The sequence below is a fragment of the Melitaea cinxia genome, chromosome 23, assembly GCF_905220565.1.
Source record: "Melitaea cinxia chromosome 23, ilMelCinx1.1, whole genome shotgun sequence".
Taxonomy (NCBI): Eukaryota; Metazoa; Arthropoda; class Insecta; order Lepidoptera; family Nymphalidae; genus Melitaea; species Melitaea cinxia.
The window spans coordinates 12,637,826-12,709,914 of NC_059416.1; the positions used below are offsets into that span (position 1 = coordinate 12,637,826).

At 40.2% G+C, this 72,089-nt stretch overlaps 4 protein-coding genes and 1 long non-coding RNA gene across 6 annotated transcripts in view; 4 read left to right on the forward strand and 1 right to left on the reverse strand.

The window, feature by feature from the left end:
- Positions 1–5,630: 5,630 nt before the first annotated feature.
- Positions 5,631–7,697, forward strand: LOC123665225. Its single transcript, XM_045599559.1, has 2 exons — positions 5,631–5,886; positions 5,957–7,697. Exons 1-2 carry the CDS (start codon positions 5,781–5,783, stop codon positions 7,387–7,389), a joined length of 1,539 nt encoding a protein of 512 aa, XP_045455515.1. The 5' UTR covers positions 5,631–5,780; the 3' UTR covers positions 7,390–7,697.
- Positions 7,694–14,158, reverse strand: LOC123665227 (nucleoplasmin-like protein). Of its 2 annotated transcripts, XM_045599560.1 has the most exons (6): positions 14,040–14,158; positions 13,283–13,422; positions 12,241–12,366; positions 11,327–11,452; positions 10,606–10,656; positions 7,694–8,409 (listed from the first exon to the last, which is right to left on the reverse strand). In XM_045599560.1, the coding sequence occupies exons 1-6, from the start codon at positions 14,059–14,061 to the stop codon at positions 8,305–8,307; spliced, it is 570 nt and encodes a 189-aa protein (XP_045455516.1). In that variant the 5' UTR covers positions 14,062–14,158; the 3' UTR covers positions 7,694–8,304. The 2 variants fall into 2 exon arrangements, with proteins under 2 accessions (XP_045455516.1, XP_045455517.1); XM_045599561.1 differs by lacking the exon at positions 10,606–10,656 and having other exon boundaries at positions 14,040–14,156.
- A 3,064-nt stretch (positions 14,159–17,222) lies between these two features.
- LOC123665299 lies at positions 17,223–18,150 on the forward strand. Its single transcript, XR_006745029.1, has 2 exons — positions 17,223–17,468; positions 17,794–18,150. It is a non-coding gene; the product is annotated as an uncharacterized LOC123665299 (long non-coding RNA).
- Positions 18,151–21,374: 3,224 nt separating this feature from the next.
- Positions 21,375–35,428, forward strand: LOC123665160 (ubiquitin thioesterase trabid). The gene is given in 14 exon segments (XM_045599505.1): positions 21,375–21,461; positions 22,611–22,704; positions 22,901–22,995; positions 23,717–23,787; positions 24,334–24,518; positions 24,742–24,889; positions 28,729–28,814; positions 28,900–29,013; positions 29,412–29,815; positions 31,640–31,748; positions 32,036–32,168; positions 32,495–32,588; positions 33,428–33,573; positions 35,350–35,428. Coding segments are annotated over 14 exon segments (1,845 nt in total).
- A 29,157-nt stretch (positions 35,429–64,585) lies between these two features.
- The window catches only part of LOC123664924 (actin-binding LIM protein 2), an 85,415-nt gene continuing 77,911 nt past the window's right edge, over positions 64,586–72,089 (forward strand). The window contains exon 1 of the mRNA XM_045599293.1: positions 64,586–65,126. Within this exon, the coding sequence (XP_045455249.1) occupies positions 64,922–65,126 (205 nt within the window). The 5' untranslated portion in view covers positions 64,586–64,921. The remainder of the gene's footprint in view (positions 65,127–72,089) is intronic.

Sequence of the window (72,089 nt, forward strand, 5' to 3'; positions counted from 1 at the left end):
TAAGCGAAGTGAGAGTAAGTACTTGCATGTTTTTTTGTGTGTGTATGTGAGAAAAAACTCTTCAAGTTGCATGTATAATTGCTCAAGTACAGTTTGGAACATCTACATTTTCCTTAATTTTTAAATAAATATATATAGTTTGAAAAAATTTTACGTTTATATCATAAGACAGGTGAGCGCTGCGAATGCGCATAGACAATGATGGGAAGCAAAAAAATTTTAACACTGAGCAATTTAAAATATTGTGTCCATCTAAAGATATAGGAGTTTGAAATTATTGATAAATGAATATTTTTCAACGACTTTATTCATTTTAATTAAATAGTTAAGGTGAGTAATTTAAAAGGACAACTTAGTTGAATTGAGCTATTGAAAATCTATCGATTAGTATTTTTTTATTAACGAATATCCGCAATTTTTTTGCGTCCCATCATTGTCTATGCGCATCCGTAGCGCTCACCTGTCTTATAATATAAACGTTAAAAGACAATGCTCAAAAAAACCCAGGCCCGACGCAAAAGAAAAGTGACTCAAATTATAGGTAATATTAAGTAATGAAATACTGCATAGGAGGCATCATCGAAATCAATGGCTATATGTATGAAATTGCCATTTGAATTTTTACAGGGGTAACATGAGCAGCTGGGATTTATAGTTTAATTAAAGTGCTATCTGAAAAAACAAACAAGTAACCATCGGTCGTCGGTCGAAAGCGCGACTTCTCTGTCTCATTCACACGTTGTCGGAGTCAGTTATAGGCTTCTCACTTCGTGCGCGAGTGCCGCGTCGCCCGCGCAGTCCATCGACAGTATTCGTTGCGATCTGTGCGTTCTTTCCTGTTATTTTAAACCGATTGTACAAAAAACGACTACCTAATTGCTCTCGGCGACAAAACACATAGATATGATTAATCGCTGTCGGCAACGAGTCACGTCGATGCGTGTTTCAACGAGTCAATACATGTAAAGAAAGATTGAGAAGAACGAAGAGAGTTAGACATAGAGAATCGATGACTTTTAAGCGTAGTTATTAAAATGACAAGTACATTCATATCTTGTTTTTAGTTCTATCATCCTATTATCTTGTAAAAGTAGTTGGGATAGTAGAGAAGTTGCCATAAAAATGTCATTATATACACTCTTAAACCACAACTGTATCTGTTTACTGTTCCTTTTACTAATACATTATGTTACCTCTAAAATCTCGAGTAGCAATGTGGCGCAGATGTTAAAATTCGAATAGCAATTTCACACATATAGCCACTGATTTCGATGATGCCCCCTATGTAATATTTAATTACTTATTTTTACCTATATTTTGAGTTACATTTCTTTTGCGCCGGGCCTGGGTTTTATTCTCATACTTCATGAGCATTGTCCTTTGTTCGAAATACGTATATATATTTATTTAAAAATTAAGGAAAGTGGAGCTATTCCAAACTGTCCTTGAGCAATTATAAATGCAACTGGAGTAGTTCTTTAACACTTTGAGCAATTTAAAATATTGTAGACATCAAAAGATATAGGAGTTTGAAATTATTGATAAACTAGCTGACCCGGCGAACTTCGTATCGCCTAACACAAACTTTATCGTATGGTATTAAAGTTCAAATTGACTTTTAAGTATTATCACAAATCTTTTGTATGGGAGTATAGAAAAGTGTTGTTTTTAGACTTTTTCAGGAAATTTAAATTTTTAGACTTTTTCTCTCCGTAAGAACCATCCTCGTACTTCAAGGAATATTTAAAAAAAAGAATTAGCGAAATCGGTCCAACCGTTCTCGAGTTTTGCGCTTAGCAACACATTCAGCGACTCATTTTTATATTATAGATGAATATTTTTCAACGACTTAATAGATTTTTAATCAAATAATTTTAATGTGAGCAATTTAAAAGGACAACGTAGTTAAATTGAGCTATTGAAAATCTTTCGATTTGTAATTTTTTATTACAAATATCATTATTTTGTAGGCTGGGGTGGGTTAGGTACCCCAAGCTCGTTCAAGTCTTCTGCTTGTTTTTTTTTTATAATATCAAAAATTAATTTAAATTGTCATCTATTTTTCCTTCGTTATGTTGATGGGTATAAGATTTGAAAAAATCCTATATTTTGCGTACGATTTCGATTACTCGATCGTACATCGCTCAAGAGCCAAAAAGGTCGTATAAATACGATTTAAATCGTACGGCTGGCAACACAGGGCCGCGTAGCTATATAAAGTTGGTATAACGCCAACCACAGATAATACTGCACAGCTACACACATGATAATATATAATTATATATCGAATTTTAAAAATAATTATTTATTTCTTTATTTTAAAAAAATATAACTCGAACTTTTTATATTTTTTGTTTAAAAGTTTTTCCTCTTGATTTATTTTGTGAATTTCTTGAACCATCAAAATAGCTACTATTATGCTAAAGATTCCATCATCCCGTTTTTAACCAACTTCCACAATAGGAGAAGGCTTACAATTCGATTGGACATTTTTAAAATATATTTATGCTACCTCACAACTTTTGACTAGGTGGACTGATTCCGATGATTTTGTTTAGTCAAAAGGAATGTGGTCACATTTAAATTTAATTGAGACCTGATAAGTACTTTTTGAATTATATCTAATAATGTGTATTTACTTGACTATTTTTTCATCGACCTATGTTACATTATTCTGCATAACTTTTTACTGGGTGTACCGATTTTGATGATTCGTACTTTAGTCGAAAGCTAATGCTTCTCATGTGGTCTTATTTAAATTTCATCCAGATCTGATTACAACTTTTTGAGTAATCTTTGTGAACGCATTTTTACTTAACATTTTTTCGTGTCCCTACGTTGTATTACTTGTCGATGTAATTGAAGTCTGTTTTTTTTTTTAGTTTGCAAGCAAAAACACAATTATATATAAGCATATAACTGTACATCCATTTTACGACAAAAGTCCAAAATACGTAATTTTAATTCCAGCATAACATTTTTTAGTTATTACATAAACAGATTTTAGTTCATTATCCCATCATCATAACATCAGCCTATCGCAGTCCACTACTGGACATAGGCCTCCACAAGTTCGAGCCAAAAATGGCGTGAACTCATGTGTTTTGCCCATAGTCACCACGCTGGGCAGGCGGGTTGGTGACCGCAAGGCTGGCTTTGTCGCACCTAAAACGCTGCTGCCCGTCTTCGGACTGTGTAATTCAAAGCTAGCAGTTGGGTGGTTATCCCGCCATCGGTTGGCTTTATAAGTTCCAAGGTGGCAGTAGAACTGTGCCCTTAGTCGCCTCTTACGACACCCACAGGAAGAGAGGGGGTGGCTATATTCTTTAATGGCTAGTCACACAGCCTATTATTTACTTATTTACTTATTTTATAGGACAACTTACAAAACATAGACTAATAAAGATATTTTAAAAAAAATTACAATAATTTGCTGAGTGTTGTTTTATTTACAAGTTGCCACGGCATGGTTAAGTACAGTTCCATCTAAGAAGTTATTATTTTATTTCTTTTAAATTTATATAAATGTAAAAAACGAAAACCTTAAAACTCCTGATAACAAATTCTTATACATATTACAATTTACAAAGAGATAGAAAAAAAAAATACAATTTATCTATAAACAATTAGAATTTAACGTTAGCTATAAAATTTGTTTATAGAAAAATTACATACAAAATATAAAATATACACTCATACATCTTATGAAAACATACAGAACACGATCGATGTTGAAGGACATAGTGATGCATTTATTGTCAAGATAGAGGAGAAGCAAAGCTTGCAATAACTTCACTTTTAAATTTTGAAAGGCTGTCTGAAAAGATATCCACATAAATTTCGTTGTTTTTTGCTATTCGGTTATATTGTTTAAATAATCTATTCATGGTAGCGTTCTGACTTAATTTTGTTTTTGAACGTTAAATCGAAAATGGAACATATTTACTTGCACGGGGAAATCTAGTGGGCGCATTTATATATATTTTTTCTACAAGATCGGGGCTGTCCAACATATCTGATTATTATTGTATATTGTATTGTTAAGGAGTTATAAGGACCATTCATTATAACGTTAGGTTCCCGAGGGGGGTGGAGGGGAAGGTTGGAAAAAACTCTGAAATGAAAGGGAAATAAAATGAAAACATTAATTTATGCTTTCATACAGTGATTATACACACTTAGCGAACGTCAAAAATCTATACATATAATAAAATGGTAGGAAAGTCAAAACTGTACATTGAATATTTTTTTTAAAGAATACTTGGAGTGTGATCTACAATCGATACCGAGCCCAAAAATATAGTTTTTAGAATTTTTGTCTGTTTGTCTGTATGTATGTCCGGGATAGCCTCAAAAAGTACTGCATGGATTTACTTCAAATTTGGCACAAATATTATTAAAAAGTCGGATCAACATATGGGATACATATTATCACGCTATTACCTACGGGGAACGAGCAGTGAACCTTTCATTTTTTAACGCATTCTGTAACAACGTGTATCTAACGACGCATATTTGAATGTTGTTGTTATATTGTAGTAACGATGCTATAAGTTAGCTCCACACTATAAAAATCACGCAATATAAGTAACTTAGGCCGATAAACATAATTAAATGAATACTAGCGACTCGCCCCGGCTTCACACGGGTGTAATGCTGATACTAAATATACTACAGAATGTCTTTATTTATAGTATGAAGCCAGCTTATAGCATGGTTATTAACATAATAACAATAATAACAACAACATTCAAATATGTGCTGTGTGGCTACAGCACTAAAGAATTTAGCCACCCCCTCTCTTCCCGTGGGTGTCGTGGCGACTAAGGGATAACAAGGTTCCACAACCACCTTGGAACTTAAGAAGCCGACCGATGGTGGGATAACCATCCAACTGCTGGCTTTGAAATACACAGGCCGAAGACGGGCAGCAGCGTCTTCGGTGCGACAAAGCCAGCCCTGCGGTCACCAACCCGCCTGCCCAGCGTGGTGACTATGGGCAAAACACATGAGTTCACGCTATTTTTGGCGTAAACTTGTGGAGGCCTATGTCCAGCAGTGGACTGTGATAGGCTGTAATGATGTAATGATATTACATTACTTGGTCTATGGTCATATACAAGACAAAAAACGAAACGGTATGACCATGAAATGATCACGGGTGGGTTTGAAAAACTTTACGTACATTTAAATGAGAGTCAAAAATTGCCAACATCATCCTTACATAATTAATAAACAGCCCTTATAACATTAATGTTAAGAAACCAATAGGTAGCACTACTGTACTGTAGTAAACAGTCCCATAAAGTTTTTATAAAATTAACAAAATCGTGAAATGTGTACATGATGAAATGAGCTTTTTATTATTGTTTTTAGAAATTTGAATCACAGAATATTATTCTTGGAAAAAAATGCATTTTACTTTTTAAGTTACAATTTTCTAAAGATTGACTGCTTGAATTTTCTCACTCAAAGTAGGTCTATAGCAGATCCTTAAATTTTTTTATAACGGAACTGAAAGTCTGTTTAGCTTTTAGGAGCTAGTACAAGTCCAAAACATCCTACTTGAGAATAACTATTTTTTATTCAAACGTAATTGGTAACACTATTTATATCTGTCGTACATTGTCTGGTATATAGCAAAAGTAGCTTCAAAGCGCTTTACAACGCAAAATTTTCATTTTACTGTTTATGTTATTGTTTACATAACGAACAACTTACCGAAAATTTTAAATTCGAACTTTTACTCGAATTCCTTTGTATTTGTAAGTGATACCGCTATGGAAGTCAATAATCAACATAACCAAAGTTACTGGTTCGTTGTAAGAGAAGATCAAAGCAACGTTATATTCAGTAGTAATAATTTTACTATTCATAATCCCCAAAGTAAGTTTTCATTAAATCACGATTAAAGAGTTATTTTTATTTAAAATGAAAATATACTGTTTTCTTTTAGTTTCAGGTCAAGAAGCTAGATATGTTGTAGACACGGTTGATAACAGACAGTACATTCATGTAGAGAATGTTCAATCTGCAGAAGAAACTCAGAAAATCTTTACTAAAGAAAGTGTTTTACCTAATAATGGAGAAAATTTTTGGGACAGAAACAAAATCAAGCTTTTACTCACACTCTGTTTAGAAAACAAATTTAAATGTCCAAATAATGATAAAATGGTTTGGAATGAAATAGCAATCCTCGTCGGAACTACACCTGAGGAGTGTGATAAGAAATATAAGAACCTTCGCAAAACATTTATAAGCTTGCTTAAAAAGAAGAGGTTGGGAAAGGAAATAAAATGGATACATTACAATATTTGTGAAGAGGTCTTTAAAGACTGTAAATCACTATCCCCAGCTGTTTTGGAACCCTGGGAAGACTCTAAAGTGAGGAAGCTTCTTACTCTTTATATTGAAAATATTAATAGGTTCAGAAGTTCAGAATATTTACAAAAAGATGTCTGGAAGGATATTGCCTCTCAGCTAAAAACTACAGAGTATAATTGTTACCATAAGTTTAAGAATTTAAAAAGAACTTATTTCAATTGGGTGGAGAGAAGTCGTGAATCTGGAAAATTAATCAAATGGCCTTATCACGATTACTTTGATAGGATATTTTATAACTACAGCCCAGATATTGGCCCATGGGATAGGAATAAAATCAGACAACTTATTCATGCTTACTCTGAAATGGCACACAAGTTTAAGAGTCCCAAGTACCAGAAAAAGGAATTGTGGAAAGAAATTGCCAGAAAAATTGGCGAAACCTCAAGCAACTGTGATAGAAAATTCAGAAATTTAAAACAAACATATATAAGATTAAAAATGAGAGCAGACTCTGGTAGGTCTATGACAAAATGGAGATATTACAAAGATTTTGCCTCAATTTTCGAAACAGATTCTTCTTATACAATTAGTGATGACAGACAAGTAGTGTATAAACCCCACGAGCAGGACTATGTGAAGCAACTTCTCACTTTTTATATTGACAATAAACAGAAATTTAAAGACCCACTGATAAAGAAGAGATCACTGTGGAAACAAATTGGCCCCCAGTTAGGTCTGTCTGCAGAGGAATGCGACAAAAAATTTAGAAATTTAAAACAGACTTTTATTAGACTAGCCGAAAAGAAGAAAGACACAGGGAAAGATAATGGGTGGCCGTATTACCCATATTTTGAACAGATTTATGACGAGCCAAAGATGCCTAAAAAAGAATGTGGTCACAAATGCAACATAGACATGACAATATCAGACATAAGGAATTTGGTTCGTAACCAAGACAACAGTGAAAAAGAAAAGTTCGAGAAGCTTATGAAAGCCATAGAGGACTCAAACAGTATACAGAGGGAGAGAAACAGAATATTACAAGCCTTACTTAATAGAAAATGACAAGACCCATTTTATCCACCTTTTATTGAAGCCAAGACGGAGCTAACGGTTCTATTGTCATATTGTTGTATTGAACTTACTAGCATACATGAAACTTATTCATGCCAAAGTGATAATAAACTAGGAGTTAATATAGTTATATTTATAACACATTGCTTTTAAAGTTATTAATTAGTTCTTAAATAATTATTAAAACCATGACTACCATGATTTATAATACATATTAAGAATTTATTTATAACAAAAAAAAGAAATACAAACAGATTATAAGGATTTTGGAAGGAATGAAAAATCAAAGAGAATGTTTAGAAATGGTTTTATTTTATTATTACGGTTCTTATGTTTTATATGTATATGTACAAACAAACTATAATAGATTATTCAGTTTTCATTCTGAAGACAGAACTCGTTAGTAACAGAATTACATAGTGGCCAGCTAAACAATACAAAATGATCAATGTCTAAACATACACTGATTACACTTAAGTCTTAACTTAAAAATACATCTGTGAATTTACTTATCAATAAATTTGCCATACATTATACCACAGTATGGAATGAAAAAAAAAATTAAGTTCAGAAAAAATATTTCGAAATCACACGCGATCGTAAGTGACCACTAGGGTCGGTTAAATAGTCGCAGATACCTCGACTGATAAGACATTCACGAGCATGTACACACGTCCACTCTCTCAATCACTCAAGTTGAAACAACGCTAACCTAGGCTGAATTACAACACTATGTAGTTACAACTAACGGAGGCGCCGCTCCGCGCGACTACGGACAACGAAATACTAATCCTTTGAGACGGAAACGGATTACCTAGTATGGATAAAAAATCAAAGTGAATTGTCAGTCTTTGTGGAATTTGTTTATTATTGATCGCGGCGGAGCGGAGGACGCAGGCGGTAGGTTCACTTCTTGGCATTCTTCTTGGGCGAGGGTGCTTTGCCTTTGGCATTGTTTGACATTTTGGCTTTTTTGCCTTTTTGCCCTTCACCTTCCTCATCGTCTTCATCCTGAAATAAATAAGAAACAAATAATTTGTTATGGCTGCATCTATGTGTATTTATAAATATGTAATACCTATATCGTCACAGCAATGACGACATGGTAGTTGACGTAGCAACTGTAGGTGTTTTTATTTGATGGTGAGTAAATAGTTATAATAAAAAACGCATTAACAGATATTTTAAATGAAACAAAAAATAGGAAAATAATTGACATACAAATCGTTTTTAAACAAAATTTGACTCAAAAGTAAGACTAAATAAATACAGTTTTTATCATACAAAGAATTACATACATAAAATTTCATAGTTGATGAATAGTGTCTTATCGCCTACTTAATGTTCAAGCTATCAGAAGGTAAAGGGGGCATTGAATGAGTACAGAAAACCTACAGCCAATTTACATACACTACCGTCCAAAAGTTTGGAAGCAACAAGATAAAATCAAATAAAATAAAAGTAAGCCATCTTAAATTTTTTTTATTGATACAGAATTAAAAAAATAGACAAAACACACTTCTACAACAATGAAATTAAATAAGTAATATAAAAATTAAATTAAATTTTAGCTTCATCGAAGTGTCCACCCCTCTCTTTAATTACCTTCTCGCATATTCTAGGCATCCTACTAATTAATTTCATAAAATACTGTTCATCTAACTTCTTCCATTCGCTCTGTAATAGTTGCCACAAATGTTCTGAGCTCGTAGGAGATTGATTTTTCACCCTTCTATCTAGTTCATCCCAAACAAGTTCAATGGGAGAAAGGTCAGGTGATTGAGACGGCCACTGCATGATTTTCACATCTTTTTTCTTCCTTAAAAAGTTCTGGCACAGTTTGGACGAATGTTTCGGGTCGTTATCTTGCTGAAAAACGAACCCAGGACCAATAAGATTCAGTCCACCGGGTATGGCGAAATCCTTAAGAATTTTCAAATAGCGTTCCTTGTTTAGTTTTTCGGTTATCCTCACAAGACTTCCGGGTTTATTGTTGCCGAAACACCCCCAAACCATGACATTACCACCACCATGTTTGATAGTAGGCACTGTACAAGCTTCTGAAGCTCTCTCTCCTTTAGATCGGCGCACAAAAACACGTCTATTGGACCCGAAAATCTGAAACTTCGATTCGTCACTCCAAAGAACTTTTTTCCATTGGTTTATTGTCCAGTTTTTATGTTCCTTTGCCCATTCTAGTCTGTTTTTCTTATGCCGAATTGTTAGTTTTGGTTTTTTAACTGCAACACAACCTCTTAGCCCCGCAGACAGTAGTCGTCTTTTAACTGTTGTTATTGACACGGGTGTTCCTCGCGTTTCATTCAGAGATGCGGTAATTTGTGGTGCAGTTAAGCGACGATTCCGTTTAGAAAGAACTCTGATGAAGTTATCCTCTTGACTTGTAGTGGATTTGGGCCTACCAGACCTTTTTCTATCTTCATTTTTGCCAGTTTCTTTTTTTCTAGCGAGGGTGTAGTGGACACCTTTACAAGAAATTCCGAGTTTTTTTGCGATTTGGCGTTCACTGTAGCCTTCCTCACGCAGAGTACAAATAGCGCTTCGCTGTTCAAGTGTGATTTGCTTGCGTTTTGCCATTTTCAATAAAAAAAAAAGACGGTCAAGGAAGTAGTCGAAATCTTTTGAATACAGACGATGTTAATATCACAACCTTCGCGTTCTAATGCTCAAGTGTGACTAAATAAGGTCCAAAAAAGATATAAACTACAAAATATTTTCAATAAAACCGCATCAATGCATGAAAGAAAGTCCCCGGCGGATGAAGTAATAAAACACGTGTTTCGTCAAAATCCAGGAATTTGTTAAAACTCAAGGAATATGCACTAGTAGTCCTTTTGTTTTGTGTTAAAAAATCACAAAAGGTCATAAAACTTTATTTTATTGCTATTATTTACCGCAGGGAGTCGGCAATCTTTTGTTTTGTTTGAAATCAGGTGTGCTTCCAAACTTTTGGACGGTAGTGTATCTATGTAATTAAATTTTCGAGTTAAGTAGTCAAATTTCGAAACAGTGGCCCACTCATACCAAAATATGATAGCAGAGAGTACAGGATTTAGAATGATTTATTGTTCAATGCTATACTTTTTTTAGTACTTGCTGCCATCATTTGGCAAAATTGGCCATCAGGTCCTTTTCCCTCTGTTAGACATGTAGTCAAAAGATTTAATATTAGTTGAAGGTTTTCAGTACCTCATTCGTCTTGCGTTTGCCTGAAGGTCCTTTCCGTTTATTCTCATCTTCCTGTAAATTTAGTAATCTACTGAATAATTAATGCAACATGAAATACAAAAATGTTGCAAAAACATGCCAAATTATGTACTTTACATCAAAATGGCTATAATTATGTGGTTATTAAAAAACCAACATATTTCTGTTCATTTTGTAAAGCATTATTACAGAATAAATAACGAGTAGTAAACAATGGAAAATGTCAACAGACCATTGAACAGGACATCAATTATTATTTTCGTAAAGCATACATGATCAGTATCTGCTTTGCTATGGAGTCATTCATTTATCATGTGCGACTTATAGGGGAGGGGTATTGTAAAGGAAAACCTCCCGAAATATTATGAAGAGAAGGGCTGTGATGGGATATTAGGTTTATGTTTTTTTCGATGATTGCAAGATTTCTAAACCAAAAAGCAACCAACAACCTTGATACCTTTCTAGAAATTTATACCACTGCTTAACTTTACAAAATTTAATCAGATTATACCTGTATTATAGATATTTAATATACTCTTCACAAAAAAAAGGTATACATGATTTTTGGGTATTGTAGTCTAAAACCTCACCATGCTCATGTCACCAAGGGGAGTAGGAGGTACAAAATTGCTAAAAATATATTAAGTGATCAATGGACGGACCTATAATAAATAAAACTTAAAAACTAGTAAAATCAACAAACCTTAAACTGAGCGTCTTCACCTTCCTCCTCATCAAGCATTTCCTCTTCCATCTCCTCCATATCTTCGAACTCTTCAACCAGAGCCCCCAAGAGATGCTGACCTATCAGATGTACAGGCCCTGATCCCTGTAATAACATATAGATTAGTACATTGCACCAATTTTAAGTGCCTTCTGAAGTGCGTAGTTAAATCAGACAAATGCCTCCAAAAATCACATAAAAGCAGCATATCATCAAAACGATTCAATGCACTTTTCATTTTTAATGGTTGTTTTATCATCACTCGAAATTTTCGTTTAAATAACAGCTAGGGTTAGGTTAGGTTAGGTTATTTTACATTTGATAAGGAACTTATAAGCGTAACTGGTAATAAATTAATATAAAAAATATAATATTAAAATTTATAATCAAAGCAATATTTCTTTTGATAAAAACTGATCTTGAAAATCAGGAAAACGAAAAAATCTTTTATTACTTTACAGAATTATCTTAAAACCTGCTACCTTATCTTGCTATCTTATATTGCTATGAAATGATTCAACAATGATTTCAATATTTATAAAATAATATACAGGGCCGTTCAACTCCCTAAGTACTTTCCTTCATATAGGTGTTTTTTTTAGATTATTAATAAATTTACCTTGTTTACATACGTATTTTCATACTCTTTCTACATGATATCTTTTGTGACTACGTAAACACGCCTTCAAAAGGAATATTATTACTAATTGACAAATACAACTGAAGAACTGCGCATTGGAAAGAATTGTGCTCATTGAATGTTTATGCAGAAGTACCTTCTCAAGAGTACCTTGCCTTTTTTCATGTGGAATGTGATTCATAACACCTACAGAACCTCCCATTTGAAGGAATGTAGTTAGAAGTCGAACATTCTAATACAGCAGAAAACATACCTGCATGAGTGTGAAGGTGACAGGCGCATCTGGGAATTCAATATCAAGACGTGCTTGCCTCGTCTCTCCCACTTTAAGGATAGCGACAGGGATTTTAATGGACTCCTGAAGACACATTGTCTCCACCTAGAACAATGTTACAGATATTTATTACCCAACTGCCCCAAAAAGAGGGTAATTTTTTTCCGTTTTCATATATATTTATCAAAAAAATAATGACTAGTAATAAGTATAACTAGTATATAACATGGCTGTTACCTAAAGCAAAGACATTAAGTTGACTATTTATTTATTCTTAATGTACACCAAAATACAGACACATATAAAGAAAGATACAATACAAGATGTACAAAGGCGATCTTATCGCTAAATAGCGATTTCTTCCAGATAGCCTTTGGGTACTGGACACGATACAGTAGCAGCGGTTAGAAGTGTGCACAAATCTATCTTTACTACAGACAACATAGCATATGATAAAAATATTTGTTATAATAGTTTTTACTATCTCAAGATTATGTACATATAACAATGAGTTTTCATTCATTCATTAGGTTAATAGCTGGCAATAGTGCCAAAATTGCACTGATTTTGCCACTGTCACATACAATGGAGAACACACAAAGGAGAACAATCTGTGTGGTTGTCAACAATCTATTTATTTTGATAAAAGATTTATGAAATTTAACAATTATATTGAAAAATATATATTGATATGAAAAAACCAAACACATTTCCCCCTAACCTGACGATTCAATTAAATTATCATTACAGTAATGTTCTTATAAATCTCATAAACCACATTTAATTATAAATGCATACAAATATATATTATACTAATAGCTAAAACATCAATCAGACAAATGCCTCAAGTAATCAAAACAGGCTAAGCAACATCAAAACGACGTTGCAGAGCCATTCACACATTCTAGGTTGATTGATCATCATTTTGATGTTTCTAGTACTTTCTGTTGTTGCGACTAAATAGTATCAATTGTTTACAAGTAACTTTCAAATAACAAAGTTTTAAGGTTATCATGAGTACCTGTACAACGTTTAGCTCGTCGGGCTGTGCATCTGGACCGAGTAGGGCTTGACGAATGAGTAACTTATTACTGCGGGGATATTCCGCTTTGGCTTCGGGGTCCCATGTTTCTGTCTTGTGTGATGATGACAGAGTTATACCTGGAACGTGGCGATCGCACTATAAATACAACTTGTTTGATTCGCAAACACAATTAACATAACCTCCAAAACTCATTTCCCTTTAATATAAAGCGTAAACACGATAAATAATAGCGCCATGAATAATTGGAAACGTAAACGGTCGTATTAAGACGCTTGGACGCCATACTTTCAAATTACGCGCCCAACTGGGACGACTCCCTACAACGCACGTTCATGATGATATACTTAGGATACAAATCAATACTTTAAAAACTGAACTTTGTAACTTTCTACTGAGTCTTATTACAATGTTCTATGATAACACGCCATTTTTACAAGCTAATAATGACTTTGAAATTAACAATATGGGAAATGGCGGCAATAAAGATACAGAACGAAAATATTACATATTAGTAAATACATAAATAACAAAAACAGGTGCTGCGATATTTGATATCATTAAATAATTGATATAACATACTATATATAAAATTGCATTGTGAAATAAAATGGCGAAGTAGCCGGGTGTCAAAGCTAGAAGTGAAATTAATCATCGTAATGGGGGTGAAGTACTAACATAAACCAGTAAATAAATACACCAAATAATTCACTATATTGTTAAGAAGGTAGCTTACCGTAGAAATATTCGTCAGACATTATGATTTCACTAATTATTTGAGATTTTTGCGACACGTTCACGTGCGATGCCGGCGCACACAAATCTGGAGACAGTGTTGCTGCTTACGACTTGCGACTTATCAATAAACAAGTAATTGCCAATTTTTTTTATTCTAGGATGAACTCATGATCAGTAACGACTAGTGTAGTGTAGACCTATGAAATATTACATACCAAAACTAAATCTTTATAGTTTATAATTTTATATATAATAATGATTAGAATAACAGGTGCCTAAAAGTTAAATAGAAACATAAAAGTCTAGTTGCATATTTTATACAAATATACAGTAACTGTCAATTTCCGCTTTATATTTAAATATTAATAAATTTAAAGTAAAAAAACTTTTTAATGCTTGTTTAAAAAGGACAAATTACGCCCACGGCCACCCAAAATTATAAACGCCGATCTCGGCATTACATCGCAGTCGAGAGTAGAGAAATGGCATCTCAATTCAGTGTAAATGCAGTTGTTTTGAAGCGTTTGCAAGACTATTTAATTGGATACTCTTGACCTACATTTCTTAAAAGGCGTGGGAGCAGAGAAGTAAAATACAAAAAGCTACATTGCAAATTTTTGGGGACTGAGTTGCCCTCGTCCTTAAGTTCATATCCCGTTGTGAAACCCTACACGTGGTCCCCGGGTAGTGCTAATCAGGTGACCTACTGGTAGTAGGCTCTGGCTGACAGCTCGCGACCACCCACTGAACAAAGTCGGACTATCAAGCAGTTTCGTGTTTCGGTTAGTTGATCGGTGTAGCCGACTGAGAGGTTGGGTCGAAAAAGTTGTTCCGCGCGATTGACCAGTCGGACTTGCACTGGTGCCGCTGCGCTCTGGTGATTGGTTCTAGAGGGTAGCGGGATCTGAGGCACGGTGCACCGCTGGCCGACCGTAGGTAGTTGGGGGCCCAATTAATGTGCCAGCCACACGAAAGGCTGCCCCGCCAACCGTCGAAAAATCCTGGGATGCGCCATCATGCCGGTTAGTGAGTGGACGAGAGGGCCCGGATGGACATCTCCGGGGGGGCTTGGGCGTCCCCGCAGTCTCCAGTCCAATCCCCTTTCCAGCGCAGTGATTCGGTGTGAGTCTGGGGGTTAGTTGCGTGAAGCCTCGTTTCACTCTCTTCTTCTCGCTTTTCTTCACTCGCTAATATATTCCAACTACATGGTCTATTATGCTGCTCTCATCTACTTTCACGAGGAGCCATATGGATTTTACAGCAACCACTCAATAACGCTCCAACTTGCAATTTACAAGATTGGTCGACGCTCTAGCTATTAAGCTCAATAACGAGCGCTGCACGGTTGGCTTTTATGATGATGATGTTTAATTATTAGAGGTCGAAACGCATTTCAACCTAGTGTAGTAGCTGAAGGCTGCACCTGATTCTCGTGGGCCTGATGCATAAAGCAGCTACGACCAGGTTGAAGCTCACTCGGTATATCTTAAGATTACCACTTCGGCTAAAACTGGCTGTAGGTGTCTACAAACACTCGCTTCTGACGTGGCTTTGACTTGGTGTGCACTCTGCTCTGCGTACCAGGCTATAAGATTACAGACGATGCAGTAAATTAAATGCCTTTGGTAGCGGAAGCTCCAAGATACGTCAGTAAGGACGTGATTCATAAAGACATCAGGACGCAGTAGTAGCTTTGTCTACATCAGTGCGGCTATTGAGGGTTTATGAATGTTTTTGGTTATTTTATAGTATGCAGCTGGACACTTTTTCAACACTTCTCTCATATGAGATGATTCTCCTCCCTTCTGCCTTTCATAACCGGACCATTCAACACAGTAAGCCCTCTTAGGCCCCACCAATATTTTGTGGGTGAAGTGGACGCGATGTGCTTGCGAATAGTGACGTCATCTATGACGTTGCGCAATCGCTCGCGACGTTCACGGGCCTTAGATTCTTAGATGGAACCTGTGGATGGAACGATAGAGTGTATGTTAGGATCGTTGCAGGCATTTAGTGGAACTTACCCTTAATATACTGTGTGGTTACGGCATCAAAGAATACTTTACTCTTTCTACAAGCCACCCCCTCTCTTCCCGTGGCCGCGTGAGTATCGTAAGAGGCGACTAAGGATAACACAGTTCCACCACTACCTTGGAACCACAGAGTACTTTGTATATAAAGGAAACTTGGAACTTAAAAAGCCGATAACCATCCAACTGCTGGCTTTGAAATAATGATCAATGCCTAACCATCAATGGCAAATCATCTTAATTCTAATTATTCATAAATATTTATAAATGCAATTGAAATATGCAAATACTTGATGTTAAGAAACCATGGCGTGTATCTTAGTACTAGATGAATAGCTACAGGTGCAATAACTGCAGTCTTACACAGCCATCATTGCATAACCACTTAATTAATAAACATTTTTTTCTTTTTTGATTTGATTATTGCAAGATAATTTTTAGTATAGACATAAATTTAAAATAAAATGATTTTGTCGCTTAGTAAAAGATGCTTCTCTATTCTAGGTATATATATATATATATATATATATATGTAGTGGTAGGTATATGTATATATATATATATGTATATGTAGATTAGTAACGTCATTTACTTAGAAATTATATGTCAGTCAGTCAGTTTAGCCTATTGCCTGGGGCAGCAGCATCTTCAGTGCGACAAAGCCTCGCGGTAACCAACCCACCTGTGTCTATGGGCAAAACACATGAGTTCACGCCATCTTTGGCGTGAACTTGTGGAGGCCTATGTCCAGTTGTGGACTGCGTAAGGCTGCTGTGATGATGATGATGACCTATAATATAATTATGGGCGCGTTCCATCTAAGGCCCACAACGCCAACATAGATACTATGAGCGCCGCGATCGTTGCGGACGCTTAGAGCAAGATAAAGAAAAATATTACAATTAAATACAATTCATTTCGATTCCTGTTACATTTCTAAATTTTTACAACCTTTTTTAGAGTTATATTAAAATAATATTGTACTTAAATATTAATCAAATGTAGTCGACCGACAGTCGACACTAAACTTGGTAATCTATATTTTGATATTTGCCATTTCACTAAATAGTGTTCCGAAAATACGGAGAAGCATTGTGATTGGTCCCACAAATTCTTATTCTACAACAATTGGTCGGCTATGAAGGTATTTCTTTAATTCACCAATAATTAACAAATATTTTTACTCCATTGACAAATACTCAGCCAGCCACCTATTCGAATTGACATAAATTTATTTGTCAAAATACCGTATAAACATAATTGCCTTTATCTCCATTGTTTCTTTAATTTTTTCTCCTGTCTACCCCGGTTTGTTTTATCTTTTTCAATAGAAATAGGTGACCAAAAATAAACATTTCACAAATTGTTACTTATTGCTAATTCCATACCAACTTCGAGTGAGTGATTTGTGTTACTAGCATTACGTTCTTGACCTTAGGCCATCCGTGCTTCGATACATTTTCGTTGTGTAACAACGCCAAAAATCAGAGACGAGCGATGCCAAGTTTCGTATGGTTAGGTATTTATTGAAGATGCAAATTAATCTATCAGTTCCGCAGACACTTCTTTGCAGATATGTCAACGTTTCGTATTAGAATACGTAGCGATTAGTGCTCATTGTTTCCTTGTATCTCTACACCTTATTCATACATGTAAATTAATTTTAATTGCGCTGTACACTACGTAGAGAAACATTAGTAATAATGCCTTTAAAATTTTTAGGTCATCCGTAACCAGTATAGTGCGGACTATAAATTAAGTGAGGTTCAACAAGAGTGTTTCAAGTGCAGCTGTTCAAGCAGGAACTGATAAGTAGTTAGAATCTCGTAAAATGCGAACATCATAGTGACAATAGTGGTAGTAAATCCCTACATTCTATGGTACAATGAGTGAGGACTCGCAGAATGATGGCAGCAAGAAGAGTCCATCACTGGCTGCTCCTGACGAGCCTGCTTTGCAAACAGACGAATGCGGGGCGCAAGTCGACGCCACTACCTTTACACATACAAACTCTGCACAGGTTAAATTTTTATTATGAATTTTCTATATATCAATTTCAATAAACTGCTAATATAATTATAGTAGTGCATATAATTCAGACACAAAAAGTAAAATAGTGAGAGACTAATAGCATAGTCAGTAGTAGTAATTTAGTTATATATGTAACACGTGGTTCTATAAGTCCCGAGACTAAGTACTAAAAAAAGGTCTTTTTTATAAAATTAATTTTTATTCATCAACATAGTCTCCTCCAAGAGCGATACAGTCCCTCCAACGCTTTTCTAACTTTTCTATCCCATGTGTGTAGAACGATTTGTCTTTGGCTTCAAAATAAGCCTCCGTTGCTGCGATAACTTCACTATTTGAGTCAAATTTCTTACCCTGAAGCATTTTTTTGAGGTCTGCAAACAGCCAGTAATCGCTGGGGGCCAAGTCTAGCGAATAAGGGGGATGAGGAAGCAATTCGAAGCCCAATTCGTTAATTTTGGCCATCGTTCTCACGGACTTGTGACAAGGCGCGTTGTCTTGGTGAAACACCACTTTCTTTTTGTTCATGTGAGGCCGTTTATCCGCAATTTCGTACTTCAATCGCTCCAATAAGCACATGTAATAGTCACTATTTATATTTTGCCCCTTTTCAAGGTAGTCGATGAAAAGTATTCCATGCGCATCCCAAAATATAGACGCCATAACCTTACCGGCCGATTTCTGAGTCTTTGGACGCTTCGGGCGGCTTTCACCAGCCGCTCTCCACTCCGCTGCCTGCCGATTGGATTCCGGAGTGAAATGGTATATCCAGGTTTCATCCATTGTTACATACCGACGTAAAAAATCCTTTTTATTATGATTCATCAGCGCCAAACATCGCTCTGAATCATTGATACGTTGTTCCTTTTGATTAGTTGTAAGCAAAAGCGGCACCCACTTAGAAAAAAGCTTTTTCATGGCCAAATTTTTATGTAAAATATTGAAAACACTACCAGCTGAAATCTTCACTATCTCGGCTATCTCTCGCACTTTCACCTTCCGATCTTCCAATACGATTTTGAGGACTTGGTTAATATTTTGTTGAGTCACTGCTTCATTTGGACGACCTGAGCGTTCCCCATCATTGGTGTTCATGCGACCGCGTTTGAAGTCGGCATACCACCGACAAATGGTTGCTTTAGAGGGAGCTGATCCTGCATAACATTTTATAAGCCATTGCTGTGCTTCAACGGTCTTTTTTCCCATTAAAAAACAATGTTTTATCAACACGCAAAACTCGTTTTTTTCCATTGTATCGAAATTACAACCGTAGCGTCACTTAAATGTTTCAAAATCAATGATTTTATTGTTCCATTTTTAAAAATTTGACACATATTCTTGTATTGATAGCCAGTACTTTTTAAAAATCAAAAGAGTTTTTAATATATGCGCCATTTCCAGGTTAGTCTCGGGACTTATTGAACGATCTAGTATATATAGAAATGTGGTAAAGAAAACTAGCATGTATTATTATATATTTGATATATTTATTATATTTTTGATATACTTATTACTTATTTAATATCATTACAACAACAAAAAGCTGTCAGTGTCGGACCATCCTAGCATTTCTAGATAGTTTTAGAACTGCTGGTCTGAAATTAATCTATTGTAAAAAAAAACACACATTATAGTAACAAATATTTTATGTATTACAATGGTATGGGCAACCAAGAGCCCGTAGATGTTGTTAATATATTTAAAAGAAAATAGTGATAGACCTTAAGTGTCTTCATTTATCTTGTAAATGGTAACATAAAACTATGAAGTTTCTTTGAATGGGGATCTGCAGAAATACTTTAATAAGAATTTATAGGGCAGGTTGCATGCTCCAGTAGATTTTATACTCAAGTCTCTTCACTACTGCAAGAGGCAATGTTACTCAGCAATGCACAATGAAACAACACAGAATAATTAGTTATTTACATTTAAATCTTAATTTTAAAACAAGTGTTTATTTACTTGCAGTGTGTTGTATGCACACGAACAAGTGTTTGGGTTGAAAGAGGTTTGTTTCTCATAAGAACAATATAAGTTCCCTTAAAATGACTTACAGAATATATACCTTATGTAATTATATTTCCTTTGTTTCATTCTTAAATAGCAGATGATGGCAACATTTGTGTAACGAGGATAAAAGTGAATAGATGTAATATTTTCAAAGTTTTTTCTAATATGTTATTACTATAAATACGGTCTGTAATCTTATCTGCTACTTTAAAATTCTGTACTAATCTATGTAAGAGTGTAATGCAAAATTAGTTAGGTTAATTTACTTATTTCACTAAAATGTTATAAAAAGCAAGCAACTGAATTTAAAAACTGTTACATAAAACTGTCTTATGACTTTATCAGCCTTATAAATTCTTTTAATATATAATATTATACAAAAAAATACATAAATAAAATATATAAAAGAATCATATCATATATAACCAAATATGTTATGGATATGATATTTTGGATGTATAGGTAAGGTAGGTATGTATTATTATACTATTTTTGAATATGTTCGAAATTGTTTTTTAAACATTTTAACGAAATTCAGCCTGTAACATCCCCCTGCTGGGCATAGGCCTCTTTCCCCATGTAGAAAAAGGATCAGAGCTTAATCCACCACCCTGCTCCAATGCGGGTGGCGGTATATTCCCTACTATGAGTAACAATTGCTATCAGGTGTTTATGATAAAAACCGAGATCGAAGGCTTAAGGTGCTCTCCAAGGCACGGTGGGGAAACCTACAATCACAGACATCCAAACTGGAAAGAAATATTTGTACAAACACAAATATCCATCCTGAGCGAGAATCAAACTTGCAAACTGTCAATGTTTTGGCGACTACTCTCACCACTACGCCAGAGCAGTTGTTATTTATATCGCAAAATTGTTTTAATGTGAAAATTTAGATTATCTGTTAGTTTTCGATACTTTTAGTTACAGGTATTAAATGTTAAGAATAGTCAAAGTAAGAATAACAAACAAAATACTAAACAATAGAAGGGAGTACAAATTATTCAAAAGTTTTATATCAAGTTTGATTTGGTTATGGATTGATATCAATTCAGATATGCAATAGTTTTATATGACTTGTTATTCATGTGTTTGTTCAGGCATCAGTCAAAATCAGCTGCAACAAACAATTGTGGTTGAGTGATCTGCAGTGAAATTATAACGATGCTAAATTTACAATTTAAAATTATCTGTCCGTTTTTAATAACAGTAACAGTCAAACCACATGTGTTGTTTATTATTTAATAAGTGTTATTTTGTTTCAGATGACAGCGAGCTCAGCCCCCGCTGATAGCAATAGTAAATGGAAGTGTGAGATGTGTACATATGAGAATTTCCCACTTTCTCGCAAGGTATTGTCGAGTTTCTTATAATGGCGTGGTTTTTATTGTTTTAGAGTGATCATTAATACAATCTTCTTTGTCAATGACTTGAATGTGTTTTTGTAGTTAGTTTAGGTAATTATTAGTAGTTATTATTATTATTATTATTTTTAGTAGTTCGTAGGGTTGGTTTCTGTTTTATAAGTAATAAATATTATGACTTTGGTCCCTAAAAATATTTACTTTAATATGGCATCTTATTATTAGTAATTTATTTTATATTCTTACATGTATCTAAATAAAATAAAATAATTAAATAATAATATACCAAGTACTATCATGATTTGAATTTTGTGTTATTGCACAATAAAATTTAGTTTCATAAGTCATAGCCATTATTTAGAATGTTTAGAAACGTACTTAAATACTATCATTTTGATGTAACAATTAATTAATTTACTTACTGCTTACTTTATGCTTTTAGATAATATAATAATATGCTCGTACTTATTTTGAAATGTAATAAAGTTAGTTATGTTGAAATTAATCTAGTCTCAAGATTTTATTACTTTATAAATAAAAAAATTATTAAAATGTTGTAGAATAAGTAATCATATAAAAGGTACAATAAGAAAAACAAGATGAATAACAAAATCTTGAGCTCACTGACTGTAACGTTTTGTATTAGATGGATATCAATTTTAAGGAAAAACAGTATGATATATGATACACTTGTTTGTTCTGTATTTTATTGTAGTCGACGCCTTTCACCTAGTCTGTGCATAGTTTCGATTTTACTTTTGTATTAAAAGAGAACAGTGAATTGAATAACTTGTTATTTCGTCTAAGTAATTTGTGAAAATAATTTAATTGTTCATTTATTTATTAATTATGTTGACGCTTTATTTCAATTTGCTTATTTTTATTTAGTACACTTGAATATATGAGTGTTTGAGGTTTATATTCATTAGAACTTATATAATTTTGCTTTGTAACTGACAATTTAGTTAAGTTTTATAAATGAGCAATTTTAGTAAGTGGATTATAAACCTAACCTAACCTTATCATTCCTAAATGAATAGTAAGTTTCTGGAAACTTTTTTAAAGAAAAGTTGAGCAATTGGTAATGATAAAATTTTGTTATATACCATATATTGTGTATGTATTTTATTATTTCAGTGTACGATGTGTCGTAGCCTCAAACCTTCTCTCGGAGAAGATATTTTCAAATTACAAGATGGAGCCAGTGCTCTTCCCACACAGGATGTCTGTGGTATGTTGTTTTTAATGTTTATAAATCTTTCTTTATTTAATCATCACTCTCGTATTTTTTTTTTGATAATTTTTTGTTATTTCTTTTCTATTTTTATTCTGAGAATTAATGTTGTATGTAAGTAATCTAACATTGCCAAGAATTGCCTGTCACTGAAGCTAAAGTTTGCTACTTAATACTACTGTAACTTTTTCAGGCGCAGATGATGTCACAGATAGACTCAAACCTTTAAGGATATCATCTCCTCAAGGACAGGCTAGTGCTTCGTCCTTGCCAAAGTGGCCCTGTGCGGTAATGTCTTATAATCATATTTTTCAAATTAATTATAATTATTATTGTGTGTGCTGTGTGGCTACGGCACTAAAGAGTTTAGCCACCCCCTCTCTTCCCGTGGGTGTCGTAAAAGGCGACTAAGGGATAACAAGGTTCCACAACCACCTTGGAACTTAAGAAGCCGACCGATGGCGGGATAACCATCCAACTGCTGGCTTTGAAATACACAGGCCGAAGGCGGGCAGCAGCGTCTTCGGTGCGACAAAGTCAGTTCTGCGGTCACCAACCCGCCTGCCCAGCGTGGTGACTATGGGCAAAACACATGAGTTCACGTTATTTTTGGCGTAAACTTGTGGAGGCCTATGTCCAGCAGTGGACTGTATAGGCTGTAATGATGATTGTGTTGCCATTTTAGGTTGAGTTTCGAAGTGACTGTTTAAAATGCTTGAAAGCTTACTTCAACTGGTCAATTGAACCACGGCATTCTAATTTACTGCAATTATACTACAAGACCTGAATAGAATAAATCAGTCAGTTTGTTATCGGTTATTGTGGTGAAGTTATAAAAGTGTACTCAACCCACCGAACTATGTTTTTATACATGTAATTGTTCAATGGAATAAGCCGTACCGTTATATTATAGCATCAATTGTGAAATGTAACTCAGTGATATTAAATTCTTGTTTTCTAATTATACCATTTCTGATAGTAAATAAATACAAATAATGATTTGTTGCAGACGTGTACGTACGAGAACTGGCCGCGTGCGTTAAAGTGCGCCATGTGCGGCTCCGCGCCGCCGCACCCCGCCGGTGGGTCTCGAGACCGTTCTATACCGTCTATGTGTATCTATGTTATTTATGTGTATCTATGTGTATCTATATGTATCTATATATATATATATCACGCAAAAAAGGCGCATCAAGACGTCGAGTTGCGGAAAATAGCCCGTGTACAACAACATGTATCTATATGTCACAGAAGTCTATGTGGAGAGTTTGTCAGTACGTCAGAGGCGCTCTTCTGATATCTATGTTCAAATACTATATGTTGATAATTTAACTTATACTTTCTTCAATTGAGCTTTTGAGACTAACAAATAAATTACCACATACAATTACATGAAAAAATTCTCCCTCAGTTGCAATTTCTGTTATATAATAAATATGTTATATAATCAGTGATATTGCGTGAATTATTGATGTAGGCCATAGCAGGGAATATCCTGCTAATAATCGGGAGCAGTACTGTGGTGAGTGAAGGTGGCCAGAGTTCACAAGGACTTTGGAGGTAAGATCGGCAGTGTGCTTGTGATGTTTCTAGTTTTGTAAGCGTATATAAGCCATGGTAACCATATCACGTACCACCATTTTGTGCCTTGCTATTGTTTGCCAATCCGCTTATATAAAAAAATGAAACTCTCATTCCAGGTGTGAATGACATCTGCAACAGTCAGAATGCTTCGTTGCACGAGGTTGACTCCAACACTCGTCGATCCAAACGACGCAACACCGATTGGGTCTGGCTGCAGGCCTGTTTAGGTAATTATTTAAGTTTAATTTAATATACATTAAGAATATATTAAGAGTAAAAATTTCTTATTATCTTGATGTTGCAATTTTCAATATTTTTTTTTAATAATTGAAATTAGTCCAGGAGTTTTTAGGCAACCCATTTTTAATATATTCTCTAATATCAGTTCGGTGAAGATTGATTTAGGCTCGGATCTTCTACCATTGAATGTGGTGGTGGTTCGTGTGGCAGGTGTGGTGGAGGGCGATGCCCGCTGTGTCCAGGCGTACCTGGAGGCCGGCGGCGACCCCGCGCGAGCACTCACCGCGCACGAGGTGGCGCTGTTGGACCGCGCCTCGGCCTTCGACCCCGGACACACGCTCGTGCACCTCGCCATACGGTACGAGCACACACACACGCGCACACACACACGTACCTGGCGACCCCGCGCGAGCACTCACCGCGCACGAGGTGGCGCTGTTGGACCGCGCCTCGGCCTTCGACCCCGGACACACGCTCGTGCACCTCGCCATACGGTACGAGCACACACACACGCGCACACACACACGTACCTGGCGACCCCGCGCGAGCACTCACCGCGCACGAGGTGGCGCTGTTGGACCGCGCCTCGGCCTTCGACCCCGGACACACGCTCGTGCACCTCGCCATACGGTACGAGCACACACACACGCGCACACACACACGTACCTGGCGACCCCGCGCGAGCACTCACCGCGCACGAGGTGGCGCTGTTGGACCGCGCCTCGGCCTTCGACCCCGGACACACGCTCGTGCACCTCGCCATACGGTACGAGCACACACACACGCGCACACACACACGTACCTGGCGACCCCGCGCGAGCACTCACCGCGCACGAGGTGGCGCTGTTGGACCGCGCCTCGGCCTTCGACCCCGGACACACGCTCGTGCACCTCGCCATACGGTACGAGCACACACACACGCGCACACACACACGTACCTGGCGACCCCGCGCGAGCACTCACCGCGCACGAGGTGGCGCTGTTGGACCGCGCCTCGGCCTTCGACCCCGGACACACGCTCGTGCACCTCGCCATACGGTACGAGCACACACACACGCGCACACACACACGTACCTGGCGACCCCGCGCGAGCACTCACCGCGCACGAGGTGGCGCTGTTGGACCGCGCCTCGGCCTTCGACCCCGGACACACGCTCGTGCACCTCGCCATACGGTACGAGCACACACACACGCGCACACACACACGTACCTGGCGACCCCGCGCGAGCACTCACCGCGCACGAGGTGGCGCTGTTGGACCGCGCCTCGGCCTTCGACCCCGGACACACGCTCGTGCACCTCGCCATACGGTACGAGCACACACACACGCGCACACACACACGTACCTGGCGACCCCGCGCGAGCACTCACCGCGCACGAGGTGGCGCTGTTGGACCGCGCCTCGGCCTTCGACCCCGGACACACGCTCGTGCACCTCGCCATACGGTACGAGCACACACACACGCGCACACACACACGTACCTGGCGACCCCGCGCGAGCACTCACCGCGCACGAGGTGGCGCTGTTGGACCGCGCCTCGGCCTTCGACCCCGGACACACGCTCGTGCACCTCGCCATACGGTACGAGCACACACACACGCGCACACACACACGTACCTGGCGACCCCGCGCGAGCACTCACCGCGCACGAGGTGGCGCTGTTGGACCGCGCCTCGGCCTTCGACCCCGGACACACGCTCGTGCACCTCGCCATACGGTACGAGCACACACACACGCGCACACACACACGTACCTGGCGACCCCGCGCGAGCACTCACCGCGCACGAGGTGGCGCTGTTGGACCGCGCCTCGGCCTTCGACCCCGGACACACGCTCGTGCACCTCGCCATACGGTACGAGCACACACACACGCGCACACACACACGTACCTGGCGACCCCGCGCGAGCACTCACCGCGCACGAGGTGGCGCTGTTGGACCGCGCCTCGGCCTTCGACCCCGGACACACGCTCGTGCACCTCGCCATACGGTACGAGCACACACACACGCGCACACACACACGTACCTGGCGACCCCGCGCGAGCACTCACCGCGCACGAGGTGGCGCTGTTGGACCGCGCCTCGGCCTTCGACCCCGGACACACGCTCGTGCACCTCGCCATACGGTACGAGCACACACACACGCGCACACACACACGTACCTGGCGACCCCGCGCGAGCACTCACCGCGCACGAGGTGGCGCTGTTGGACCGCGCCTCGGCCTTCGACCCCGGACACACGCTCGTGCACCTCGCCATACGGTACGAGCACACACACACGCGCACACACACACGTACCTGGCGACCCCGCGCGAGCACTCACCGCGCACGAGGTGGCGCTGTTGGACCGCGCCTCGGCCTTCGACCCCGGACACACGCTCGTGCACCTCGCCATACGGTACGAGCACACACACACGCGCACACACACACGTACCTGGCGACCCCGCGCGAGCACTCACCGCGCACGAGGTGGCGCTGTTGGACCGCGCCTCGGCCTTCGACCCCGGACACACGCTCGTGCACCTCGCCATACGGTACGAGCACACACACACGCGCACACACACACGTACCTGGCGACCCCGCGCGAGCACTCACCGCGCACGAGGTGGCGCTGTTGGACCGCGCCTCGGCCTTCGACCCCGGACACACGCTCGTGCACCTCGCCATACGGTACGAGCACACACACACGCGCACACACACACGTACCTGGCGACCCCGCGCGAGCACTCACCGCGCACGAGGTGGCGCTGTTGGACCGCGCCTCGGCCTTCGACCCCGGACACACGCTCGTGCACCTCGCCATACGGTACGAGCACACACACACGCGCACACACACACGTACCTGGCGACCCCGCGCGAGCACTCACCGCGCACGAGGTGGCGCTGTTGGACCGCGCCTCGGCCTTCGACCCCGGACACACGCTCGTGCACCTCGCCATACGGTACGAGCACACACACACGCGCACACACACACGTACCTGGCGACCCCGCGCGAGCACTCACCGCGCACGAGGTGGCGCTGTTGGACCGCGCCTCGGCCTTCGACCCCGGACACACGCTCGTGCACCTCGCCATACGGTACGAGCACACACACACGCGCACACACACACGTACCTGGCGACCCCGCGCGAGCACTCACCGCGCACGAGGTGGCGCTGTTGGACCGCGCCTCGGCCTTCGACCCCGGACACACGCTCGTGCACCTCGCCATACGGTACGAGCACACACACACGCGCACACACACACGTACCTGGCGACCCCGCGCGAGCACTCACCGCGCACGAGGTGGCGCTGTTGGACCGCGCCTCGGCCTTCGACCCCGGACACACGCTCGTGCACCTCGCCATACGGTACGAGCACACACACACGCGCACACACACACGTACCTGGCGACCCCGCGCGAGCACTCACCGCGCACGAGGTGGCGCTGTTGGACCGCGCCTCGGCCTTCGACCCCGGACACACGCTCGTGCACCTCGCCATACGGTACGAGCACACACACACGCGCACACACACACGTACCTGGCGACCCCGCGCGAGCACTCACCGCGCACGAGGTGGCGCTGTTGGACCGCGCCTCGGCCTTCGACCCCGGACACACGCTCGTGCACCTCGCCATACGGTACGAGCACACACACACGCGCACACACACACGTACCTGGCGACCCCGCGCGAGCACTCACCGCGCACGAGGTGGCGCTGTTGGACCGCGCCTCGGCCTTCGACCCCGGACACACGCTCGTGCACCTCGCCATACGGTACGAGCACACACACACGCGCACACACACACGTACCTGGCGACCCCGCGCGAGCACTCACCGCGCACGAGGTGGCGCTGTTGGACCGCGCCTCGGCCTTCGACCCCGGACACACGCTCGTGCACCTCGCCATACGGTACGAGCACACACACACGCGCACACACACACATACACACACGTACACACACATACACACGCACACACACACACGTACTTGGCGACCCGCGCCTGTGCTATGTACGCACACAATTTGTCCTCACGCGGCCATACGCACGCACAGGCATACGTACTATTATTCTCCTGGCAAATACGCTAAACAATACTTGAGATTATGTAGCTTAATTTGATTGTCATATCCTTTAATCAGAAATTATAATAGTCTTGAGTGTTTAAAAATGACTCCCTAATTTTAAATTGTATTGACCCTTTCAACTTTCAGATTTCAAAGACAAGAAATCTTATCAACTTTACTCTCACGGATATCGGGTGGCGGGCCTGGCTTGAAGAGGTCACCTTCCTACGTGGGTAAGTCTGTCATCTTAAATCATTTGGCTCACATATGAATGGAAACTTATACGGTTGACAATAAATCATATTTCTTTACATGTAGCTTCAGACTTAGCCACTGCGATCCGACGTCACATCTCAAATTATATCCGACACAAGAAGGGCAGTTTTCCGTGTCGGTACATCAACGAGTTCTGCACGTTTTCATTACCAGCGGGTAAGTCAATACATTGTAATACAAATATGTTTTAAAATCTGAAAATGTCACTCTTGAACTAAGAAACATATTACGAACCGATCATGTCGTGCAACGACTCAAACGATATCTCTATTTGCATAATGAAAATCAAATATTACTCGCTTGAAACTTTTTTTTTGCCTTTAAAAGCACTCTTGAGTCGTCATTTTTTTTTTTAACGCAAGGGAAAGGAAAAAATCGATTTATTTAAAAAAAATTCGATGACTCTTTTTCTAACTTCCCTTCCGATAAAATAATCAGTCGTATACTGCAAAAAATATAATCACTAGTTTCTATTTCGATAAAATCGATTTTCACGATTCCATTATCGATTATTACAAATCGAATACGACACGCCATCATATATCGTCGAACAGAGATCGAAGAGCTGCCGGGCCCCATCCAGGAGCAGCTGTTCTCCGAGCTGCTGGACCGCGAGGCGCAGCGCGAGCTGGAGGAGCCGCCGCTCATCAACTGGAGCGCGCACCTCACCGTGGCGCTGGGCTCGCGCCTGCACGCGCTGTGGAACCGCTCGGCGGGCGACTGCCTGCCCGACGCCGTGTGCCAGGCGGCCTACGGCGTGGCCGACCGCGGCAACGCGCTGCGCGGCGCGCTGGCGGCGTCGCTGGCGCACGCGCGGCGCGGCTTCTACGCGCGCTGGGCGGCCTGGGAGCGCCTGCAGGCCGCGCGCCTGCACTACGCGCCCGAGGAGCCGCAGCTGCGCGCCGAGTGGGCGCGCCTGGCCGCCGCCGCCGCGCGCCCCGGCGCCGCGCTGCACCAGGTGCGTCCAGCTGTAGCCTGCACCTGTAGCCTGGGAGCGCCTGCAGGCCGCGCGCCTGCACTACGCGCCCGAGGAGCCGCAGCTGCGCGCCGAGTGGGCGCGCCTGGCCGCCGCCGCCGCGCGCCCCGGCGCCGCGCTGCACCAGGTGCGTCCAGCTGTAGCCTGCACCTGTAGCCTGGGAGCGCCTGCAGGCCGCGCGCCTGCACTACGCGCCCGAGGAGCCGCAGCTGCGCGCCGAGTGGGCGCGCCTGGCCGCCGCCGCCGCGCGCCCCGGCGCCGCGCTGCACCAGGTGCGTCCAGCTGTAGCCTGCACCTGTAGCCCGGGAGCGCCTGCAGGCCGCGCGCCTGCACTACGCGCCCGAGGAGCCGCAGCTGCGCGCCGAGTGGGCGCGCCTGGCCGCCGCCGCCGCGCGCCCCGGCGCCGCGCTGCACCAGGTGCGTCCAGCTGTAGCCTGCACCTGTAGCCTGGGAGCGCCTGCAGGCCGCGCGCCTGCACTACGCGCCCGAGGAGCCGCAGCTGCGCGCCGAGTGGGCGCGCCTGGCCGCCGCCGCCGCGCGCCCCGGCGCCGCGCTGCACCAGGTGCGTCCAGCTGTAGCCTGCACCTGTAGCCTGGGAGCGCCTGCAGGCCGCGCGCCTGCACTACGCGCCCGAGGAGCCGCAGCTGCGCGCCGAGTGGGCGCGCCTGGCCGCCGCCGCCGCGCGCCCCGGCGCCGCGCTGCACCAGGTGCGTCCAGCTGTAGCCTGCACCTGTAGCCTGGGAGCGCCTGCAGGCCGCGCGCCTGCACTACGCGCCCGAGGAGCCGCAGCTGCGCGCCGAGTGGGCGCGCCTGGCCGCCGCCGCCGCGCGCCCCGGCGCCGCGCTGCACCAGGTGCGTCCAGCTGTAGCCTGCACCTGTAGCCTGGGAGCGCCTGCAGGCCGCGCGCCTGCACTACGCGCCCGAGGAGCCGCAGCTGCGCGCCGAGTGGGCGCGCCTGGCCGCCGCCGCCGCGCGCCCCGGCGCCGCGCTGCACCAGGTGCGTCCAGCTGTAGCCTGCACCTGTAGCCTGGGAGCGCCTGCAGGCCGCGCGCCTGCACTACGCGCCCGAGGAGCCGCAGCTGCGCGCCGAGTGGGCGCGCCTGGCCGCCGCCGCCGCGCGCCCCGGCGCCGCGCTGCACCAGGTGCGTCCAGCTGTAGCCTGCACCTGTAGCCTGGGAGCGCCTGCAGGCCGCGCGCCTGCACTACGCGCCCGAGGAGCCGCAGCTGCGCGCCGAGTGGGCGCGCCTGGCCGCCGCCGCCGCGCGCCCCGGCGCCGCGCTGCACCAGGTGCGTCCAGCTGTAGCCTGCACCTGTAGCCTGGGAGCGCCTGCAGGCCGCGCGCCTGCACTACGCGCCCGAGGAGCCGCAGCTGCGCGCCGAGTGGGCGCGCCTGGCCGCCGCCGCCGCGCGCCCCGGCGCCGCGCTGCACCAGGTGCGTCCAGCTGTAGCCTGCACCTGTAGCCTGGGAGCGCCTGCAGGCCGCGCGCCTGGCCGTCGTCGCCACGCGTCCCGGCGCCGTGCTGCATCAAGTGGGAGGCCAAACTGGCCCGGCTCCAAAAAAAAAAAAACATATTCATTTACAATTTTAAAACATCGTACAAATCACAAACATTTTTTACAGACAAAGATCACCGAAATAAACAATAATTACAATTAAAACAAACCCACAAGTAAAAAATTAACAATTATTTCTGAAAAAAAAACCAGCACTAACAATCTGTACGAGATGTAATTTGTAATGAAATAGGATTATCAGAGGACAGAACTCTGTTATTCCGAGCTACAATTGTCTGCCATTGCCCGCAGCTGCACGTGTTCGCGCTGGCGCACGTGATGCGGCGGCCCATCTTCGTGTACGGCGTGGACGTCGTCAACTCCTTCCGCGGCGAGGCGCTGGGCTACGCGCGCTTCCAAGGTGAGGTCACACCTGGAAGAGCACGGCCCGAACTTGGTATGACGAAAGTGGTCCATTTCAGTGGTACATTTAATAGAAAATAAAAATGATGTAACTAATTTTTTTTTTATAATTACACCGATAAAATTGCAAAATATGTGACGTCGAACTAAGTGAGGGGTGTCATAAATGTGACCATCTGTGGCTAGGACGGGGAGGGGTAAAAATCGTGAAATCGTGTGACGTAATTTATGGATGGCCGTTAACGTGCGACTCGAGTGAACTGACCGACTCGTCCCCTGTCACAGGCATCTACCTGCCCCTGCTGTGGGAGCCGGAGTTCTGCTCGAAGTCCCCGCTAGTGCTGGGCTACACGCGCGGACACTTCTCCGCCCTTGTGCCTATGGAGCCTTACGCGCAGCGCCACCACTACATCTGCCGGTTATATCAAGTTCCTTTCTAAACATTTGTTGTCAATAAGTTGTAGCATACTAAGTACTTTTATGGTTAGATGATTAATGGTCACCAACTCGCCTGCCCAGCGTGGTGACTATGGGCAAAACACATGAGTTCACGTTATTTTTGGCGTAAACTTGTGGAGGCCTATGTCCAGCAGTGGACTGTATAGGCTGTAATAATGATTAATGTTTGAGTGTATTGTAGAAAAACAAAAATTGTTGTCGTAATTGGATTTTATAAAAGAAACTAAAACCATTTTGAGAGACTCTTTCAAATTTTAATTCATCATATTACGCATCTCATTTTAGAGAGGAACAAGAAGACGGCGAAGACACGACGTACCTGCCGTTGACTGATTCTGAAGGGAAACTTCTACCTGTCCACTTCCTTACCTGTGACGAGGTAGGTCTAAACAAGTATGAGCGTTAGAGTTTATTTGTAATAGTTTCGATACAGTGCAATTTATGTTAACAAATTATGATCGTTTAGTTTTAAGAGCACGGCAGGTATTGAAGTTGGGCACTGCAGGTTGTACTCTCTTCCTCATAAGTTGCAGAAATCCGACCGGGCAAGTATCCAACTTCACACAGATCACGTATTAGGCTGATTTTAGAGTCACGCCGACCGCACATAACTGTCGGCGCTGATAGATTCAGCGTAGCTTGTCAGATCTGAGAGTCAGTGCGAGACGTATTAGAATCGTGCTGTTGGCCGCGGAATGCAGATAGAAGAAATATGGATCCCATGCGATTAGAGGCGTCCGCTCCGGACAGAGGCGGCTACAGGCGCCCTGCCGAAGCCGTCAGCGGCGACCACTGTCCACTGAGACGCTTCCTAGAAGGCCGTGTACGATCAGCTTGACCCTAAAACCATTCTAAATAATACTGTTCTGAAGTAGTATTTTGTTCTTGAGGTGATTAAGGTACTAAGAGCCTCTCGGAAGGGTCGGCGCTAGGGTTGAAAATACTAGCGTCCTGCTATATGATATTTGCTCACCATCGAGCGACCCGTACGCCTTATTTGTCATGTTCATAAAGAATAAAAAAAAAACATTCTTAAAATCCATACGATATCATGACTGTCGTAAGTTTCATACGAGCGTTTGTTGAATGCAACGCTCTTCAAACGCTTGATCTGCACCAACTGTGACTTAGGGTTTGGCGCCTGTCGTACTGACGAGAAATATCACAATGAACGAGATGTATCACAATGAACTAACTGGCCCCCTCCCTTGTTCGTAGCTGGCCGAGGAGGAGGCCCTAGTTCGGCGCTGGGTGCGAGCTCGAGTGTGTGGCGGCGCGCTCACCGCCGCACAGCGACTGCACGCGCGACCGCTGCTGCAGGCGCAGATGCTGGAGGAGTGGCTCAACCACTACCGCCGCCTCGCGTAACTGTCGCGCCCTACCGCACACCGCCACACACCGCCACACCGCACCGTCACACTACACGTCACACCACACTGTCACACACTCGCGACCGCTGCTGCAGGCGCAGATGCTGGAGGAGTGGCTCAACCACTACCGCCGCCTCGCGTAACTGTCGCGCCCTACCGCACACCGCCACACACCGCCACACCGCACCGTCACACTACACGTCACACCACACTGTCACACACTCGCGACCGCTGCTGCAGGCGCAGATGCTGGAGGAGTGGCTCAACCACTACCGCCGCCTCGCGTAACTGTCGCGCCCTACCGCACACCGCCACACACCGCCACACCGCACCGTCACACTACACGTCACACCACACTGTCACACACTCGCGACCGCTGCTGCAGGCGCAGATGCTGGAGGAGTGGCTCAACCACTACCGCCGCCTCGCGTAACTGTCGCGCCCTACTGCACACCGCCACACACCACCGTCACACTACACGTCACACCACACTGTCACACACTCGCGACCGCTGCTGCAGGCGCAGATGCTGGAGGAGTGGCTCAACCACTACCGCCGCCTCGCGTAACTGTCGCGCCCTACCGCACACCGCCACACACCGCCACACCGCACCGTCACACTACACGTCACACCACACTGTCACACACTCGCGACCGCTGCTGCAGGCGCAGATGCTGGAGGAGTGGCTCAACCACTACCGCCGCCTCGCGTAACTGTCGCGCCCTACTGCACACCGCCACACACCACCGTCACACTACACGTCACACCACACTGTCACACACTCGCGACCGCTGCTGCAGGCGCAGATGCTGGAGGAGTGGCTCAACCACTACCGCCGCCTCGCGTAACTGTCGCGCCCTACCGCACACCGCCACACACCGCCACACCGCACCGTCACACTACACGTCACACCACACTGTCACACACTCGCGACCGCTGCTGCAGGCGCAGATGCTGGAGGAGTGGCTCAACCACTACCGCCGCCTCGCGTAACTGTCGCGCCCTACTGCACACCGCCACACACCACCGTCACACTACACGTCACACCACACTGTCACACACTCGCGACCGCTGCTGCAGGCGCAGATGCTGGAGGAGTGGCTCAACCACTACCGCCGCCTCGCGTAACTGTCGCGCCCTACTGCACACCGCCACACACCACCGTCACACTACACGTCACACCACACTGTCACACACTCGCGACCGCTGCTGCAGGCGCAGATGCTGGAGGAGTGGCTCAACCACTACCGCCGCCTCGCGTAACTGTCGCGCCCTACTGCACACCGCCACACACCACCGTCACACTACCGACACAACGCACTGACACACCGCACTGTCATACAAAACTGGCATACCACACCGTCACACTACATCGTCACGCTAAACTCTCAAACTACACCGACACAACACACTGGCACACCGCACTGTCAAACAAAACTGTCATACCACACCGTCACACTATATTGTCACGCTACACTGTCAGACTACACCGACACAACCCACTGACACGCCGCACTGTCATACAAAACCGTCATACAAAACCGTCATGCCACACCGTCACGCTACAACGTTACGCTACACTGTCAGACGATACCGATACACAAAACCATCACAGTATATTGTCACGCTACTCTGTCACACTGTGCACCGACATGTCGTTCTGTCGCGTCACACCGCCTCACCGCTTATTGCAAGAAATTTCTTTTGCCTATTAGCATAATTATATAAAGTACAACGCCATCAAGTTTATTCCAAACACTTACGTTGCAGGCAGCAGGCGCGCGGCCCATTCCCGCCGCGACTGCACGCCGCTGAGTTCTCCAGCGACGCCGACACCGACGACGAGTAGGCCGCACCGCAGCAGTCCGCACCGCAGCAGTCCGCACCGCAGCAGTCCTCACCGCAGCAGACAGAACCGCAGCAGACAGAACCGCAGCAGACAGAACCGCAGCAGACCGAACCGCGGCAGACCGAACCGCAGGAGACCGAACCGCAGCAGATCGAACCATAGCAGACCACGCCTCGGAAGACTGAGTGTCGTCACAGAATGCGTACACTTCTCACCCCACAACCCCCTGTTCGGTCGCTAGTGTAAATTGATAGCAATATCATGGAAACGCTAGTTTCGTCTTGTTCGTTTCGTTGTTGTTTTATTTAAATTTGTCGTGGGTACAACGCTCTCGTTCTATTCGTAGCGGAAGCACTTATTGCGATGCAGGGTACACAGTTGGACGCAATGTTTGCTTCGGTCCGCGCGGAGGTAATGTAACTTTGTAAAATCTCTATTATATGTGATATTTGCTCATTTCTTTCTATGAAATATGAAAAAATGAGCGTGGATAACTCCCCTAGTGTGCCGCTAGATGTATGCGACCTTGACATTGGTACGCAGTCTATTTTTGACCGTAAGCGTATGAGCGTAAGGGTTTATTTAGCTCGCTTTCAGTACGATCCTTTATCTGCTATATTACACACGTACGTTTATTCTCGATACAGTAAATATAGTCTCGATTGAAATTAACGATCGTTTAATTAATTTTTGTAAATTATATGTATGTTTATTTTCTATCGCTTGACGAGAAACAATAAAAATGGTAGCAGTAATTTTCGTACTGTCTTATTGCGACATTGATATAGTTCGTTGTCGCTCACTGTCAATTACCACACAAGGCGTGTTTTGAGTTACACGGTTATTATTTGAATTGAAATGAAAATATTTTCTAAATAATGCCGCAGCACATGTAACGTTTCTTGTTGATGTCGTATCTTCACATTTATCGTTATCGTACGTTATTCTTTATATGAATGTCGGTAATTTTATTGAAATGTAAGATATTGTAAAAAATACTTTCATACTATTGTACTAAGTATTTTGTAATTTTACGATTTTTTTCTTAATAACACGCCTCAGTCGCCTTTAAATAAAATATTTAGAATAATATTACACAATGTAAATGCACAGAACGCCCTCATTATTGCTATATTTAAATTGCCTTTGGAATCCACTAACGGTTTATGTTAGTAGCGGGCGTTCTTAGCATTTTGCTGTTAAAAACTTCCCTAAAGAAATTTGTAATCAGCGCTAACACTTTGCAACTTGTTTCTTATCCACTTCAATCTAATGATACTAATAAAATCGATGGCTCCTAAGTATACTGAGTCAACTAACAACTTCTGATAATTTAATTTTTTAAGATATTAATAACATTCACTTCAATTCCTATCTACCTATGTAACAAAAAAATAAAGTTATTAAAAGTAAAGTTGACTCAGTATACTTAGGAGCCATCGAAATAAAATAATGCAATCGGTAAATTAAGTACAGAATAATAAAACATTAATTTAGTGTAGACGACAATGCAAAATGTTAATAAACTCTTAGTGAATAATAACAAATGAACGTCAGAGAAGTCTTCGTCTAATATTTAGCGATAATTACTCAAGCAAGAGTCTGGTTGCAAAGTGTGTACTTAACAATAAATGATAGCACTCTGTTATACTAACCTCTCGCGAAACCCTGAGCCAAACCTACCATAACGCTTCACTCTGGTTAGGATGACAAAGTACTTACGGTGAACATGATCTATTGAAACGATAACAAAATTAAAAAATAAGTAAAGCAGAGTCTATTAAAGTAAATATTTTACGATACTGTACAGAGAGTATAAGGTCTAATATTTATTATATTTTCGGTTATGTAAATATATTAAAATCGGTATTGTGTATATTGATTCTATACATGTACTTCTAGTAGCTCGCTGCATAGCGCGTAGGCGTCCGAGGGAACGCAGGACTTGCGAACTGTAGACATGTGTATGTTACTGATAACGGGGGCTCGAGAATTCCCAACTGCACATCAGGAAACTTTAACAGTACATTTTTTTGGCCTTCTATTCAGGACCTCTTTAACAGCTTGTGGATAAAGTTTATCGTGCACATCAGTTACAACGGCAGAAGTAAAATAGGGTTTTGTCTGTTGGATACCGTCATACGTCAGATAGCTTTATTGGCAACTCGTTAAACAGGCATCAACGTCTTCTTAATGTTTCAATTAATATTTTAAGCACAATAAAAATCACGATACATTTTTGTAAAGGATTATAACAATGTCTCATGAGTTGTCACTCATTAAGCTTATCAATAACGTCGTCACATGTGTCTGCAGTTCAGCTGTAATGATTTGTTAGTTTTAAATAGTCAAGTGAATGCTCCGTTCGTTATATAGGATTTACTTTTACAGCATGGAGTACACTTAAATTAACAAGATTTAGCTGATAATCATAGAATTGTTGCTATTTTCCTAATTCATAAGTCTGTTGGTTTTTTTTCCGAAATTGTAAATAGGTTTGTGGGTGACTTTGTTTCCTGGAAATACTTTATTTTTTTTTTTCTTAACAAAACACGTACAATTTATTTTTAAATTATGTACCTATATTACCTACAAAAATTAATCAATAAAGCACTTATGAAGCGTTCATATGATTTTTTATTATTCCTCATCGTCACACCGTTACGTTTTCCAATTGCTTTGAAATTTGCGTTCTACAGAGCGTTGTAGATAATTAAAGCAATTTATTGGACAATGAAACCAAGGTCGTCGGTGTTTGTATGCTAGCAGTATGTTACGAAATACTTGGAGCGATTTATACAAAAAGGTTTTGGTTAAACTAGAAATTATCCAACTGTTAACCATGTATAACAAAAAATATAGGCAATCTGTGCCTCCACTGGTAGGTAGCAAATTTATAAGTGATTGAATAATTCGACTTTTGCAATAACTACTTTTTTAACAGCAGTCAAAACCTACGAGTTAAGAAAAGGGTAGTTGAAACGATAATATTTAGATATATAATAAAATTAATTTAAAAAAATACCCCGATACAACAACCTGAGTTGCCTTTAAAAAGTAAAAAATAATTAAAGAAACTTAATCTTAAAGTACCTAAGTATGTACGAGTATTATTAATTCAAAAAAATACATCACGTTGGGGGACCGCTCTAAACTAAATGGAATATATATAATGGAATGGAATATATAATGGAATGGAATATATAATGGAATGGAATATATAATGGAATATGTTTTACAATTGAAATATCTTTGTATTTGACTATACCTAGAAATAAATAAATAACATAATAAATATAAAATCTTAAGTGTTTTTCTGTTATGACCATAAAATTTGCACAATACATAAGCGGCTAACTGCTAAGTCTAATGAATTTTTAATGATAAGAAAATGAACGTATTCTAATCGTCGCGTAGTACAACTTCCGAACGCACGCGCGCTATATGACAGCTGCTGTGATATAGAGAGGAGTGTTGCTCAGCCGTTTTTACAAAAAATATTTAACGATAAATGAGTTTCTAAGTTACACGTAAAATAATTTAATAAGAGAAGTGCTTGTAGTAAATGCTTGTATTTGTGTAAATACTTCTGTTTTGTGATGAAGCAAAAGAAACATTTTTAGCAAGTCGTTCGGTTTGCAGTGGTAAGAGAGCAACTCTAATAAAATGGGTGAGTACACCGGCATGTAATTTTTTTCTGCCAAATTTGTACATAAATACAGCACTTATTCAAATTAGAAACTTCCCAACTTATTTCTGTATGTCTAATAAGAAAATATTTTACACGTATTGCTATCAGCAGTTTGTTTTGTTGAAAATATCGATTTTTCTCATGCGGTTCTTAGAACAACTGGTTTAATTTATTAAATCGCTTCTATTAGTATTTTTAATTTAATATTTAATGCTTATAAATAGCAAAAAACAGGATGTAATCAAATCGTAATACTCGTAATTTTTTATAGCTTCTTTAATGTCGAAATTATAATTATGTTTTCTAAACATAACTACCTGTTTTATTATATTACTAGCGAACGTTTTATTACTGCAATCAATCTAGATTTACAAAATAAAAGATTCTATATTTTTTCATTTATATAAATAAACATAGAACTGAAATTCAAATAGGAATATTCTCGTAATTTTTACGACATGCGACAGTTTGATATTAAGTCACATAATTATTATAATTAGTGAGAGTGTGATAAATGATTAGTGTAAGAGCGTCAGGTGATAATGTCATAGCAGATACGCACACAAGTGTACATTTACTAACAGTTGTGTCCTTGAGGTGTTGCCACTAGGAAGCTAATTAACTTACATTGTTATTCTATTCATTCTTATTATTATTATGTTTTAAAGACTTTGAAATATTTTATATGTCTTTAGAGACAAAAACACAATTGAACTTTATTATGTAAAAAGTAATTGAACCAAATTTAAAATTAATAAACAAAAGTATTACATTAAATGAAATCAATTTGATACTAATATATCAATATATGGTAAATAAAAAAATTGATAAACATTAATTCACAGTCTGCCCAGCGTGGTGACTATGGGCAACACACATGAGTTCACACCATTTTTGCCTCTGGAGGCCTATGTCCAGCAGTGGATTGCGATAGGCTGAAGTGAGTGAGTGAATTCACAGTTACATCTAGACATCTAGTTTTTATCAATTCTTTTTTTTTTTTTTTTTTTTTATGACAAATAGGCAGGCATTTGACCACAATCTCACCTGATGTTAAGTGACGATGCGGTCGAAGGTGGAGCATGCCTGCCTAATAACAGCCTATTCACTCTGACCTTGAAGGCACCCAGATTGTATCGTTCGGGAAACACAGACGCAGGCAACGAGTTCCATTCCTTAGCTGTGCGCATCAGGAAAGTAGAGCCAAAGCGTTTTGTGCGCGTAGGTGGCATATCGATGACATAAGGATGGAACGATCGACCGCGCCTAGTGTCCCGATGGCGGAAGGTTGTTGGGGGAATTAGATCGTGTAATTCCTTCGCACACTCACCGAAATATATTCTGTAGAACACCGACAGACGAGCTACCCTACGCCGATGATCGAGACTCTGCAACTTGGTGTCTGTCAGAGTAGGGTCACCTATGAGTCTCTTAGCTCGTTTTTCCACCGAGTCCAAAGTTGCCAGTTGGTATTTGGCAGATCCATCCCAAAGATGGCAGCAATACTCCATACAAGACCGAACTTGTGCTTGATATAGTTGAAGCAACTGTTCTGGAGTGAAGTATCGCCTGACCTTAGAGAGAATACCTAGTTTTTTTGCTGCAGTTTTTGCTTTGGACTCGATGTGTTGCCCAAAGTTCAGATTGGACGATAGCTCTACACCGAGGAGCTGTAGGGAGTCGGTAATTTCCACAGAAACATCCCGGAAAGTTGGAGCCAGGTGTAAAGAGCTCCGTTTAGAGGAGAACACACACGCCTGTGTTTTTGTAGCATTGAATGTGACCAGATTGGCATCGCCCCATTCGGAGACTGCCTGGAGGGCGACGTTCAAGCAGCTGACCATATCCTCTCGACAAGACTGGATAACATCCTTACTAGCCCTCGCACTCGAAAAGTATCTGTCCGTCACTGTGCAGTCGTCAGCGTACCCAAAGGTACCGGGGACGAGCAGATCGTTAATATGCAGCAGGAAGAGGGTAGCGGACAAGACTGATCCCTGAGGAACACCAGCGTCGATAGCCTTTTGGTCCGACGAGTACCCGTCAAGGACAACTTGTATTGAACGTTCGCTCAGGAAGTCAGAAATCCAAGTGCAAAGGCCAGGTGGAATACCATATGAAGGAAGCTTGCTTATAAGGTTCGCGTGCCAAACCCTGTCAAAGGTTTCGATTAAGGTTTTGGTTAAAAATTCGAAGTAACTAGAGGATCTTTAGTTTGAGTCATGGATTGAATTGTGACTAAATAGTTATGATCGCATGTAATACAATAATGTTAGATAAATATTAAAATTTTTATACAAAAGGCTTAAATGTATAGACTTTCAAATATGTCTGTGTGAATGTAAAATGTTGGTCAATTATAACATTTTAAGTAAATTCTCCGTTCAAACCGAAGAACGTGTTATGATATAATTGTATATTATCACATAAAAGTGGACAAAAATTATTCCTATTATCAATTCAATGTAATATTTCATTAAAATTAATAATCAGCTGTCCTTACCAGAAGTAATTATGTTTATCATCATTTTAATCACTTATCTACTGCGACGCTCCCTCTTTCATAAATTATATTCATTTATTACACACCAAGAGTTATTCAAGCTGGTTTTTGCATCTTAATATATTATATCACATGTTTTGATAAGATACTGGTATTCATAAGCAATTTTGAAACAATCTGTTTTTGTATGAATTTCTTGTGCAATGTTGTTATTGCTTAAAGAAATTAAATAATTTTTCTTTAGTCATTTACATTTTAATATTATTTTTATCAGACAACAGTGAAAGACTGGAAATTTAAACGTGATTTTGTGAAGCTAATTTATATAGTGTCAGGTATAATAAATAATCCTTAACAAGTAGATAATCTGATATGAACATAATTTGCAGTGCTGCTTTGTACGAAATAGGTCACCAGTAATTAATGCAAACTCATTTCAGACTGCAGACATATTAATGACAATAAAAGGGGTTAACTGCCTTGCAACACACCCATATACTACAAAATTTTGTATTATGACTCAAACTAAATGGTGAATTCAATTTATTCAATAATAATTACGATTATGTGGTTCTTTAATGCAAATTTATTTAAATAAGTCACATTGAATAGTTTTTTAGTAATTTATTACTAATGAAATTAGTAATTTATTACCAATGAAATCTATCAACATTAATTTATAGGTGTGTATATTAGCTGTGTGTTTACAGCAGTAAAGAATGCCATTCCCTATCTTCCCGTGGGTGTCGTAAGAGGCAAATAAGGGATAAGACAGTTCCACTACCACCTTGGAACTTATAAAGCCGATCGAAGGCAGGATAACCATCCAACTGCTGGCTTTGAAATACACAGGCCGAAGACGGGCAGCAGCGTCTTCGATGCGACAAAGCTAGCCCTGTGGTCACCAACCTGCCTGCCCAGCGTGGTGACTATGGGCAACACACATGACTTCACGCCGTTTTTGGCGCGAACTTGTGGAGGCTTATGTCCAGCAGTGGACTGCGATAGGCTGAAGTGATGATATTTATAATTAGATGTAGTCAAGTTTTTCTCTGACTTTTGTCGAATACAGTTTGCTTTGTAGTTTTTCGATGAAAAGATGTTACAATTCGGAATGTGAATTGCGTCAGGATAACTAAACATTCTGTGTAAACCTATATATTCTCTGTGCGAAATTTTGACGCCATTAATTTATTAATAACTAGTATTTCATAGTATTTTTAATACAAATTCAAATGTCTGTAGAATTGAAACAGTCTGTTTGGTAATGTTTAGTGTAAATTACATTTTGCTTAAGTTTATTAGCAGTAACTTAGTTGCCAGCAGTGGCTCGCGTTCGGCTCGCACGTTACGTAATAATTTTCACAATAAACATTGGTCGTAATCGCAAACCTCGCTCACGGCGGCTAGTCAGGTAATGCAAGTTAATCTAACGACTATATATGCTTAAATTTCGTGTTCCATACCCATAAGGCGCCTCTCCGGACTCCGTCTGATCATAGTCACAAGACGATTCAAATTTATTCTTGAAATCGTAAAAGGCAGTCTTTTTGAAACTCGCAAAAGATTATTATAATAAGCAATACTATACCTAACCATTTTAATGACAAATTATTAAAGTAAAGTAAATTTTTTATATATTCTTTACAATAAACGTGTTTTTTCGCTTCGTTCAGTGTTCTTAGCTCAATAAAAAAAAGTTTTTTTTTTCATTTGTTATTTGTTGACGCTGCGAGTGCCATTGTTCATTATATTTACGGTCAATTGAACACCAAGCAAACACATTGAATATTGCCACCAACCAAAATTGAATATTGCGAATTTCACAGGTTCAGCGGAGTATCAAGATGTAACATTGTATGCATATATATAAACAGCTTGGCTTCTATTGACCCTGTGAAGACCCTTAACACATTTTTTTTTCAAAATAATATTGCGTAGGTATTTATAGACATTAATCAATTACAAACTTCATTTTTTTTTATTTGGTCTGTTGTTATGTTCTGATTATTATATTACACGTTACATCTGCTTCAAAATAGTAATCATTGTTATCAAGCAATTAATAGAGATGTATGTATACATTATGTATAGGGATTTCAATATTAAAGTAATAATATAATGAAAATAATTACCAAACTAGAACAGCAATATGTTATAAAAAGTTTACGATAAAACTTAATCGAATTTCTTTGAAATCCATTAGCCACGGTACGTGGAGCGGAAAAGTTCGTTACGAGTAATGTTTAGAGACCCGTATTTTGTTAATCCACGTTGCGAATACTAGATAGTATCGATTAGTCGGCGAAGCAGGGCTTCCGAACCGTACAAATTCCCCTTTATATTTCGCAAGCTGATAATTTTGGGGTGGAGAGATCGAACGTATAATTGGATTAGTATCAGCGCGAGTGCGGGACCGCGGCTCGCTTTAGTCTCATTAACTGTCATTAGCGTGGCGTTCAAACCTGGCTTACGGCAAATACGTCCGAGGAAGTGAGGTGTGAGGTAATCATTTATTCATGCGAAACCGTGGTCACGTGGTCTTTGTACCGATTTCGATTTATTTTCAAATGTTTGTAATCTGCTTTTGTCGCTATCTTCGAGAAGGCTTGTGAGCTTTTGACAATACATTAGCGCAGTGTTTACAGCAGCAGGCTGTTGAGCAGTCTGGGCGTTTTTTTTCTATTTTATTTATGGTCATATTCAGCAATATTAACAATGTCAGTCTAATTATACTCTAATTCTGGGCTTTCGTGGACGTTTCCAGACCCCCGTCGCAGGGTTTTTATCCTACTTGGAGCCCTATATCTAATAGTTTAAATATAGTTTCCGTACATACTAAGTACCGCTATAATATGTTTTTTTTTTCGTCAATATATTAAATTATTTTTAAATTTTTATACGAATTTCGTTTTCACAAAAACGAAAAAAAAAAGCAATTCGGTATAGTCATTCGAAGTGATGCGCCTTCAGACGTTTAGACTATTCATTTTTATGTATACAGATATAGGAAGTGGACTTTTAGTTACTTAGCGTGTCTGTCGTTATGTTTTTACTTTATTGTTAGTTTAGAATAAAATGACACGTTAACACGCTCATTCACGTACAAACCCTAGTCCTATTTGAATAACACATTTACTAAAACAATAAATAGTACTGTGAAAGTAATAAAGCATGTAGGGCGCATGTATGTGTGTGTATGTACTCGTAGTAATGTGACTGCCATATGGTCGGCCACATTTCGATCAGACAGTCGGACGCCAGATAAGATGTGTTTATATTCCTCAACGCAGCTTTATTTCTTTTATTTTATACTTTCTATAACGCAATGTTTTCGGCGATATCCGTTGTGTGGATTTCGTCTTGCATAAGACAAGCTTGGTAAACTTTTGTGATTATTTTCTCTGGTATTATGAATTGCATCGCTTTGGTTTAAAGTATAGGCTGCTATGCTTGCCGAAAGAATTATGGAGGTTACGACATTTTTAACACTTACGCGTTTTCCACATATTATATCAAGTACTACTTTAATGGAACCATTTTTGTTTTTTGTTTTTTCTAGCCTACGATCATACTTTAATACTTTAGACTAACAAATCAATATACTAAACAGGTTAAATCGACATAAACGATAAGCCAATCCAACTCTGAATGTAATCTAATTAAACTACGGTCTTAAATAGCAATACATGTTCTTATTTATATTTTACTAGCTCCCCGCCCCGGCTACGCACGGCTGCAATGCTAATACAATCAACAATTAAAGATACGTTAGAAACCTCTTAAATTATCAGTGTTTCTCTATTATATTATGCATGTAGTTTATATATGTAAACCTTCCTCTTGAATCACTCTATTTACTAAAGAAAACCTCATTAAAATCCGTTGCGTAGTTTTAAAGATCTAAGCATACAGACAGCGGGAAGCGACTTTGTTTTATACTATGTAGTGATTAACATATCTTTTAAACGCAATTTGAAACGAAGTTTTCTCGTATTGTTTAGTTTAGTTCAGCTTATGTGTTGACTATTATATTATTTAAACATTTCCGGGAACAGCTATCCTCGCTCGCTTGGGTCTCGGTTCGGGCGGGGCACTAGAGCCAGTTAGCTATACAACTACCAGTTATTAGAGGTAATTATTTACTAGAGCTGTAGTTTGTGGGGCTTTAAAAAGGAAACGCGGAAGTAGTCAACAGTTTGAAACTAAAGTACTTGTGATACTTTCCTACGGTTTGGTTAGAACTGTGTTCAGTTAAGCACAGTTCGTATGTATCAAGTAATTGTGTTTGTTCTAAAAAAAAACATTAATTTTTATCGTCAAGTGTCGTACAATACACGTTATTAGGGATAACTCAAAAAGTATTCGTCAGATCCCGCTCAAATTTAAATGGGACGAATGACAGAAGCACCAGCTTTCGAATAAAAAAAAAAAAAAACGTCAAAATCGTTCGACCCAGTAAAAGGTTATCAGTTTACAATCATAAAATATACAACCGAATTGAGAATATCCACAATTTTTTGAATTCGATTAAAAACTATTTGTTTTGCTCGCGAACCGTTCAATTTTGAGCCAATTTTGAGCTTTTTAACCGACTTCCAAAAAAGGAGGAGGTTCTCAATTCGACGGTTTTTTTTTTTTTTTTTTATGTATGTTACATCAGAATTTTTGACTCGGTGGAGCGATTTCGACAAATTTTCTTTTAATCGAAAGGTGGTGTGTGCCAATTGGTCCCATTTAAATTTATTTGAGATCTAACAACTACTTTTCGAGCTATATCTAATAATGTGTTTTTACTTGACGCTTTTTTCGTCGACCTACGTTGTATTATACCGCATAACTTTCTACTGGATGTACCGATTTTGATAATTCTTTTTTTGTTGGAAAGAAGATATCCCAAGTTTAGTACCATGATAAGGAAACCAGGATCTGATGATGGGATCCCAGAGAAATCGAGGGAACTTCTTGAAAATCCGCAATAACTTTTTATTAGGTGTACCGATTTTAATGATTTTTAATTTAATCGAAAGCCGAAGTTTATCATGTGGTCACATTTAAATTTCATCGAGATCTGATGACTACTTTTTGAGTAATCTTTGATAATGCGTTGTCACTTGACTATTTTTTCGTCGATCTACGTTGTATTACTCGTCTATGTAACTGAAGTCGGTTTTTTTTTTCGTTTGCGAGCAAACACAATTATTTGTTCCGCGTTTTTTTTAATATAGAAACCGGGCTTTAATATAAAATGCCATCGTCCGAATAGCGAACGCTTCTGTAAACGATTCGGAATTTCCAACGTTCGACGTGACCTACTGCGATAACCATCGTCCATCGCTCCGAGCGAGTGTTTACTAAATACAACGGCAGGAGGTGTCTGTTTAAGGTAATTTTGAAATACACGCGCCCACCGAATACTCGTTCCTTAAGATTTTCGTTTAAATTAGGGCCAGTTTCGCCTGCTGCTGATAAGGAATAGTCATCGGACATAATTATAACGATATCCAACAGAAATATATCTAAGTTCTTTCCGGTCCGTCATCAATCTTAACTTTATTTGTTAAATGTTTCCGTCCACAATATTTGAATCCAACAGTAGTTCTTAAATATTTTATGTGTGAAACATGCCTTTACTATTATATAGCTTATAATAATCAATTATTATTGAGCACCTCTAGTAAAAAATGAAACTGTAACAAAATTGTCCTTTAAATAGATAGTTAGATAATTTTCATACGTGTTTTCATCATGTGATTCATGTAGAATATAAAAAATGACATATATTCCTAGATATTCATTGCATAAAACCGCAATCATCGTGTTGATATAACAAAGTAGATGCCCTGATGTATTCCTAAATATTTCCTCATCTCTGCATCGTCATTTTTACTGTAAACCTTTTATCAATCTCGTGGTTGTCCTGTCATTTCTACCAGCACTACATAGTTGTAAGTCGGCCTAACGCCTGTTCTGACCGCAGGCCGTTGGCAATCTCGGCTGTGGCCCGGGTGCCAGTGCGTCGACGCGATGTGGCACAGGCGCGGTCCCAGTGGTGCGGTCACCATCACAGGTGACGGAGTACCCTCGCTCGCCCAAGTAGCTCGCTAGCTCTACTTTTATCTAATTACACTGGAGTTACTCGTGCACATATGTATTCTGCTATGGCTGCGTAACCCTTTATTTTGTCATAGGTGTGGTAGTATTTATTATAGATCGCATTAGTAGAATAAATGCGAAACAAGTCAGAAAGAATTATTTATTTTCGTTTTCGTATTCTACAATGGATACAATGGGTTTGTGATAACTAAAATATGAAATAAATACTTTCGATTGAATTTTACTTATACATCTAGAAAAAACTCCATCAATTGTAGTTCCGTATTCTTTTGTACTCTCATTTTTATTATTTGAGATATTTAAATCCAACGTGATCTTTAAAAATTAATAAGTTCGGGTACACTCGGCGGTCCCGAATTCACCCGACCGCGCCTTTCACCTCAGAGCGTGACGGGTCAGTTTAACTTATTGCCTACGAAAAAATGTGTGCGGTGCATTAATCTATAAATAACTCTTTATAGATCAATGGTGTGGTGCGCAAAAAAGTTTTCATTTCAAAAAGCTAATAAAATAGCTTGTTTACGGAATTACTTTGATAAAACAAATAACCCTTTTAAAAATTACGAATGCCCTTCCGGCTTCCATTTTTCTATCTTTTTCTTTAAATCAAGAGTGAATAGGCATTTTCTAGGCAAACGCTGATGGTGCCCTCTTAGGCTGCATCATCACTTGCCATCAGGTGAGATCGCAGTCAAGTGCTAGTCTATATATTAAAAAAAAAAACTTAATTTATTGTAACAATAAATTAATTAAAATAAATTTATGAAGATATCGCTATTTTTTCTTCTAAATGACTTTTATCTACTTATAAAATATAAAGTGTAGAACAGTAGACTAACATCATCATGATTCTATAATTGTATTATAAAATATAGATGTATAAAATTGCAAAATAATACTATGAACAAAAGTAAGTCAAATAACAATCAAATTGGAAGATATAAGTAGTACAATTTGTAAATGAATTCTGTTTCAGTCGAATTCATCAATCGATCAGCGCGTCACGTTGACATACCCGCGCACATGTCGACGTCGAATCATTACGAATTTACGATGAACCAATTAGAGAATGCCGCATTCATTGAAATTTCATACGAAGATATTACAATTGACAAAGGTCACTTGTAAATGCTTATTTTGGAATGTTTAAAATTGAGGCGAATGAACTAGCTCATAAAACAAAGGGACTTAAACCGTCTAGTATTAAAGTTGGATCATATATAGTCAAGCCAAGATTACGAAAATTACTTTGTTTAAGTAGGCTTGAGAATTTTTGAATCAAGTTGACGCTCACGCACACTTGGTACCTATTGCTCAAACAAAATGTTTCAGATGCGCCAAATACAGGCAGTATTTGGCGAAGAAATAGTACTCCTGGACTGCAGGAAGGGAACGCTTGTTTTAGTGGTAGTTCGCGAGAGTACGGAGCCTGCCCATAAGTCCTAGGTATCGGAGATATCGGCGCGCTGGCGCGGCACGGTGTCGGGTGGCGGGTGTCAAGCGCGGTGTCCTGTTACCGTGGCGAGCTCCGCGGCCCGAGAGCTGGCGAAATATATTTCGAAATTTTATAACGTCTCCTCGTGTATTTCTTATCAAACTAACTTAGTACAGAATTCTACATTTTTCTATAAATATATTATCAATTTTTATTGTATTTATGGTTCACTGTTGAGGGATGGCTTACTTATTAAAGATGAGATTTATGCTGTCGCGGCCTTTTTTGTAGGACTAATTAGGATAAACATTTCTCATATACATATGTGTATAAACTCTAGAGTTTTTGCAGCGTACGCCAGAATAGCGCTCAGATGGCAATTTTTTTTTCGAATTTTCTTGACAATTATCGTTATATTTTGGACAATTCACACGCTAACTTTAAAAATTATAGCCCATGTGTTATTCTAAAATATAAGCTATATTATTTTAAATTTTCATCAAAATCCATTCGGTAGTTTTTGCGTGAAAGAGGAACAAACATCCATACATCTATACATCCATCCATACATACAAACTTTCGCGTTTATAATATTAGTAGGATTAGTCGACACTTAACTAAGGCCATCGCAAATTGGGCGACTTGTTGCTGCGACTAGAGGCGGAGCTATGAACAAATATATTTATATGAGTATCGTCGGCTCCAGCTTTTTTTAGGTTTTAAGCAAGGAAGGTATTAAACATGCTTTAATTATATAAACTTGGACTCTTTGGAGTTTTTGCAGAGGTGAGCAAACTCATAGTCAAGGAATATGGAATAAGGAGGTTTATTACACCACACTGCTCCTTTGCGGGTTTCTTTTTCGAAACCTGCAGATTTCCTCGCTATGTTTTACATAAAAGCAAAGTTCAAAATGGACTTTAAAAAGAAATTAACCACTTGAAAACGGTAGTGCACTTTTACATATTCAATTCACGGATAGATCTCGTCTCGAACCTCGAGGTCTCGTGGAAGTAACGTGCACTGAAACAACCTTGTTTTCTAAATTTTTAAAATTAAGTTCTTATTCATCACACAAGGTACAGTTTGAAAATTAATCCACAAAGATGCATAATTGCGATTCGGCTGATAATTTCCCTACCCGAAATGGCTATCGTTATCAGGTGCTTGTCAGATTGTCAACTGGAACAAAGCCTTTACATATCCCTCGAGAGACGGTGGGGAGAATCATGAAAACTAGATCGAAGATAAACATTTTTGAATATCATATCAAAAATTTGACCGTTCCAGCGGGGTTCAAACCCGCGTCTCCGACTGACGGTGTCGGCGCTCTAGCCAATTAAGCTATGGAACGATGTACCCGCTAGATCGAAATTTTTGATATAATGCTTTTATTTTCGGTTTAAGCAAATTTTTGATATGATATTCAAAAATGTTTAGAATTCCTAATGTGTGGGTAACACAAAAATAAAATCATACACATTAGATGGAGGATAACTGATATTTTTATTTATACAAACATTTATGATAAATATCCGTTCCGAGCGAGGACCGAACCCGTGGCTGTCGTGATGGGACTTTTGCACCAATGTACTCCTAAGCTGGAATAGTTTCTTGAATTAATGGGAATGTAGAAACAAAACATCGACTGTTTGATTACAGTATTTTTTAATACTTAAAAAGAAACACATTATTTCCCTCGACATAATTATGTACAATTCATAGTAAGTATACCAAAATGATGGATTCGTCCGTGAGATGTGCTTTCTCGTAACGATGACACAGCGAGCATTCACTCCGTGTTGTTTGGTAATAATTTCGTAAGAGCCGCCGCCGCTGTGTGGTCACCGCGTGACCACCGACGTACCCCGGTTTGTTCTTTGTTTACCGTGTCACATCAGCTATTGTCTATGATGAATATTTATACGATTTATAGAATAGGTATAAATATCGTTTCTGTATTCTGTTCGGCTGTGTACGTGTCGAATAGAAAATGATCCGTATAAATAATTGTATCTACTATTTGTATTTTCTAGTGTATCCAATCCTTATATCATGCAATTATTGTTAGCTTTTTCTAAGCTACTCTCTATTATGAAGATTGATTCTCCTGATATGTATTAAGTTTTATTTTATAGATTAATTTATTGTTTCGATTGCGGCGTCTGATACCATGCGGGTAAACGACTCCTCCATTACCCTTCTAAGGTTACCACGATCAAACAAACTGAGCTTTCTCGATTTTTATTGACATTACTTTATTGAGGAGAATAATGTTACTGTACATTATATTAGCTGGCCTGGCGAGCTTCGTACCACCTTATCTTTTTTTTTGTGAATATTATAATTATTTATATTGTAACAAAATATAGCCTAACTTTCGAGTTGGATCGACTTGCACATGGTCTGCAAATTTGATTGAATGAGTAGTTTAGGAGTCCATCGCGGACAAACGTGACGCGTAATTTATCTATATGAATAAATAAAATTTGAGTGTCTGTATGTAATATTAAAATAACTGCTTTTTACTAAATGCAATATAATATATAATCTCTGAAACGGCTGAACCGATTTTTACGGGACCTTCCCTGGCAGGTAGCTGATACAGTAAGGAGTAACTTAGGCTATTTTTATTTTAGTTTTTTTTTTTTTTATAACTGTGAACTGAACAATAACTGTTTTGTTAAATTTCACGCGGACAAAGTCGCGGGCACATCTAGTATATGTTAAGATATTATTGATGATAATCATAAAGTAATAATTTCAGCTTTGTATTTATTTAATAAAGTGTGCAGATACGTAATTGTGACTATTTAGTATAATTGCGAACATCTGCTTTTTAACGAGTGACTGCTTTTCAAATAACAATGACTCACTGTGACTACACTGTTTTCATTATTTCCGAGTCACATGATCATTCACATATTGTTAAAATATATCATTTTATAATAATATAAACTTTAGATGTATACCGGAATAATGGAAATGGACAATTTGAAGAGAGATAATAATTTTAGTTCCTTATTTAGAAATGAGACTATCCGAGAGAACGAAAGCAAACGACATAGCCCAGAGAATTAGCAGGCAGGGCAAGTTGAAGTGGCAGTGAGATGGAACTTGGCGAGGCCCAAGTTCGCTCTCTGGAGTTTCGTTCGCTCTCATCCTATGTCCAGAATTGGACTGCAATAAGCTGAACTCACTGATCGACTTATTTAGAAACTACGCCTTTAATATCATTTTTATAATTTGGTTTGACAGAAATAGATGTTATTACGTATAAAGGTTAGAAACAAAACTATTGTAACTTCTATAACATTAATCATTCTATTGTTTTCTAATGTTTACGCGAATTTTACTCATTTAATGAAACAACTTTTTTCATGGTCACGGGGTCCCCCCCTTGACCATGGTTGCTGTAAAGTATCCGAAACGTCGGGAATCAAAAGATAATAATAAACCGCGATAAAATCCGAAAAAAGTTGTTTCATTAAATTAATCATTCTTTAAAATAATTTGATAATCGGTCATATATCGTTCACGCCACCTGTATTGATAAAGCGTATGACACATTTCTATAACAATACTAGCTGACCCCGCAAACGTTGTTTTGCCATATATTTTATTAACCTAATAACTTAGGGGAATGAAAAATAAATGTTGGCCGATTCTTAGACCTAACCGATATGCACACAAATTTTCATAATCTTTTATTAACCCTCTTAACCCCTTCCCCCCATAAGTTAGGGGTATGAAAATTAGATGTTCTTCGATTCTCAGACCTACCCGATATGCACACAAAATTTCATGAGAATCAGTCAAGCCGTTTCGGAGGAGTTTAACTACAAACACCGCGACACGAGAATTTTATATATTAGATTTTAAAATTGTTACGTAGCCTAGTTATAAACCTATCTTACATAATTATAATATTTCATTACTTTCTACAACTTGTAACCCAATACTGCGAAAACAGTAAGACAACTAGAGCACTTGGCTAATGATTGCCAAAATCTATTCCACGGTCCGATCGCTTGCATACAGCTTCCGTGTTACGTAACCTGCGCTACATGTTACTTAAGCTAAACGTATGATAGTGCGGTCCTTAAAACTTAAACAAGTGGTAATTATGTTTGATAGCAAACCAAAAAAAAAAACCCGGCTTCAATAACATCGACAAATAATACGGCGTAGGTAGTTGGTAAAACAGTCATTATTCGGTAATATATATATATATATATATATATTTTTTTTTTTGTTTTCAATCATTTTTTATTGTCATTTTAATTTTGTATACGAAAATATATATCTAAATTAGGACCCTTAGAGTTGAAATTTGTATGCCTTTATTATTATTATAATACTGAATGTCACTCCGCCCGCCCAATACATAATAGATACATATATTACAATAACTACTTATATAGATAATATAGTAAATTTACTTATACTTACATATATAAATATAAGCGGGTGGAGGAATACGCCCCGGCAGGGAGATCAAACGGCCGGGGGTTAGGGCTGTAGGCTGAGAAACCGGCGGACAATCCTAGCCGAGTCAAGTAACACCGCCTTCTGCATCCTGGCTGCGAGCGAACCGTCCCGGATCCCCAGTTGCCTCAGATGGTGAGCGAGGCTAACCGGGATCAAACCGCTGGCAGATATTACGATAGGGATTATTTCAGCGGACCCCACACCCCACATGTCGACAATCTCGTGCGCCAGATCCAGATATTTACGTTTTTTCTCAGTCTCGGCTTTCACGAGGTTCTCGTCATGCGGGACGGTGATGTCCACTAAAAATACCCTCGACCGTGCCCTGTCCATCACCACGATATCAGGCTTGTTCGCCAGTATCGTCCTGTCTGTGGCGATAGGCAGGTCCCAGTAGAGCCGGACTCCGTCGCGTTCGAGTACTGGCACCGGTGAGTATTGGTAATACGGCATCCTCTGTTCCAGGAGACCGTACATAAGAGCAAGCTCTTGGTGGAGAATCTTGGCCACTTGGTTGTGTCTGTGCAAGTACTCTGTATTAGCAAGCGCGGAACAACCCGAAAGCACATGCCTGAGTGACTCACCGGGATGACGACAGGCTCGACAGAAGTCGGGAGTGCCATCCTTCAGGACGTGCTTTCGGTAGTTGTTCGTCTTGACCACCTGATCTTGTATTGCACAGACAAAACCTTCGGTTTCCCCAAAGAGGTCGCCGAATCGCAGCCACTGCACGGAGGCCTTACTGTCCACGTGAGGCGCGTGAAGCGCTTTGTAGAACCGTCCATGCAGTTCCTTCTCCATCCATACGGTCTCCCGGTCAGAGGTGCTCAGTACGACCGGTTTCTGCCAGTTCTCTTTGGCCAAGGCTAGGGGGGTTAGTCCTTTGTCACACATTGAAACGTCACCATGCAAAGGGCTGTCCCGTCTCGTTTCAAAGTAGGCCCTGAGGCTGCACACCTCGCGGTTATGCATGGTCTTAGCGCTTAACATGCCTCGACCACCACACTTCCGCGGGATGTACAGTCTCATGACCGACGACTTAGGGTGATGCATGCGATGGTGCGTCATAGTTGTGCGGACTCTTCTGTCCAGGGCGTCAAGTTCGGTCTGAGTCCATCTGAGTATGCCAAAGGTGTACAAGAGAGTGGGCATGACCCAGGCGTTATAGGCTCGGACCTTGTTGGCTCCTGACAAATAGCTCCGAAGAACTTTTGTTAGCCGTCCAAAAAAGATTTCGCAAACTGCCTGTTTCATGTCCACTTCCTTCACCCCTATGCATTGTGACATACCCAGATACCGGTAAGATTCAGCTTCGGAAAGGGTCTTGAATGATGTTAATTCGAGACTAAGCTGCGACGATTGAGTCACCCGACCCCTGTCCACATGCACGACCGCACACTTATCCACTCCAAGCTGCATCCTGATGGAACTGCTGAACTCCGTAGTGATTTTCAGCAGTTCCTGCAGGCGTGCAGCGTTAGGTGCCAGCAATTTGAGGTCGTCCATGTAGAGAAGGTGGGAGACTTTAGTACCTCCTCTCCGAAACTGAAAGCCTGTCCCCGAACGCTCCAGCAGGGTGCTTAGAGGGTTCAAGGACAAGCAGAACCATAGTGGGCTCAGGCAATCACCCTGGAAAATACCCCTCCGTATCCTGATTGGGTCATCCGCACCCGTCAGTCGCTCGCCCTGGAGACATAGGATCGTGCTCCATTGCCCCATACATACTCCGAGGAAGTCTCGAACTGCCTGGTCAATCTTGTACAGCTCGAGGACCCTCAGGAGCCATGAATGAGGCACCGAGTCGAAAGCCTTTTTGTAGTCGATCCAGGCGGCCGAAAAGTTCCGACGGTTGCGTCTGACAAGCTGGCCCGCCACAGAGTCGATGAGAAGGAGCTCCTTTGTACCGCGACCGCCTCCACGACATCCGTTCTGAGCTGCAGACAGGATATTAAACTCACCAATATGTCGTGAGATCTTACAGCTCAGAACGGACGTCAGTGTCTTGTAGATGGAGGTCAGACACGTTATGGGGCGGTAGTTGGTGGGATCTGCGGTGTTGGTGGACTTAGGAGCTAACTGAGTGATCCCGGTAGTGAAAAGGTTCGGGAGTGTCTTCCGATCTATTGCCTCTTGGTATTGTCGAGCCAAGGTCGCATGGCAGACCGAGAGCCCTTTCAGCCAGTAGTGATGCAGACCGTCGGCCCCCGGACTTTTCCAGTTCGGAGCCCGCCGGACCGCACCACTGACGTCCTCCGTAGAGATGGCGATTGGGTTCATCGGTTCGATTTTAGCACATGCGTCCTGAACCGCCGCAATCCAAGGGCCCTCCTCGTGCTCCACCTCCCCTGACCATATGTTGCGCCAGAAGGCGACGAGGTCAACCGTACTCGGTTTTAGGGAAGCAGAGCCCGATATCGGGTTCTCCAGCTTTCTATAGAACCTTTTCTGATCACTCACGAAGAGGCGATTTTGTCGAAAGCGCTCAACTCTCTCAGAGTACCTGCGAATGCGCTTTCCCCATGCCGCGATTCTCTGCTTCAGGCCGTCGATGCGCTCCGTTAGTTTATCGGCTATGTCAGGCTGATCGAGGCTGATGCCTAGCCCGTTGAAGGCCATTCTAACAGAGCGCACAATCCTTGGCCTTGTGTTGCCCGACCTGAAAGCTAGCAGCCTACCAATGAGGGCCCTGGCCAGGTTGATACGGCGTTCTATTCTCCTCTTCCAGGCTGGTACGTCGCTATTCTTATGAGTAGCGCGTCCAGACTCCTGGGTCTTGGCTCCGACAAGGCGGTGCACCGCTAGAGCGGCGCCGAAGAGAATAGAACCCGTATCCTCCAAGCTGAGGCTGCCCTCCAAATAGGAAGGCAACAGTCTGTTGGCTGCCTCAATGGCATTCCGCGTCGCGGCATTGAGGGGGAGGCGAGAGAGTCGCGGTCTCATTTCCAGAGGAGCGCCTCGAGTCTCGGAAATCGCCTCTTGCAAGATCCCTCTCATCTGTTCTACTTTTTGGGCGACTGCTCCCTCAGTGATCACCTCCACAGGCGCTTCGCTACGAACGCCTTCTTGTTGCGCTGACACTTCGTTGCGCACCGTGGACACGGGTTCGACTTCAGGAGCAGCCTCACGTCGAAATCGTTCGAGCTCGGCGGCGTCAAATATGCCCTTTCGTTGGATGTACCGAGCTCGATCTGCCAGGTTCTGTTCCGTAACAGTTAGCGTAGGCTCAAGCAGTAGGAACTCGCGGTGCATTACTGCCCGGTAGCCAGTCCGCCCGGTTTCACGTCCTACAGCCCTATAGTACGCACGCATGACACTCTCGTTCATTTTCGGTGTCCATCTCATGCGACGTACTCCACCAGCAGCGGGCAACGAATGCTGAGTCCCTTGGGGCTCCGTCGTCGCCAAGCCAACTGGTGGGGATGGTGGATAAGCCGACCGGTCAGGTGGTGGTGCCGGTCGGTGGGGTTGGCTGGCGGCCCGCATGCTGCCACGTCCAGCGCCAGCTCCAGACGCGCCCTGGCGTCCCCCAGGCAGCGGCCCTATGCGCCTTTCTAAATCATCCTCCATCATTGTATTTTTTTGAGTGCTAATATACTCACTTGGAGAGGCACTCACGCTCTCCAAGGAGGCTGCGCGGGTGTTATGCAGCTTTTGTTGCCCTTAGTCGCCTTTTACGACACCCTAGGCGTAGGAAGGGGTGGTCCTATTCTACTCTGCCGGGAACCACACGGCTTTATTATTATTATTATTATTATTATTATTAATGTACTAATTGCTATTATTTGTGCTATTATTATGTGAAGACTTAACTGGTAAATGTATGTCACTTAAATTTTATTTTTAATGTATATCAAACTGTATGTCTTCCTAATAAACATAAATAAATAAATAAATAAATAAACTCAAATAGTAGGGTACTTGTTAAATCTCGACCAAATTTAAATGGGACCAAATGATCAATGAAATAATCATTGAAATCGGTGCACCCATAAAAAGTATAGAGGTAACACACATAAAAAACGTAGTCGAATTAATAATCTTCTTCTTTTTTAAAGACGGTTAAAAATCAACGGGTTTCTACGCGTGTGTTGTATAGTATGTCGTTCTGCACCTCAACGTACGCTCAGACTTAATGGCGGGTTCTTTTATCGGTCAACGAAGTAATGTTGGTCGGGGCTGATGAGTCAGATGCTAACGAATCCACTAAGTGGGTGAAGGCGAGCCGGCGCCTGCACAGCGCCTACCGGTTCGACATCGAAACTATTAATACAGCGATTAATATGAATTGCCGAAACCAGGGACCTCCGCGAGCTCGCCGGAATGTTGTTGAGTTGTGCTCGTTGAATTAATTACGGCGTTAGCTGCGATGTTTGCGTAGTTTGTGTTATCACTGAAGTGTTAGCGAGGGAATGTAAATTGGCTGATAAATTATAATTACTCACTTTGCCGTTTTTTTTTTAATCAAACGTGTTTGGGTGTCTTCGATATGTTTTGTATAGTTGGGTATTTTGATATTAATAATGAGACTGCTACCACAAGTATTAAGTTGTGGTAGCATTCTCATCAATTATGAAGCGGTTATTCGCTTCTTAATTTTAAGTTGGTTAATTCTATAACTCGCCAACTTGCATTAGAGCAGCGTGGTGGATTAAGCTCTGGCTATTTTTCTACATACGGAAAGAGGCCTATGCCTAGCAGTGGGATGTTACATCTTGAAGCGTTATCTCTATAACTAATAACAAGTCAATAACTGCAAGCATACTATGTTCATAAACATGCGCTGGATTTTAAGACAATGGTTGAAATATACTAATACTAATTATAGTATAACAGCAGTGTAATGTTACTTTTAAAAGTTAGCGATAAATAATAGATCTGCGTCACTTAATTATTAGTAAGCGATCGTCTGGTATCGATTACTGATTCGTTCTAATAAAAATTCGGTCACGCTCCGTTGAGCAACTCACGTGGGCTCGACACAATACACAGCCGTGTAATACGTATTTGTGTTTTATAATGTTAAGCTCCTAAGCGTTTGTGACGTGACCATGATACAAGTGCTCCTGTGACCCTCAGTCTGTCTACGAGAAAACGTACTTCAGTGATTTCTCAACTAATATTTGGAGAATCAAATTTTCCAATCGGTGACTCTCTTACCTCAATCTTCATGTTCAAATACATATTTGCTTTGATCAAAATAAATGTATTTTAATGAATCACTGAGCCGAGTAACATTGTTTAGTTGCGTGAAATTGGGTGTATTAATTCGATGGACTCTGATTATCTGTCTGGAATTCCCAACCGTTGGGCACGCTCTTGAGTTCCTTATTATTATTTTGATGATTATTATAATAATCAAAAACTTCAGCCTACCGCAGTCCACTGCATAGGCCTCTACAAGTTCGCGCCAAAAATGGCGCTTTATCGCACCGAAGACGCTGCTACCGTCTTCGGGCTGTGTATTTCAAAGCCAGCAGTTGGAGGGTTATCTCGCTATCGAAATTTAAATAAGAAAAGTTTTGTTGTACCCTACCTACACATATTGTGTTCGTTTAATTTTTATTGTTATGGCAACTTAACCTTTTGGAGTTATCTTCGTCTAGACGAGTCGAAAAGTGACCGAAATCCATAGGACATTCCACTGATGAATATTTTAACCGTAACCTTACTAGCGAATATCGATAACTCTAAATATAGCGTGTAATTTTATAAGTTGGAATTTTTTTATGTTTTTACTTGTCTCTTTTTATTCGAAGTTTATGTTTTTAAAATAGACAAACGATCGAAAAAACGATCGAAGATCGATGAAAGCGATAAAACTTTTTACTCGGTGCTTCTAATTGTTATTAGAATCGCAGTCAGGTGAACATCGATTTGGATGATCTCAGCGTGGGATTAGGTTTTTAATTTGAAAGCGTGAAAAATTAACTCTCAGATCACAGATAGTTTTTGTTTGGAAAAAAAAATGTCTACTCTTAAACTGTGACTTGAATAAAATTTGTCAGAGTAATACGATTTTATCGAGCCGTAAAACCTTTTAATGGTATCTTAAACGTTTAATGAACACCTGCGATTGGTCGGAACGCAATCATTGTCAACGATAACGCGCGATAAGATAATAGCCAGGAACTTACCAGAACCAGACCACATAGCTCGCTTGATGTACCTACCTGAATCCGCTACATTGCGGATATCCACTGGTATCCGTCTCGTTAATGTCAACTTAATCTGTGTTGGATGTCGTGATTACAAAATGTGTGCCACCTTATGCGCTCAGGTCACCGGTCATGACAAACACCACAAGTCGTTTCCATACTGAGTCACTACTAATTAAATTCTTGTTTATAAACTATGTCTGATTGCTTAATAGATTTATTATTAGTAAACATAATTTAGTAGCAAAACATCTTTGATCTGTTAAATGGTAATTTTATTGATGTTGACTTATAGCAAAAACATAATAATAAATCTTGTACAACATATTAGCTTTTACCCGCTTCTTCGCTCGCATTAAATTTTTTTTAATAAAAAGTATCCTATGTTACTTCTAATACCACTAAGAATATGTGTACAAAGTTTCATGATGATCGGTTGAGTAGTTTTCGCGTGAAAGCGTAACAAACAAACTTACATTAACATTTATAATATTAGTAGGGAAGTAGGGATACACACGGTCGTCTGTTTCTATGGTAAGCAACCTAATGCTTGTGTTACAGGGACCAGCTAGCAGCAAAAATACATAAAATCGTTGTTTTTAGTTTTGAATTTAATACTTGCGTTTTGATTGATTTATTACAACGCTCGACCAAACAATTAATTTCATTAAGACACGTTTTAAACCGCAGGTGGATTCGAAGTTTTTTATTAAGATATGTGTACCTAAAGCAGCGACGACGTACCTAAATACGCGGGGAGCACCGGTCGGCGCTCCCGGAAGTGTCCGTATATAGGATGACGGTGACATCCGCCGACACGGGTCAAATCGACGCGTAATTGATGTTCAAGTGTGTGGTTAATTAGCATGCGAGGACAGCTTTAAAGCTTCATTTAACTTTAGATTATTTTCCACAAAGTTATGATGGCCAATAAACAACTTGTGCGCTAGTATTGCTGTATATACAACGAGCAACTACGACTGTCGGTCGATTTCAATAAGCGCAATGATATGAAACTGACGTTACGTAAACAGTGATGCGTCTCTCCGAGTTGCGTCATCACGTACGAAGCTCTCAGTTTCATCATCTCCAGTGCCTTCAAAAAGGTTAATGCTTTACGCCTGCGCCACTCGTAATATATCGCGCCTCGCTGAATAGGAGTAAAATATGTTTTAGTAAAAGTGAATGTTGGTATTTCATATGTTGTCGTTTTCATTCCAGATTTTTTTGAAAGCTTTAGTACAAGCTTTCCTTACTACTGATAGTCTGGATTCAGGATAATATTTTTTTCCATACAGTATTATTATGTAAATTTATAATTTATTAATTATTCATGATTTTTTTCAAATGAATGTGTGAAGTTTTTTGGCCTTTGCCTTCTCTAGTCTACTCACATTTTTTTTGTTGTGTTAATTGTCGCTAATAAATTAAGGCTGTCGCACGTCCACCTAACATAATTGACAAACGTCAAACTGTATTAATTCGTACAAGTAGAGTGACCGTTTCAATGAAATCGAATAAGTATCAAATATCCAGACATTTCGTTACCTCGTAAGCTGATATTTGGGACCCAGTTTCGGTCGCTTCGCCGCAAGTGTTTGTATTCAAGTGGGCAGCGGCGAACACTTTCATTTCCGTCAATATTTATGTGACGTGGTCTGCGTCAGGTTCTCATCAGTTCCCGCCGACCGGGAAGTCGTTCGAGCCCGTCGAGTTACCCTTTCCTAACTTTTATGCGGCTCTCTTCCGGTAGATTTTCCAATTACTATGGACAATACTGTTGGAAAATATGGTAGATATAAATTGAAAAGTAGGAAGTTCCCTGTAACGAGAAACGGACTGGTTGTCTAATGGCTCCATACAAGTTGTCTGTGTGTAAATTTCTGTCAGGCTCATATAATTTTACCGTTCTGGTTTATGTAGAAGTTTTAATACTCAATATGTATTTAATGTAATGTAGGAGAAAGAGGCCTATGCCCATTAGTAGGATATTACAGGCTGAAGCGTATGCGTATGTATTTAATGAAATATTCTCTTACTGAATAAAGTTTTCATATTTACCTACATCCATTTTATGACGAGCTGGCGGAGTGGTCACAACTACTCGCACCAACACATTTGTCATGAGCACGATCGTATCTTCACCACTCTCATGACACACATGTACAAACCATACAGATGTAAAATAGTCTGGGCGCTTGTGTCGTTTCCGGATCCCAGTAACAGGGTCCTCATCCTACTTGGGACAGTTGACTGCTAGATATTAATTTATTTATATCTTAGGGGGTCGTCCATTAATCACGTGATGTTTTTTATCAACTCTAACCCCCTACTTGATATGTGGTGAGATTTTAGATTAGTAAAGCCCATACCTTAAAAAGCACGTGTATTTCATCATTACAGTCTATACAGTCCACTGCTGGACATAGGCCTCCACCAGTTTACGCCAAAAATAACGTGAACTCATGTGTTTTGCCCATAGTCACCACGCTGGGCAGGCGGGTTGGTGACCGCAGGGCTGGCTTTGTCGCACCGAAGACGCTGCTGCCCGTCTTCGATGTAGGTGTGACGTGTATTTAAAGCAAGTAAATTGAAATTTTCCGAATATTATTTTTATATACAGGTAAATCTGATTAAATTTTGGAAAATAAAGCAGTGATACAAATTTCAAGACAGACATCAAGATTGCAGAGCGATTGTTGGTTGTTATTTTTTGGTTTTAAAAATCGCCCGATAAACGAAAAATACAGGTCCTCCTCCTCTCCTTGTGATATTTCGTGATTTCCCAATCGATTGACAAAAATCCACCTTTTGTGATTGAGGGACGACCCCTTAGTAGTGCAGCTCTAAATTACAAAACTGTTCATATAGTACTGTTGCTTTATAACGAGTACCAGCGTGTCGTAACCTTGCAGTGAAAATATAGGAGCCGCCGTAAGATGCACTTTCCCAGGACGGTCAGTGCGGCTGAGCGTTGCGTTACGCGTCACCGGTCCGCGAGAAACTTTGTTTTTACTCGCCCTTGTTTCGACTTCCACTCCGTCCGACTGCGTTTATTTTCAAAATGACCGGTTTTACATTTTCGGCAACTTGGACCATTATTTTAATAAGAATTTGTAATTGGTTAAAATATTCCGATCTCTAATAATTCCGATCTCTCTAACAATAAGTTTCTTTTTTTTATATTGTCTGTTAGTCAATATTTGTTTTAGCTTATTTTAAATTGTAAATATTGACATTTTATTTTTAGTTTGCTGCGAATTTTATGACAATAATTTGGGTTTTTTTTTAACCGACTTCCAAAAAAGGAGGAGGTTCTCAATTCGACTGTTTTTTTTTTTTTTTTTTTTTTTTTTATGTATGTTACATCAGAACTTTTGACTGGGTAGACCGATTTCGACAAATTTTGTTTTAATCGAAAGGTTGTGTGTGCCAATTGGTCCCATTTAAATTTATTTGAGATCTAACAACTACTTTTCGAGTTATATCTAATAATGCGTTTTTACTTGACGCTTTTTTCGTCGACCTACTTTGTATTATATTGCATAACTTTCTACTGGATGTACCGATTTTGATAATTCTTTTTTTGTTGGAAAGGGGATATCCTTAGTTTGGTAACGTGATAAGGAAACCAGGATCTGATGATGGGATCCCAGAGAAATCGAGGAAAACTCTCGAAAATCCGTAATAACTTTTTACTGGGTGTACCGATTTTGATAATTTTTAATTTAATCGAAAGCTGATGTTTATCATGTGGTCACATATAAATTTTATCGAGATCTGATAACTACTTTTTGAGTAATCTTTGATAACGCGTAGTTGCTTGACTATTTTTTCGTCGATCTACGTTGTATTACTTGTCGATGTAATTGAAGTCGGTTTTTTTTTTTCGTTTGCGAGCAAACACAATTATTGTTTATTTATCTCAATAGACGACAAAATGTTTTATGAATAGATCAGATGACTCAAGAGACATACCTCGTCATATTTTCATTTGTCAATAAATGTTGTTTGTTATTCATCCATGGAAGTAAAACAAAATTAGGTTTATGATCGGTAGCGCTTTGAAATTATTTGGAGTACGCGAGTGCTCTTAGCGTTCGAAATTTCATTATCTTTGAGTAAACTTGGTTTATTTGTGTTAGACTTTCTGTAACCTAATTATAGATTTTCTTTAAAGTAATCTAATAATTTTATTTAAAAGCAGTTTTATTGGATTGGTTGTAAAAGGCAGTTGATAATAAAACCAATAAGAATGGTAACTCGTTGATATTTTTCGTAAGCTGGACGTCCCTGTTGCCATCCGTGGTGACTGACTGTAAAGTTCTCGATGCCTGAGTTACCAAAACAGAGTTACCAAAACAACTTTTTGTCTCCACACTCAAGGTGGCCATGTTTAGTAAATAGGTATCTCCGAAGTCCATTCATTACCGATTACAACGATATGAAAAAGATGTATCTATAAGTATTTATTTTTACAAAAGTTATAGTTCTAACGCTTATATTTTTATTACTAATTCTCTTTGATCCAATATACATCGGCATGTAGACGCTCGACCTTGACATTGCAAATAATCTTATGTAAATAGAGCCTAGAGGGAACACTAACGCGAAAACTTCGCTCGGTTACTCATCGCGAAAAGCTTTCACGAATTCAACGGCCATAAATCGTCTTCTGATTCTATATGATGTTATAGGAAGTGGAGCTTTATTTATAGAGTTGGACGCTCGCACGCGTCGCCCGCGCAGCGCGGCGCTCGCTCAGTGCCGAGGGCGAGGCGGCGGCGCGGCGCAGTGCTCGCCGAGGTTCCGCCGCGACCGGTGCTCCGCGCAAACCACGTCTAGCGATCTCTGGTTTATCGCGATTCGCAGTCTCGAACGCTAAGGTGCCCGTGATAATTCCGATACTATTCCACCAATCGCGGCCGGCTTTGGTACGCGAACGATAAACTATCAGCTTGCCGGCGATCCGCGCCGAATTGAAACTTTTCACGGGTCCGAGCGTCCCGGTAATAACTGAGTGCTTTTACACGGGATTCTGTTGCTAATATTACATTATCTTCGTGTATATTGTCTGTGTGGATCCGACCTGACGTAGAAGATGAAGTCGAAGGAGGAGGTGGACACGAAGGTCCAAACGGGGACTTTTATTTTATCCGAGAAAATCGACGACACCAAGTCGAAGAAGAGTGAGAAGGAAATGAAGAAGGAGATGAAGAAGCTCGAAAAGGAGAAGCAGGAAAGGGAGAAGAGGGAGAAAAAGGCGAGGGAAAAGGAGAAGGAGCGTGAGAAACAAGCAAAAAAAGGTTCGTTTTATAAAAGTGCGATAACAATGTAATACAAAATGTCTATGAAACAGGTCTTATCGACGCTATCATGATGTCATCTCGTTCAATTATGGAGGTGCTCGGAGCCCGTATGACGACTGCGAGGCAATAAAATTCTCTCACCATTTGCAGTTCTCACAATATAAACCTATTGTTGTTGGCGTTACATCACACGCGACCTTGGCAATACCAAATTTATCTAATATTTTTCTTTCGTGCTTATAATGTTGTTCTTATCAGCGAGCCGAGATAAGGTGTACTTGCGTGCGAAGTCGTTCAGAGTACGACTGAGTGCTGTTATATCAAGCTCATCGTTATCAATACTTCAATGACGATTAATAAATCACAGTACTTCTCAATGACAATTATTAAACCTGGTATGAAATAATATTTTACTAGCGTTAGTTAACATTTTATTAAACGTTTCTACTGTACCTAATATTGCATAAAAATTATTTTCGTAATACCTAATTTTTGTAAAATTATGTACTAAATCGTAAATTCTCATACCAAATGTCAACTAACTCAGTGACATTCTGGCACTCGGCCTGGTTAGTACGTTTCTTAGAAAATGTCTTTATCTGGTTTCCCAAAATTAATTTAGTCTTATTCTAAGAAGCCATTTACTTTAATCTGGACCGTGTATGATTGTGCGGCGTTAAATGTTATATGTTAAGAAATAGAAATAACCCAATTAGAGAGAAAATGATGGTAATTAATGAATGCTGTGTTTACTGATACAAATTGTATTTCCTGTTGAAAATTAGATACTTAAAGACGTAAGTCATCTTAAATGTCTTCGACAGAACTTTAAGTATAAATATAATAGCTACCATTAAATTAATGCGCGAACATTTGTAAGAATTTAAAAATAATGCATATGTAGGAGGTATGCAAAATCAAAACATAATCGTCAAACAACGATAATACTCATGTTTCTCTTTCAATAACTGCATGTATTATTGTTTACGGACGCCGGCTCCATTCAAACGACGCGTGACCGTACCGCGAGCTCGCTGCACTGGAATCGCTAAATAGCTAAACGGGATTTATGCTTTAATTTGCATACAGAACTCCGTCACGCTCGTACAAACTGCTCGAGAAATTGCCGTCTCGGTCGAGCAGTCGCAGCGGCGGTCACTGCTAGGCAGCTTTCGTTTCGAATTGACACGCCCTTTCATTTCCTGCGCCGTGTCAGAGTGCACGCTACCTTTTTCGTCTTTTCTGCCTCAGTCGCTCGACTGGTGGATAAAATATTCACAATGATTCCATTGTGTTCTGTTTCACAATATTTTCTTTTAATTGCCATCTCTAAGTTTATCTTTACTAGGTTAAAGAGTTTTTTTATTAATTTGATGTTTCCTTAATCTGTTTTGTTATTTTACAGATTAGTTAATGTTGATAAACCAATTACAAATAATCGAGTCTATTAAATGAATGCGTACTATTTCAGTTTCTTGTGCTAATTGAGGATGAAACTTTATTCCTCGTTGTCAACATTTTTAGTATGTTAATTTTGTACTGTGTGGCTACGGCACTGAAGAATATAGCCACCCCCTCTCTTCCCGTGGGTGTCGTAAGAGGCGACTAAGGGATAACACAGTTCCGCTACCACCTTGGAACTTAAAAAGCCGACCGGTGGCGGGATAACCATCCAACTGCTGGCTTTGAAATACACAGGCCGAAGACGGGCAGCAGCGTCTTCGGTGCGACAAAGCCAGTAAGTACTGCGGTCACCAACCCGCCTGCTCAGCGTGGTGACTAAGGGCAAAACACACGAGTTCACGTTATTTTTGGCGTTAACTTGTAGAGGCCCATGTCCAGCAGTGGACTGTATAGGCTGTAATGATGATGATGAATGATAATTTTTGCTCATTATAAATCTATTCACTTGTTTCAAAAAATTAATTATTTCTTACAGTATTTTCTGTGTTGCAAGAATTTTGATACTTGTGACAAAAACGTCATGTACGTACATAAGGCGTATTTTTTATCGGCTCTCAGTACGTTTAACTGTACCGTGTGTTGTTCTATGGTATGGTATGGTGTTTTCATAGGCGACATCAATCACTCGGCCGCGAAACCGAAGCGTGACCGGAGTGCCGATGACTATTACAGATGAACAGTTACTGTCGACGACATTACGAGCTCATTGCCTGTTCACGTGTGGCCAGTCTATTGACAGGGAATATTGACTCGACTGCTTTGTCACTGAATCGACAAAGTAAAAACAAATAGAACTAGAAAAGACAAAACAGGAGCGTTAGAACAATAGAGCATGTAATTGTTCGCGTTTGAAATATGAAATAAAAACAAGCTAATTGTTTTATTGAATGTGAAGTTACAAATACGGGGAAGACGTCTCTTAAGCATGCCTAAATATATTTCATAATTCTTTTTCGATCATTATATTTTACTGGCTCTTTAATTCCGTGTTAAAATGTCTATGTCTAAATTTAGATTCTTAAAAGTTTTGTATTTCATTATATCAGTATGTACATATATACATGTTCCTTTTATTTGTGCATTATTGTGTGAAGACTTAAGTGTTAAATGTGTGTCACTTAAATTTATTTATAATGTACGTTAGAACTGTATGTCTTCCTAATGAACATAAATAAATAAAATAAAGAGCTAAGAATAATTAATTTATCTGATGTAGAGCACAGCTGGAACTTTCCAGTTCAAAATATGGAGCAGCCTGACTGGGGTACCTCGACCTTACAGAAGATCACAGCTAAATAATATGTACTGCTTTTAAGAAGTGTTGTGTTCCTATTGGTAAGTAAGGTGACCAGAGCTCCTGGGGTGGATTGGGGATAGGGTCGGCAACGCGTTTGCGATGCTTCTGGTGTTACAGACGTCTATAGGCTACGGTATTTGCTTATCATTAACTGAGCCGTACGCTTGCTTGCCGACCTAATTATATATTTAAAAAATAAAATTAAAATTAATTAATAACTAATTAATTAATTTAATTAATTTAATATATATATATATACGTAATTTTAGTTAGCGTAACTTAAAATTTTTGGTCGGTGGACTCACGTATGATTTAGAGATACTAAAGCTTAGTTTAGTAAGTCAATTAGTCCTCTAAATGTAAAGTTGCATGTGTAAGTACCAAGTTATCGATATTAACAAACAAATAATTGGAATAACAAAAGAGCGGGCATTATAAGTCTGTGGATTTATATTTTTATATATTAAAAATGTATTTATGCATGCTATTAAAATTTCACGGTCAGACCGAACAATGACAGTCTACATAAATGACGATAGTATTATACTTTAAAACGTTCTTTTTTTCAAGGAAAATATCGTGTTTTGTGTAGAGTGAAACAAATACAGAAAATGTATAGTAAAAGAAGCTGCGGTTTAGGTGCTAATAGCCGGATGCTCTAATTAGTGATGCCGTGGAAGCTTCCAGTGTTTGAGTTAGGAAATGAGAAAACGTTGTTTGTGTACAACGTGTAAATTATTAAAGAATAAAAATCTTAAATGAAAAATATAATGTTTAAGTTTAATGAAACAACTTTTTTCGGATTTTATCGGAGGACAGTCCTCCCGTGACCATGGTTGCTGTAAAGTATCCGAAACGTCGGGAATCAAAAGTTAATAATAAACCGCGATAAAATCCGAAAAAAGTTGTTTCATTAAATGAGTAAAATTCGCGTAAACATTAGAAAACAATATGTTTAAGTTTACTCATTACTATTTGCTCATATTTTCTAATTGTCAGTTTTTTGCTAACATTAGATCCATGTACCTGTAATTAATGACAGATTTCATAGTATGCTAATTTAAAAGCATAAAATATTAACGATTGATAATTATTATCACTAGACTGACATTTAATTTCTCATTTCGATTCGGTCATTTCATTAAATTGACAAGACGAGATGATGGTCTCTTCCTTGAGTCTTGTTCTTGTGTGCGTTTGATTTATGATGCATGGAGAGATAAAATTATTTATAAGTCTCTTAAGAGGAAATAAAGTTGTTCAATTATGTGCGTCTTAAGATTTAACAGTTCTGTCAGTCATTAAAACATTTATAATGATAGACTATTTTCGTCGAGAGTTGGTTGCTATTTTTAGACGAAGGGTCGGAGGTTGTTTGTACCAGGTGCGAGGAGGGAGGATATACATCCTGTGCCCAGGCATTAGTCTATTTATAGCTAGGTCGGAACTGTGAGCACGTGCTCGATAAGTGAATGACACTAGAAGACTATGAAAACATTGGTATGGCAACTATTTTCAGTTGCAGCTTAATACGAAATAAACTGATAAGTATCTCTTATAAATTATCAAATTAGGCGGCGAAAAATACTTATATTAAAACGATAAATCCGCATATTTACAACATAAATCTTGATATTCTTATTTTTTGGCAATTTTGCAAGTTGTAGGTACACGTATCTACGGCGTTTACAAACATAATAATAACCCCGTTTGTTTTAATTCTTCCGAATCTTGTGCAGAGCCAAAATAACCAAGATTAAGTTGAAAACAAACAGCAGGTTCGTTTCGTCGAAGTGAACACTATCGCCACACAGTCGCCGACGATAACGACTCGACATTGAGGTGTCATTCATTGATTGCGACACTGTTGATACGGACCTCTCAACCGCCAGCTGTGTTCTAATTCGCGGTATCACTCGATACGTTTATTTTGTAACCTATATTATCAGCTATTCCAAATTTATTTATATTAGCTATTGTAGAATAACCGCGTTAAGAAACAAGTGACTCATCGCGGTCACTTAGTTTAGCCACGTCCTTTGACATTTTAAATCGTAGTAAATTAGAACGCCTGATCGAATGGCTAGTTTTTAGCTGGTCAATTTGGACACTGCGGCATAAAGTATCTTCAAGATTATAGGGCACTCATCAGATCTCTTTTACGTTGCGTCTTTTTCTTCACCTGCCTACTGCTTTCAATATCTCAATTTTTAATTGTTTTAAAAATAAAACATTTTTTTTTTTGGATTTATTGACCATCTGTTAGATTGTGATTTTACGGATGTCGAAAAATGATATCATTTCCATAAAATAAATTCGTTTTTCTTTAATCCTGAATTTGATTAAATGTTATTTTAAATGTATGCAGATTGTGTTTATGTTGATAGAGCTGTCGAGAGGTCGTAACCTAATTGTAGCTGTGTGAACCAATTGTTCGAGGCAATAATTGTCTGGTCGTGGCATTGGAGCTCATTATAACCAGCGCCGAGTTAGCCATTCGTTTGATAACGTTTTAGCAGCGACACTTAAGTGTCTGTTTGAATATTCATGAACGCTAACATTGTATGAAATGTTTCATTTTATTCTCATACTTTTGATACAATTTACATTTGTTGGTATCTTTTTGTTTTTATATTATCGTTAATTCAAATAACGTGGATTCAGCCTTAACTTTTACGGTAATTTTATTAAAACTTATCGTCCGTATTATACCTAAAGGCTAAATAAAGAAGCATAAAATTATTTCAAAGGTAATACGACGAAACTAGTAGAAATAAACAAAGCAAATATCGAAGCGTTTAGATGTCGTTTGATTCGGTGACGGCAGCGGTTCACTCACCTTTAGTACCGGAACACACCGATTTAGATTATTGTTCCTAGGCGTAGTGTAAATATAGGAACAATAATTTTAATAACTAACTATAATTATATGCCGCAGTTATTTTACCATTAAAACAAACAACGCAAATACATCGCTGTATTTTTGGCAGTATTAGTGACTAAGATATGGATTTTAGCTAATTTTTCCTCGTTAAAATATAATTTGACTTTTCCTGGTCATTTTTTTTCTAGTTATTAATGGCTTCCGATTATATTACTGTTCAGGCGAATACAATTATTTCAGTTATTGGAGAATTAAGTCAATCGTTAAGCGAATTGTTATTATGACTTGGTGCTATTTTATAACTTTATATTAGTAACGACTTTGTAAATGTTTACAGCTTACGGCCGGTCTCAATGATCTATTGTTGATTTTAATTACGAGAGTTAGAATCCTGATATTAATTTAATTCCAATTATGTCTGACACATGTCGCTAGTAAGCAAACTCAGATACAGGCTGATTTTTGAGATCAGCCGCTAGTTACAATCGTGTTGCGTTTATTAAAGCAAGCAAGAAAGCGTACATTGATTTTGAATAAATCTTCTGATTGTCTAAATCATCGCTCGAAAAAAACGTTTTGACCTTCACATCTCTGCAATCAGATTTCGACGAGGTCAAGGCAGAGGTGACTCACTCGTCAATCTGATGCCTCGCTTCGATCGCCGATACACTGAAGCGTGAGATTTGGTAATCGGATTATAAGCTTTGCACGATGCTTCTGACTGTTGCTTACAAACCTGTCCTTAGAAGCCTATTTCGTTTACATGCGCTCGTTAGTAATATTTATTATGAATACGGTGGTCTCGAGGCGAGGTCAATGACGTCAACAGAAGTCACCTTGCCCCGTGTTTACAATTCCTCGGCGCAGGAGTCACTTGTGCTGTTTTTACAGCTCTTTTTGTGACGAACGAAATAACGCCGATTATTTATTGCCTTTGTGCTACCGTTGTTGTTGGACTGAGTATGAGGATTGGAATGCTACGAAGTACTTTCTTTATAATTAAAACTTAAGGGTCTTAATTCTCTTTACTTTTTAGTATTCATTAATATCGATGGGAATCCATAGTAAAACTGATTCTAAATTTATAAAATAAATAATCGCCGGGCCTACAATTTTATTAGTAATGTAGTGAAGAATAGTGTGTAAAAACTTCAGCACTCTTAAACACACGTAAATCTGAAAGTGACAGCGATACACTTGCGCCGGATCGTGACGCAGAGCAAACAGTTGCGAGCAGTGAATCCGTTTTATCGGTAACTCGCTAGTGTCCACTTCTACTACTGTAGTTTTAAGCTAATGTTAGTGTATATCAAAC

Coding starts and splice junctions, on each gene's coding strand:
- LOC123665227 (XM_045599560.1), bottom strand. CDS start 14,061: ATGTCTGACGAATATTTCTACG. Junction 13,423..14,039: donor GTCTGACGAATATTTCTACG/GTAAGCTACCTT, acceptor GCCACGTTCCAG/GTATAACTCTGTCATCATCA. Junction 10,657..11,326: donor GTGAAGACGCTCAGTTTAAG/GTTTGTTGATTT, acceptor CTAAATTTACAG/GAAGATGAGAATAAACGGAA.
- LOC123665225 (XM_045599559.1), top strand. CDS start 5,781: ATGGAAGTCAATAATCAACATAACCAAAGTTACTGGTTCGTTGTAAGA. Junction 5,887..5,956: donor TACTATTCATAATCCCCAAA/GTAAGTTTTCAT, acceptor GTTTTCTTTTAG/TTTCAGGTCAAGAAGCTAGA.